Here is a 72,089-nt window from a genome sequence, read left to right on the forward strand (position 1 = left end):
TAGTCATACATGTGAACGATGATTGGATGGATGTGAATGAATGAGATGAGATGTGTATGAATGAGATATGATGTGGATAGAAGTGATGTGATATAATGTGGATAGAATGTATGTGATGGGATGGTTATGAGAATGAATGTGATGGATATGAATGAATGAATGTGATGGATATGAATGAATGTGATGTGATGGATGTAAATGGATGTGATGTAAATGAATGTGATGGACGTGAATAGATGTGATGTAAATGAATGTGATGGACGTGAATAGATGTGATGTGATGTGAATCGGGATGTGAATGAATGAGATGTGATGTCATGTGAATCGGGATGTGAGTGAATGAGATGTGATGTAAATTGGGATAGATGTGAATGGATGATATGTGATGTGAATGAATATGATGTGATGAGATGTGGATATGGGTAGATGCGAGTGGAGATGAGATCTGATATGGATAAACGAGGAAAGATGTGATGAGATGAAAAATGATGTGATGAGAATGGGAATACATATGAAATAAATGAGGATTGATGTGGAACAATGTGGAAAGACGAGAGTTCGTAATAGAAACTGTATTTATGACCTGTTTTTAAATGACTGTTTTATGTCAAGAATGCTAAAGAAGCATTTTCACCGTCTTGTGAATGAGGTCGTGGAGACCTAACTGATAAAGTTGCAACAGCTGATGGAGAGTCAATGGAGGACATCTCGCATAGCAAGGTCGACCGCCGAGGTTTTGACCAGCCTCGGTTCGATTTAAATGGTGAGCTTCCGGTACAGTGGATGAGGGACCAAGGAAGCGGCCTATGAGTGAAGCGCTAGGTGACCTGCGAAGGATCCTAGAGGGTGCTAACCATACGGTGCTCGGGCTCTGGGTCACCGAAGATACCCACACGTACGTCGGGGAAGATATTTGGATCAAGGAGTAAGAGTTGTTTTCGAAATTTGGGCATGGATCTGGTTGATTGACCTTGCTGGTCCTCAAACGGATGAGTCCATGGCTCTTTTATATGGATCTGTTGGTTGATCTTGCTGATCTTCAACGGAGATTCCATTTTGATTTTTATAAGCGAATATATTGCCGGTTACCATGAGCTAGGAACTTTGCCGGTTACCATGAGCTAGGAACTATCGAAAAGGACCCTGAGTGGACAGGTGGTGAGCATTCTGGTGCCAATGATGCCATAGGTACACCGATGAAGGAAAAATTAGAAATTAGGATTTAATCGGATATTTTGGGGATTATGATCAGTGATACTATAGCTTCATTAAAAGATTGTTTTAAAGACAACTGAATCTGTGAGAAAGGCAATTTCATATTGGGTGTGTAAGTGGTGTGACTAGTTTTAAGTTTGCATGAATATCTGGCTAGGGAGCCTGGGAACTCTTTTCCCTATTACTCGGGACAAAACCTAACCAAATTCTTAAATGGATCCCATCACTACAGTGGTTGCAGTTGGCTAACCCACGGGACTCAATGGGGTTAGGCTGGACTGATGGATCCCTAAAATGAGACTCAATTCTGTTATGGTACGATAGATGAAGTAAATCCCGGATAAAAATTGTTCTATGGATCAACGGCTGTGCCTCTCAATGAGGAAAAAAGCGTTGGTCTCTATGATCCAAGTGCAAGCCTTTTCCTTGATCTGACTATGGGACTTACGGGTTCGGTCAGATCAGTTTAGTTAATTAAGACTCTTGACTACTTTAGAGTAAATTTATCCTGGAGAAATCGCCCGTGCTTTCCGAGCGAGGGAAGTTTTTCCGAGTTTGGTTTTGGAAGAACCGATGGATTAGTCTCTTGTCCGGATATCCGTGGCGAGGCCCCGAGAGAGGGACCATGCCCCATGCAAGAAGTGCTACTTCCGCTGTGCTAGCACCCCTAAATTCGTTGCGTGGAGGGGACAAGGATCTTTCAGCTGGTATCAGAGCGAATCGGCTAAAGTGGATCAACCGAGAAGCCAAAAATGTCAAAAATTTATGAAGTAGCAATAAAAGGCTGTAATTGTGTGATGAAATTCATACAAATTGATATTCAGACTGAAATTCATAAATTAGTAATTGGGTCTTCAGATGGAAGTACCGCACTTGTATGGAATCCCTGACTTGCTTGAGGCTCAGGCATGATGGTATTTACCTTATAATTCCAAGGACCGTGACTACCCGTATATACCGAGGGTATAACTGCAGCTCTTTATTGACAGTATATATGAGTAAATCTAAGACCTTGAAATTATAAGCAAAAATGCTATCCAGATGATGAATTCGAATGTGGTTGATATGATTTTAAAACTCTGGTTGAGAACTGATGAGTTGATTTGGATTCTGATTGAAAAATGATGATTCTTGAATTTTGGTTAAAAAGAGATAAGCTGAGCAAAACCACAATGAGGATGAATGGGACGAGTCCCTGTGATGATGTTCGTAGCTAGAATGATGATAATGACTTCAGCAAATCACTATGAGATTAGTGGATTGTGTTGACAAATTGCTACTGTTAACACTTGACCCAGTGGATCAAGTTAAGGGATGACAAATTAAAAACCTGTATAATTGAAATTCCCATGGAGGAAATTTCGGTCTAATGGACAGCTCAGCATACCTGCCTAGCATCGCCACCCAAGAACTGGAACAAGCCATTAGAGTGGTACCATTAAGGGACACACGCTCCCATAGGACTTGCAAGCCTGATGGATTCCCAGGGCCAAAAATATATATCTTTCTAGATGAGTCAGACATTCACGAGATGAAGTATGTTGGGGCTATGGAAGCACATGACCACTTCAACAAAATGTGGCAAAAGGAGTTCACCAATAGCTCCCTTCTTGTCCATCCGACCATCCCCCACAGCCAGCAAAACTTGTTGATTCCAAAACAAAACAAGAAAAGCTATCGCTCAGCATGCAGAGTATGCAACAACAAAAAGTTAGCACTGGTAGAAAAAGAAGTCAAGCACCTAGTAGAAGAAGAAACACATCAGTATCACTTTATCATCATCAATCTCCTTACACAATAACCATGATCCTTAGACCAAGATGGTATACACCAACGATCAGAGACTGAACACTCCTAGACCACTATGATTGAAGGAGCCCTACAATGTCTCACATCCACCTCAACAAGTGCTGAACAATCCTAGGAGTGACTTCTCCTATCCCCAAAGCACGAACACTCTAGGTACTAGCGTCAGAAGCCATGTATGTCCAGTACCAACATGCATACCTAGCCACTAGGCACTACCTTGCCCTTTTCACTCTGGAGTCACTTCTTTTCCTCGCATCAATCGTGCCAAGAGTACACCCTCATGTTCGATCAACAAGGTCTTGGACGACCACCTTTGTGTGATGTGCCCCACGGGCAACCTGGATGCCACCCACATGGAAATCCATAAACCTATGTGGTACCTTCACAGGCTTCCACACAAAAAAAAACAACACATGAATACATTATTCTAAACAAATAAGCAAGATTTCAAAGAATGTACACCATATTCACATTCAAAGTAGTGTAAAATAGCTCGATGAGATATCACAGCTCTCGAGCTAAATCTCCAAGAACAAATTGAGTTCCTCCAACCACAACATATCATGGCAAGGTCTTCTCAAGGTTCTTCCCTTGTTGGGATCATTTCCAAGTCTCAATTCAATAAGTTAATCCAATCAACTTTACTTAAGGTCCTTTTTACGTGTAAAAATGGTCATTCTAAGGTCCTTTTTATACAAAACAAGACTCATTCTAGGGACATTGGTCTAGTTCTCATATTTAGGCCTTATCCTATGTCGAGAATTTCTTGGGAACTTTAGTCATTCATAAGGATCTTAAGGACTTCTCTTCCTTGAAGGTCCCTTAAAATTATTATAATCTTGATTTCTCAAGTTCATTTCCCTTGATATCATCCTCACAATTCTTAAGGATTGGGCCTCTTTAAATTAAGCACATCAATCCCCACTTCTCCTATTCTTGACTTTAACTCTAATCGTTATTCACCATCAAAAATGATTTAATTTGGCCTCTTCATGGTACTTTAGACTTGACTAAAGTACTCTCAGTCTCTTGAACTAAGGGTTAATCAAGACTTTCTTTCTCTAAAAATATGTTTTCCTTGAGAGAGACTGACTTAATATAATCATATTTGATACAACTTCATTTTCTAGAGACAATTCTAGGGTTTTACCCTATTCTTATCCTTAATCTTCCTTGCTTAGAGAGTCACTTCTCTTTGTCTCTCTTCTTCTCTCTCTAGATTTTTGCTACTAAATTTCTCTCTCTAGAATCTTTGTATCAATTCTCAAAAAATAATTTTCTAAATATTAACCATAATAATTTCTCATTAAACTAATCCACTATAAAGTTATTTTCTTTCTCTATAACCTATCTTAATTTTCTCTCTCTAGTTCTAGGACCAACCCTAAATTCTTAAATAATTTTTAAACCTTTTAATTACATCCCTTCGCTTATAATTTAACCTAAGGGCTAATTTTAGCTTGGGTTTATGTTAAATTAAAGAATTTAGACCAATTTTCTCTCTCTAGAAATAGATTTGTTCAAGGGAAAAAATAATTATTTTGGGGCTAAGGAAATTAACAGTGCAGTGCATATCCTTAACAAGAGTTACACAAAGGCCATGGAGGGCATGACATCTCGAGAAGCTTATTTAGGTAAGAAACCCTCAGTTGCATATTTCATGACATTTGGATGTGACTATTTTGTGCATTCCAAACTCATCCAAAACCAAGTGAGTTCTAAGAGGAGGAAGTGTATCATCTTTGGGTATAGTATGGAGTCAAAGGGTTATTAAGTATATGACCCAGAGATAGAGAAGATAGCCATGATGTGGTGTTTGAGAAACAACCTCATCAGGTAGAGGAGAATCCTTTGAGATCTTGTGGATTGCCTTATAAAACAAAAGGTTATTAGTACCAAATGGTTTGGAAGGCCAAATATAAGTCTAATGGTACATTGGATAAGTACAAGGTAAGGATCGTGGTGGGACGAAGGGTTTTGCATAGGTTGAAGGGTTTGACTTGCCCCAACAGCTAGATTGATAGTACTAAACTTGGCTACTCATATTAATAAGTAGCCGATATTGCAAATGGATGTGAAGTCAGCATTTCTAATTGGCATCTCAAGGAGGAGGTTCAGCCACCTAGGTTTGAGATACATGATTTAGAAAATAAGGTGTGCAACTCCAAAAGGCATTGTACAGGCTGAAACAAGCCCCTCAAACGTGGTATCACCGGATAGATGCTTTCTTTGTAAGTGTTAGTTTTCCTAAAAGCTTATCAGATGCAAATTTGTATATTTTCTATGAGCAAGGCAGGTACATGACCATTTTCCTATATGTGAATGACCTCACTATAATGGGAACTATGAAGAGAAGAAGATCTAATAAACACAGGAGATGTTGAGTTTAGAATTTGAAATGACACAAATCTTGGGCTTATGCCACATTTCTGTTAGGGGACTGAGGCATAGCAAGAGTTAGATGGAATCATCACTTCCCCATAAAAGTATATAGGAGAAATTATAGGCATTTAGCATGGCTAAGTGCAAGTCAGTGATGATTACTCTCATGGAGGTTATGCAAAGCTTTCTATATGAAAGATGCTTCGCCACTTGTGGATATGAAGGAGTACACAAAGTTGGTGGGAAGTTTGATCTTTCTATGCAATACACTGCTTGACATCAACTTTGTAGTTAGTATCCTTAGTAGGTTCTTAGCTCAGCAAAGTACAAGTTCATTCCCAATTGCACATGCATTTCCATTCTAGGCTAGGTTAAGGTACAAAGCCATATCTTTGCCACCACTGTTGCTTTTTCCTTCCCTCTTTTACATTACGAGCTTAGCTCATTAGATGTGTGAAACTTGCCCATGGCTCTTAAGCATGGTGATTTTGTGTGTGTGTGTGTGTGTGTGTGAAGAAATAAGGGATTATTTGGTGTATGTGCAAAGAAATAAGGGATTGTTTAGTGTTTTTCTCTTTTGCATTGAGAATGGGTATTAACCATTGGAAACTTTATGGAAACCTTGTCAATGGGTGTACCGTTAAACTTTAAGGACACCTTGTCAATGGTGTAGTTGCATAGAATAGGTTTCAATTTGTTCAATTTTCGCATTCATTTTTTATTACTTTTTTGGTTCATTTTTTTGCCAACAACTAAAAAACCCTTAAAAATATACTTAATACTTTCAATTACTTGTGCGAGATTGGGTGTACACTTCCTTGATCTACTCATTGAAACCCAAAAACCCAACTCATAAACTTAGTTTTCACCAAAGATCACAAAAATTAAAAACATGTAATAGTGCATGTGAAAAATGCAATGGTACATGGTCAAAATTTTGGATAACATTATCTATCCTGGACAAATCAAATTATAATACGTCGCACATGTAATCACTAGATAATACGTGTCATCTTTTTTTATACACTTAGATTTGTACGATGAACCATTGAAGAATACATCGATCATGTTGATTGGTATGTTGAAGCAACTTAACAGTATGTGTATCTTTTTGTTTGGTAGGTTAGACAATTCCAATTATATAGGTACAATATAGAAAGAGCTAAATTTTTCACATACAATTCATTTGATACAAAGGAAAGTATCAATGGTATGTCATATCATCATAAGCATATATCGACAATTCCAACGGTACATTGGACCATTTGAATATGGTACGTGTATAGTTGTAGATAGTTAAAATTTGCTAGAGAGTGAAACGTCTAAACACACACACACACACATAGCAGTTGCCCCACCTCCCACAACCATCATGGCTCATCTTGGGTCCTGCAATGTAAGGGGACAGGGTGTCCAAGAGTAAAGTCTACCTACTCCATGTGTGGACTGTTATGCGATGACTCTCTAGTGTAGCATGAAGCCTATTTGGCAGTGTGCCAAATCTAATCTAAGCTGTCTTTAAACCATCTGGCCTCATAGGCAATACAGGGATGTTGGGCACCCAAACTGCTTAACCATGGCTACTTCTCATAATGGGAGCCGTACAAACATGAGCTAGCCAATGTGTGGATAATACAATATGAGGCTAGAGCATTGATATCCAACACCCCCCTAAATGTCCATGAAGGTGAACTTACATTAGTTAGCCAGTGCCTGGAAACACAATATGAGGCTAAAGCATTGATATCCAACACCCCCCTAAGGTGAACTTCCTATGTGTTTTTATGCCAAGTCAATGAAGATTTTGCTTCATCTGATCCCTGCTAAGAGCCTTTGTGAAAATGTATACATAGGTCTCTGCCATTGGGTAGTATACCATCTTGACCTCCCTAAACATGATGAGCTCACACACAAAGTGATAATGAATCTCGATGTGTTATGTGAACATGAAACACAAGATTCCGAGCAAGGGCCATGTAACTGTGGCTATCACATTGTACCATTGTAGGTTACTTCTGCATCACTCCCATATCTTGTAGAATCCTCCTCAACCCACAATGCCTTACATGATGTAAAGCATGCAGCTTTGTACTCACCTCTATTGATGAGGGTAATTCTTACTAATCCAAGAAATGCATCCTTTGCAAACCAAGAGTAGATAATACTGTGTAAACTTGTTGTCTAAGTCACTTTCCCAATCTGAGTCATAAAAGACATTGAGGGTCTTGCCCATAGCATAGGTGATGTCGTACTGACTACCTTGGATGTATTGCAACACATGCATACGTGCTTTCCAATGATTCTCCTGAGGTCTTGTTAAAGAACCTACTTAGAACACCAACAACAAAACTAATTTCTGGTCTAATATTACACAAGAAGATAATATTACCAAACCAGTTTCTTGCATAAGGTCTTATCCACAAGGTATGAGATGTCTTATCCACAAGGTATGAGATGTCTTCGATGGATAGCTTTAGATCAACCTCCATTGGGATACCAACTGCCTTGCATTTAGTCATGCCACATGCCTTGAGTATCTCACTTGCATACTTTTGCTGAGAGATGAAAATGTTATCTAACTCTTGCCAAACCTCAATCCCCAAACAATAATGTATGAGCCCAAGATCTGTCATCTCAAACTTTGCACTAAGCATATGTTTGTTAGTGAGATATTTTTATGGTGATCAGCTGTCAATATGAGGTCATCTACATAGAGAATAATAAGCATATACTTCCCCTACTCACAAAAGTCATACAAATTTACATCTTTGAAGGGTTGCATAAGAGGCCAATACTCACAGAGTAAACATCAATCCTCTGGTATCATGCTTATGGGGCCTATTTCAACCCAAAGAGTGCCTTCCGTAACCTGTAAACTTTGTTTTCAAAATTGGGAACTATGAACCCATGTGGCCGTTCCACATATACCTCCTCCTTGAGGTTCCCGTTGAGGAAAGCATAACAGACTAATGCAATAATGGTGTGGATTGTGGCTCTGGTTAACCTGGCTATAGGAGAAAAAGTTTCATGAAAGTCAAAACCTTCAGCTTGTGCAAAACCTTTGGTGACTAGTTATGCCATCAGATATGTATTTTTCTTTGTAAACCCACTAAGTGCCAAATATCTTATGCCTTGGAGGACGATCTACAAAGTCCCAAGTGTGGTTTTTTTAGGATGGAGTCATACTCTAATTGTATGGCTACCAGCCTTGTTATTTTTGCTTCTCTAATCTTCTAGACCTGTGAATATCTTGAGGCATATCCTCGATGCCCATAGGTTTTGATCCATCCAAAAGTTGCTTGATTTAGGAAATGGCTTGCCTTTTTATGGCACATCATGCTCTTATTCTTCATCTTCAAAATCCATCTCCATAAGAAATGGGGCAGGTTATCCTTCATCATAATGTGACGAAGCCCAAGTTGCATGTGGAGGTTGTATTGTTTTGGTGTTTCCTTGTTGCATGATGAAAAAGGAGGAAGCTCCTCCTCTATCCACATTGGTTGTTCTTGGAATACCATATCATGGCTCACTATGATCTTCTGTGCCTTAAGGTCACATAGCCGATATCCCTTCGACTCCATGCTATAACCCAAAAAGATGCATTTCTCACTTTTGGCATGTAATTTGGTTCTCTGAGTATATGGAAAATGTACATAACATTCACAACCAAAAACTTTCAAGTGTGTAGCATAAGGTTTCTTATCCGAGTAGGCTTGTAATAACAGAGTCGCCCCTTTGAACGGAATTTATTGCACTCCTGTTAAGAATTTACAAAGTCATGTTAACTGCCTTAACCTAAAAGGATCTAGATAGATTCTTACCTTAGCATAGTCCTTGCCATCTCAATAATAGCATGATTCTTATGCTTTGTAACACCATTTTATTGTGGAGTGTGAGCGATAGTGAGCTGCTGCTTTATATCTCTTTCTTTGCAAAAATCCAAGAAAAAATTTTTCCTCCTCAGTCTATTCTAAACTACTTTAAAAAAAAAATGTCTCAATTTTCAACCAATGCAAGCCATTCCTTAAACTTTCCAAAAGCCCGAGACTAGAACCATCTTGTTGGGATATTGGAAAGAACCAACATGGTGGTTAGCTCAGATGGGTTGGGATATTGGATAAGAACCAACATGGTGGTTAGCTTGGATAGGTTGGGATATTGGACAAGAACCAATATAAAACCAACCAATTGCTTGCCTTGCCGAGAAACCAACGAGTTAGCTATGTTTGCTTTCTCCCAGTTTGTGCTATATAATAGTCTAAGATAACGCTATATGTAGCACTCCCTCATACTGTTATATAACTAATATGAGGCATACAAACATTGTAACATAGCACTTCCTTAGATTGCCATTATATAGCACACTGGAACAAGGCATAGACTTATGCCACTTCTGAGTAGAAAAAGTATAACAAATCATGAAGAATGTTCGGGATATTGTCATATACCTAAGGTTTATCTAAAAAATACCAAGGGTGTTCTAAGTACCGCTTACATTTCTTAACAATAAATATCCTTCTTATTAGGCAACATACAAGTTTACTCAGTTCAAATATGTAACCAACAAGGTCTGTTAATTCTCTACCTCTGGATGTTTATAACAACACCTCGGTTATAGCAACAAGAGACATGCCAGTTCATTAGAAACAATATAACAATGGTTGTTGAGCACATAAGAAAGGGTGAGAACAACAAGTTGCCACTAAGGAAAAAGGAGAGAAAAGCTTGGAACACGAGAACATAAGAAAGGAAACCTTAAAAAATGATAAACAAAAGAATAACAAGCTATCATGCTATATATGCATGAGGTTACTTGACAATAGTGTCAGTTGTGAATTCTATCATGAAACTACAATTACCTACTTGATTTATTCTTTTAATAAAAACTTTTCTTTTTGTGATACATACCTAGTACTACAGCGCTTTAAGGCCCGCTTTAGCATGCTTGGTCGACCTAACATTACCAATGTGATGTTCCAAATTGAAAAGGTGCACACACAAATATCAACAAAATTACCATGTAATTGAATGAAGTTCGAATCCCTTAACTTGAAGTCGAATCCCTCGACCTATGGAAAGTTCTTCGCCATGTGTTGTCGTGCCTTGTACTTCTCTAATGTACCATCAGATTTATACTTAGCCTTATAAACCCACTTTGTGCTGATGATGACCTTGCATCACTCTAGACAATCCACAAGATCCAAAGCATGGTTTCTCATATGGAGTCATAATTTGTCTGTAAACTTGTTGGCCCATGCGCATTCATTATCTTAGCCATATTGATGATGTGCCCTCTTCTACTCCTCTATGCTCTTTGATAACTACCGGCTCATCATCAAGAACAAAGTGAGCTTTCCAGTCAAAAAGTTTCTTCATTTTAGATATGTATATCTCCTCCGTGCTTCAACAATGGGCCTCCCTTTTGTTGCCCCATTGTCGGAGCGTATGGTACTGCATTTGGTGGTTGCCTTTACTAGGCTACATTTTGTTGATGTGGATAAAGTGGAGGAAGCCTTCTCCCCCACTTGATGGGGCTCTTCCACAAATAGCACATCATGACTAATCACAATCTCCCTTACCTCAGGGTCGTGTAGTCTTTAACGCTTTAGCTTAGTACCCTATGAAGGTATATTTCCTACTTGTTCCTTGATAAGTCTAGAACGCTTTAACTCGGTACCCTATGAAGGTATACTTTCCTACTTGTTCCTTGATAAGTCTAGAACATGCATATACCCAATCACATCCAAATGTTCTAAAATATGACAATGGCTTCTTGCCAGAGTAGGCATGTTGAGGAGTCATCCCCTTCATCGCTTATCCAATTGAGTACAGCAGCACTACAGTGTTCACTGCCTCGACCCTTGATAATCCTTTCCCCTTTAGCATACTCCACAACTTTGAGTCGTTCATGGGCCAAAGGTGTGTAACTTCTATTGAGTATATATACTGTTTATTGCCTTGGCCCTCGACAATCATTTATGCAAGAAGGAGGCCCACTCATTACATGGAGTAAACAACATAAGTGTTGATCACCATCGTAGATCTCATATGGGAGAAGCTCACCATGGATTCTTGAGCCATAGGCATCAAGGTAATGCATATTCATGAAAGATATCAAAAAGGTACCTTACAATTATGAGCCATTGACTTCTATACCTTTCCCATTTCACACCCAAATTATTATGTCCATGCCCATAAGACTAGGCCCCAAGCCCAGCCTATGAACATGCCCATGGACCCATGGCCACCACCACATTACAAACCATCCCCACCCAAATATGTTTTGTCCTCAAAACATTCTTTGACTTCATTGGTATGAGGATGTCCAATATATACATGTGGATGCACCATGTTGTCCCAAAATCGTCCAAGAGAGCATAGCCATGCTTAAGAGCTTCATAATCCCATGCAATTCCCTCCGAACAACCACCAAAACATAGCATCATGCAATACACACACCCCCAGAAGTGCATATATCAATAGCTTCCCAATGGAACATCATAGTAGCCTCTAAATAGTGAATCTCATAAAATTACAGCAAGCATATTCACTATTACGTGGCTCAATTCTCTCCCTTGGATGCATTCAACAAGTGCTCATATGTGGGCAAGCTGCCATGTAGCTTCATCTTGAGGTAATCCCTTCCATTTAAGAAGGTATTCATGCCAAGGGCGATTGTGAAGTACCCTTTCTCTCATGCCCAACACTCTCTCGGGAATATACTTCACCATACCATCCTCATTAATAGGAGGTAGCTCATCCAAGACTTGCACTTTCGGCCCAACATATGCCTTCAAATGAGACACATTATGAATTATTGTGGTAGATGGAAGTAACAATTGATAGGCTACTTCACCAACTCTTCTCACCACCTTGTATGGACCATAGAAACGTTGTGTAAGCTTTGTATTAGTGTTGGCCTTGAGAGAACCATAATGTGTCTTGGGAATCCTCAAGAATACATAATCCCCCTCCTTGAATTCCAATGGTCTTCGATGTGCATCTTCATAATGCTTCATCTTCTCTTGAGACTTCTTGATATTCTCTTTGCATGTTTGCAAAAGAGCTTGCATTCTTTCCACTTCATTCCTTCCATGGGGATTCACATTGCCATTCGTGAATGCTATAATTGGCACATGTACCGTGTACCTATACATAGCCTCAAATGACGACATTCAATGCTTACATGGTAAGTGCTATTATAGGCAAACTCAGCCAAATGCAACCAATCATCCCAAACATTTTGTCTCATAGCAATAATGCATCAAGTAAGTCTTAAGCCATTTATTAACCCTCTTGGTTTGACCATCGGTCTCTGAGTGATAGGCCACACTTGGAGCCAATTAAGTACCCATTTTCTCAACAAACAATGTTCGCCAGTTCAAATACTAAAATCTTTGTGAAAAGGATTGTTTTCTTAAGAAGGTAACATGGATTCTAGTCCTATGGTTTAGTGAGTGCCCATGAATTTAACATCCCGGTCACTTACTATTTGTTGCGGCATATCATGCATCCAAAACACATATTCCATGAATAGTCATGCAACCATGGATGCCGAGTATCTCACTTTTGCAGACACAAAATGGGTAGCTTTAGTCAACCAATCAACCACAACATAAATGTTGTCTCATCGTTTCTTGGTGGTAGAAAGACCCGTGATAAAATCAATTGCAATATGATTCCATTTACCCTCCAGAACGGGTAAAGGTTGATGAAGCAAACCATTACGCTTTTGTGTGGGATTCTTATTAAGTTGACAAGGCATACATTTGGCAATGTACTCCTTCGCATCACTCTAAAGGCCTTTCCAATGGAAGCTCTTCTTAATGGCATATAAGTTTTGAACAATCCCAAGTGTCCCACCATGGGAGAAGCATGCATCTCATCCAATACCTTCTCCTTGAAGTAAAGGAGTCCATTTTGCAATCGAAAATGAGGTAGCTCTTCATAAGTACCAAGCTGTAATTTCTGCATCATTTGTGAACTCTCATGCAACATGTACTCCTCTTGGATGTCTTTAATCCAATCTTTATGCACTTTCATGATGGGGCAAACAATGTACACGCCCACATCCTTGAGAGTGAATCAACCACCACATTATCCTTCCCCTTTGTATAAATAATTTCAAAATTATAATTTTGAAGGGTTGCCAACTACCACCTTTGCTTGAGTGAAAGACTTGGTTGAGAAAGAAAGTACTTGAAGAACCCTATGGTCACTTCTCACATAAAACTTGCTTCCATAGAGATAGTGATGCCATTTCTTAATCGCATGTAATATAGCACTCATCTCTTCATTATAAACATGCATCTCCTTCTCTTTATCATCAAGTTTGTGGCTTTCAAAAGCAATCACCCCATGGTCTTGATACAACACAGCAGTAATACCTATTTCACATGAATCCGCTCTAATAGTGAAAGGCTTGGTGAAATCCACGCATACCAAAATTGGGGTGGAAGTAAGCATTCTCTTCAACTCTTCAAAACTTTTATGGGCTGTTACATCCTAAAAGAATGCCTCCTTCTTCAACTTATTGGTTAATGGAGCCGCTATGTGAGCATACTTCTTAATGAACCTCTGGTAGAATGAAGAAATCCCCTTAGTTGAGTGACATTCTTAACTATAGGCCAACTCTTCACACATTCCACCTTTCTTGGGTCCACTCTAATGCCATTTTCACTTGCAATGTGACCAAGATACTCAACTTCACTTGTCATGAAAGTAAATTTACTTTCCTTTTACATACAATTGGTTGGCTCAAAGTGCATAAAAGACCTTGCGAACACGAATCAAATGCTTCTCTTCACTTTTGCTATACACCAAGATATCATCGAAGAAGACCAAAACAAACTTCAAGAGGTATGGTTAGCATTTTGTTCATTAAGGCTTGAAAAGTCGCTATGGCGCATTGCATAACCCAAACGGCACCATATAATGATACAATCCCCTTTTGGTTCTAAATGTTGTATGCATGATAGATTTTATGCTAAAAGTGAAGTTTTGAGCATTATCCATTTGTCAAAAAAATAAAGAAGTTTTAATCCTTGGAATGGGATACCTATTTTTTATTGTGATCTTGTTCAAATCCCTATAATCAATGCACATTCGAAAGATACCATGTTTCTTCTTCACCAACATTGGTGATGCAAATGGCGATTGACTTGGTTCCACCCATCCCATATCGATTAACTCTAAAACTTGCTTGGCCACCTCATCTTTCTCCACTTTTTACAACCTATATGGTGGCTTGTTGATAGGCCTACAGTTAGGCTCAAGTTCTATTCCATGATCAATCTCTCACATAGGTGGCAAGCATTTTGGCATTTGAAAATATATCTTTGTATTCTTCTAACAACTTTGCCATTCCTTCATGTGTGACCTTGCTTTCATTACCAACATCCTCCTCCTTGCAAAGCTATAATAAATATACCATGTTTAACTTCTTGAATTGAGTGCAATTGATAAGGTTTGGCTTTGGTGTATAGTTACCCCACAAAGTGACACCTCTTCCATTATGCATAAACTCTATGTAGCCACGTTCCAAGTTCATGGTTATGCATCCAAGAGTGGATAGCCAATCACACCCCAAGATTATATCAATGGGACCCATGTCGAGCATCAATAAATCCACTTTGCAATTTTAATCATGTGAGAGAACTCAGGCCACATCATGGCATACCATTTTGCAATTCATTTCAGCCCCATTAGCCACTTGTACTTTATGCAAATTTGTCAAACACTTAGGCTATAATTTGAGATTGAATATGGATTTTGTGTTCACAAATCTATGTGTACTTCCACTATCCACCACCAACACATGAGAAACTCTTTTATTGATGTATGCCTTAGCCCTCAAAGTGTTTCCTCCTTTGAACCCGACATACGAATCATGGGAGAATGTGCATAAGGTTGGTTCCATACAAGTATCTTCCAAAGTACACATAGGTAGGCCTATCGTCATATTTAACTTGTAACCAATGTTTAGTGCCACCAAAGTCAAAAGGAAATTCACCATCTGGCTCATAATCATGGTCACTCTCCTCAAAGTCTTGGCAATCATTGAAGATCTCAACCACTTTCTCATTATCATCCAAGGCTTCGGAGTACACCATATTAAGCTTGATATTCCTTGCCTTGCAAACGTAGTAATGCTCTTTATTCCATTTCTCTCCACATTTAAAGCACAAGTCTTTACTCCTCCTCAACTCATTCATGCAATCTTCCTTTATGAGCTTGCTCTTGGTAGCACCTTTAGGAGGCTTCCCATCAACACTTGTAGGCTTTTTAGGAGCATGAGAAGTATTTCTAGATTTGTAATTTGATTTTCCTCCACTTCCATACACCGTAGAACTAGGGCACAAAAGAAGTGGGTTTGGCATCCCTCAAAGACTTCCCAGAAGTGGTAGGAGCTTAATCATTACGAAAATTTCCTCAATTTGACCATGCATTTGAATACTTCTCTTCATAGATCTCCGCCACAAAACCATGGCTCTTAAATTCTTCACTAAACCCATGCACATGTAGCATGACTTCATGAATTTGTGGGTATAGTCTTTGACACTACTTTGCCTTTGTTTTGCAAGTCATCCCACTCGCACATAAGCTCGTCTTGATGCAATTGAGAGATAAAAGTGTCTCTCATTTCATCCTTGAAAGAATTCCATGAAGTAACTTTATAAGCTTGAGATTGTGAATGCCTCCACCAAGCATATGCATATCCTTCTAAATGCAATGTTGCAAAGTAAACCATAGACTTCTCACTTCTAGGGTTCATTTTGAAGTAGAATTCCATCTTGTTGAGCCACTTATCAAAGTCTTCATCGGAATTATTCTCTTCATTGAACTTTGGTAACACTATTTTGTCTTTAACACCTTTGAACTCGTCATGTCTTCTTGCATGCCCATGATTAAAATTCCCTTGCCAAATCATCATGCAACTCTTCCCTTTGCATTCTTGGAGATCTTCCGACAAAATTGGAAACCGAGTGTTGAGTAAGATCTACCACCATTATCTTACATTAAGGAGTCACGGTAGATACACCAAAGGGTCATACATTCAAGATATGAAGCAATAGTGTCTAAAGCTACAACTTGGATGGGCGCCCGTAATGGTGTGACAGAGTATTTATGGTGATTTTCCAAGACCTCAAGGACATCTTGCATGAGCAAGTACTCAACACCATCTATAGTGATGATCTATAGTGATGGCACTCCCTAATGCATGCTAGTGAGTGTGCGTGAGTGAAGTGAGGTGAGAGGAGGGACGAGGACCAGTAGTGCAACGCAACGGTGTGACAACGTTCGTCCACGGGAAACACAGTGAAATTGCTTCTCAAGGAGTTGTAGAGCTTGGAGACCTCAAGGGTTATGAGCTCGGCCATTGGAAAGATCCTTATGATGACGACAGTTGCAGTTCACCAGGTAATCTCTTTTTGGATGTGTTTCAAGGAGGGTTAGGGTGAGCCATAACAACGAGGGCCAAATCCCACAACTTACATAAGCCGTGGAAAGAAAAGACCAACTAACGTGATAATATGCCTTTTCAATATCTAGTTCAATCATAACCACCTCGTGCCTCAAAGCCCTTGCATAATGAATTCCAATTTGTACATTTAGTATATTATGCAAAATATTCCGATCTTTAATAAATCCATATTACCTTGGATGAATCAAAGTAGGAAGAAATCGCTGCAACCTGTTGGCCAAGACCTTTGCAAATATCTTATACATGGCCCCCATAATTGTCATTGGTCTCCATTAATGTAGATTAATTGGGGATGGAAATTTAGGCAATAAACGTACAAGCCCAATCTTCCAACTTGCAGGCATGATACCTGTATTATTCCACACATCCCGAAAAATAGAAGCGAGAGGGACCTTCAACTTATCAAGCTCATTGGGGAGTTCATCCCATCCTGGACTTTTCCCTTTAGGCAAATGCTTCAACACATCTTCCACCTCACTGCTGGCAAGAATACCTCTTTCCAATTCATTTACAGAAACATCTGATACCTCATGAGACAAACCAAGTGAAACAAAGGCTCTTTAGTTGCAATGACATTAGGAGATATAACCTCCTACGGACCCAACAAATGGCAATAAAAGTCCATACACACATCTAGAACACAAGTAGGATCAGTATCAATACTCTTTGCCTATCTTGTGTCCTGTTAATATTCTCACCTGCATGCTTTTGCTACAAACAAGCCAATAACATATGTGATTGATAATTAGAATCCATTAGGGCATCCATTCAAGCCATAAGCTATATCTCACATATTGATTCTCGTGCAATGCTGCAACCTGATGGGACAACCAATCAATAGCTATCTCAATGTTAGGGCAAGGATCGTCCTCTTGAACCACTTGGTTTAAATCAACTAACAACCGACTCCCAAGCTGACACCCCAACAGAGATTACATGGGCTTGAAAGTTTTGTAACACCTCTAACATAAACTGATAGAAAACAACATCCTCCATGGTTAACCTTAAGAGGAGCCTTGCCCAATAATGGCCTATAAGTATCCACAAAATGGCTATGCATCTCCAATACCAAAGGGAAATGATATGACAAAATATGATTATATTCCACCTGCATGGACAATATCTCTCGTAGAAACACATCATGCTGGCAAATATACATTCGGTCCAGACGAGCTTTTATACCCATGTACTGTTGAGAGACATATGTAAATCCCTTGTCATGCAGGTGTAGCCATGACCACATATCTTGTTTCAAAACTTGATTAGCAAACACATTCCAACTGCCTCTCTGGCCCATCCATAATAGAGTGAGGTGTAGAAGCATGCTCCGGCAATTCATACATTAAAATCTCCCAACACAAAGCCAGGCTTAGCGTTGCACAAACATAATAAATCGTCCCATAACTTACGATGTTGTGCAACAACATTAGGTGCATACAGCCCCACAAGCCATAATGTTTCATCCATAAACTCCACTTCCATAACAATGAATTGCCCTCGGAAATCCTGCATAACCAATGATGGCTTAAACTGAGATTTCATTGCAATCATGACCCCTGATTGTGTGGTGTGGTGCTCACTATAGAATACACGAAATTCCTTGTAATCATACACTTGTCCAGCCATGGAATGTTGTTTTTTCTCCACAACACAAAACATATCCCATTGACCTTGAAACACAGTATGCCACATGTGATAATTCTTGGACGGTGAACACACACCTTTTACATTCCAAAGAGCAATCTTCATAATCCACTAAAAGAGAAAGCCAAGCAATGAGAGGTACCACCATCAGCCTCTCTTTCCTTAAAATATTGCACAGGATCCTCAATGCCTTATCTCTCCATCTATTCCCATACTCTTCGCAACAAAACATCCAACCGTTCCTTCTCACCTAAGGTACGAGCATCACTAGGTGATGTATCCTGCCTCCACTTGACATCCGGATACTTCTTGTCCTAGGTGGAGGCCATAGCCCCTTTTTTTATCAAATAGAAGATGGAAAAAATTATTGATTTTCTTTCGTAACTTGAGGTCTTAGATTATATGGAGAGTGTGATAGCCTGCCTTGGTTATCTTTGTCTCGAGTCCATCTTGTGGCACCATGATGAAATGATGAAGAGGCACCATGACCAGCACCCACATTTTGATTACCACTAGAAGTAGCTGTCTGGTGAGCACCTCTCTTTGCCACCACAAGCCAAGGTCTATCTTATGTATCTACCAAAACTTGTTTACCCTTATGTACCACTTGCTCACTTTGTTTTGCTACTTGTTTGTCCTTCTCTAGATTCAAACTAGATGGCAAAACAGGAGCTAATGTATCCTTATGAGTCGGACCCTGGGACACATCCGATTGTGGCTGAGCATTCACCTCCTCTGGACACTCTGAAGTGAAGTGACCCATCTCCCCACAATGAAAGTAATGGCCTGTAAACGTTCCCCACTTTAATTCGAAATACAAAGGGTCAAATCCATCCACACATAACCTCAATTGTCGAGGTCGGGGCTTCCCAGTATCCCACATCATACAAACCCTGTTTTTATTCTTGGACGACATTCTAGGCTCCACCAATACCTCCCCAATAGTACACATGGCTAATGGTTACAATTCCCACACACGTAGTTGATGGAAAGTCTATAACCGCAACCCAAATAGGGCATGCCTAGAGCAACATATCTCTATACTCTGCCATAGGGTGCCAGAGTATAACATGCACCAACTGTTCATCTAGAAATAACAAGACTTTTTGCATAGCCAAATCTCGAACTTCTTTGGATGAGAATAGGACCTCATAGAATCCTCTGGGGCTGTCAAAGATCTCCAAAAATTACCATCTAATAAATCATGTAACCAATATGTAATCCTGTTGAAGAATGGAATTCATCCACTAAAAAAGAAAATTACAGCCTTGTTATGAAAAGGATTCCACTTCTGCCACAAACCGCCATGTTTCCACTCGGGCATCTTCCACTTCCTCTATTGGAACCTTGGTAGCCCTAACATGATTGGCCATCACATATGGCTACAAAATCTGATTAGTTTGTGCAACTCAAAAGTCAAAAGCCACCTCGTGGTTCTCTTCTTATGGTGCATCAAGAAGCTAGGTATCCTGAAGCATCCGACCAGTCTCCTTCCCTGCATATTTACCTTCGATCAATCTTTGCCTTTTAGCCTAATCTTCAGGCTTTGGCTCTAGCCCTCCACCCTCAAATACGTACTTCCTTTCCCTGCAAAATTGCAAGGATTTTCTGGCTATGGACACGCTATGCAGACTTCGAGGTAGTGATGGCAAAGAAGCTCCGCCTATGCCTCTGCTACGAAACCATCAGCTTTTGCCAGGGGGTAGTAGCCCAGTTGGATAGTTCGGCCCAGTGAGAAGCTACATCAAGTAAAGAAGCGAGAGGGAATCCTACCACGTTCTTCAAACCGGTAAAGGAGGCCATGCCCCCTCCTGAGTCTTCTAGGCTCCTGCACCCCCTTCCAACTATAGCTCTGCGAGGACAGCACAATAGCTGTGGAGCCAATCTGGGTCACAACTCTTTCTTCTCTTCTGCGTTTTCAGCGTTCACCTGCTTCCTCTTTCGTTGATGGCCAAGCGTTCACCTGCTCTCTCTCTCTCTCTCTCTCTCTCTCTCAATTACGCATGACAATCTCGACTCTCTGTTGTCATGCTTTTGCTGGTTGTTGATGAGATCCTATAATGGCCTTGCTAAGACCTTTAATGCTTGCAACTTGCTATCCTCTTCCACGCCGTTTCTCTCTCTCTCTCTCTCTCTCTCTCTCTCTCTCGCACACACACACACACACACACACACACACACACACACGCACACGTACACGCACGTGCATACACACACGCATGTATACGCATGCATATGCACACATGCACATGCACACGTGCATGCATACGCACGTATACGCATGCACGCACACGCACACGCACACGCACATGCACACGCACACAATGGGCAGAGAGGATAGTAGTCTCTCTCTAGTACGTGGTTTCTCGTTGCACGTATAGGATTGGACGCAAGTGCTTTGTTGGGATGACATGGGCTTTGCATGAGGAGACTGATTATGCGGTGCATTTTTTTTTTGGTTGCTTGATAGGGTCTCTCTCTCTCTCTCTCTCATGCATGCTGGCAAAATCGTTGTGTGGTTGGTAGATGAAATAGGTGGTTTTTTGGCTGGGGGTATGGGCAACACAAACTTTTTTGGAAAATTTTAGTTACTATTTCAAAACATTATGGCAAATCTAATGTTCAATCAATTAAGGCGTTAATTATTTGAACACACAAATAGTGTGAATATAAATAGCTCAGTTGGTAGAAGAGGACGAGTGTTATCCTGAGAGGTCCTAGGTTCGATCCTTGTGGACTACGGTGGATGTGGACCCTTGGACAAGTAACCATGACAATAGCTCAGTTTTGGTAGAAGAGGACGAGTGTTATCGTAGAAGTCATAAATTCAATCCTTGCGGACTTTAGTGTGTATGTGCTCCCTTGTACAAAGTGCAAGCAATGGTGAGTGTGAGTTGTCTACACAAGCCGGGTGTAAATATCCATTTCTTGTTAATTTCAAGCCTCCCTAAAAAATTTTAAATAAATATCTCACTTAATATATGGGTATATTTTATTAGTGAACTCATGCTGTGTAGAAATACAGATGAAAAAAGAAGGCATGTTTATAGTTTAAAAAAAGTAACAAATTTGTGGTTTCTTTTTTGGTTTTGTTCCAAATCGACCTCAGCTCACCATGCTGTGTAGAAGGGCGTGGGTTTCTCATCAATCTCCTTCTCGCCTCCGTTCTTTTTGCACTGCAGGAAGTCTTGCATCGCTCCCACCAGGTAATTTCGCAAGTGTACTCTTTTTTTGGTTAGCTACGTGCGGCCCCTTGTATTCATCGGGGGTCGGCTCTTTTGCCAGACGCAGACGTTCAAGCCAAGGCAGCGAAGCCTGGGCGACAACCACGAGCTGCTGCTTTGAGCCAGAAAGCTGCCTTGGACCTCTCCCGCAAGGACTGGTTGGCTGCACTGTCACCCCCCGAGCGGCGATTCTTCTCTTTAGAGAAGAGGCGGGAAGAGGTTCTTCAAGAAGAAGAAGAAGACGCGGTGGAGGCGACAGCAGAAGAAGACTTGATTGCAGCATTTTCCGTGCCTACACTCAGTAATGACCGCGGCACAGGCTCAGCCCTTGTGTCATCAAGTGTTTTCGTGCTTGGAATTGACCCTGATGTTTCCGGTGCCATTGCTGTGCTCCGAGGCGATGACATTACCACTGCAGAGGTGGTTTAGCTTATTCGGTCTCTAAGTTTCTTTGATGGACTTTGTGTGCTTAATCATCAAGCAAGCAATGTTAATATTGTTAGTCAAAATGGTAGCTAAGTTCATCACAGAAGTGCACCCCAAACCATGTAAAATACCAACTCCCACATTTAGCATGCGCACATCACCATGTGATGCTGCCAACACCAACAGTGCAAGTAGCATGGGCACATGATAATGTGTTGGTGGTGGTTCTTTTCCTCCTTCATCTGAAACAGAGGTGTGTTGTATGCGAAACCACCATCAAGCCATGCTTGTTGCCTAAACTTTGGCATCCCATTTCACCAAAGTCAACTATCCAAGTGTACGGCTAAAGCATGACCTAGGCCTTGCTTGGGTTCCGATCCCGAGGAAGTTCTCCCTCTGTGAGAAATGCCACTTATGAGTCAATAACTCACTTATATAGGGTTGGCTATAATAAACGCACATCTATTAATAAATAGGTCCTTTCACACTAATCCATGCCATAGGTGTCCCATAAGTTATTTATAACCTTTTGTTTCTCTTCACGACCGTCCATAGGTACAAGCGTAACCTCAACTGTAATTCCCAGCCATGTCGTTATAACCTGTAGGGCCATAATACAATCCCTCCTTTAAACTAGAAGTTACTATCTCCCAAGAATTATCTTCTTTAGTACAATGCTTCCACTTGATTAGTATCTTTTAAACACTCATGTTCTTGGAGTACCCTTTACATCTTGAGTTAGATCTTCTAACCGAATGAGATTATCATTAAACTAAGATTATCTCATGCCCTCAACGTCTCTTTCAATTACTTCCACGAAAGACACGATGAATGCTGACCCTTGGTGGCAAATCCAATTTCTAAGCTATCTCATTAATTACCTTAATATTTTTTATACGGCCTGCCAAACCAAAGAGAAAGCTTGTAAACTCTTCTGGTTTTCATAACATCTCAATCCTTTGGGATTTTTAGATAAACCATTTGACCAACATGGATCTTTCTTGTTGATTGCTTGTCATCCACATATGCGATGACTTTTCTCAGCGAATTGCATTATTTCTTGTTGCTCATCCGATAAATCCGAAGCTGATTGCATCTTGGTGTTTTGAAAACGACTATCCTTTGTAGCTCTATGCATACATAATCATAAACAAACTCAACTTTGTGGCTGCATGCTTTGCATTGCTATGTGTAAATACTCCATGCATGTAGGAGATAATTTGTGATCCACCTCGAGATAATTTTTGACCCACCTCCACTTTGTGGTCATGCTAGATGTCGACAACCAGTTCACATAGGCCGGAAAAGTAGGTGGGCAACCAACTCAACTTTGTGGCTGCATGCTTTGCATTGCTATGTGTAAATACTCCATGCATGCAGGAGAGAATTTGTGATCCACCTCGAGATAATTTTTGACCCACCTCCACTTTGTGGTCATGCTAGATGTCGACAACCAGTTCACATAGGCCGGAAAAGTAGGTGGGCAACCACATTGTTTCCTCGGTGGCATTGCCTACGGGCGGATAAAAAAGTGCCTATGAGCGGTGGAAAATGGTAACTATGGGAGAATCTTGAGTCTAAGGCCAGTTGGGAAAAAAAAAGATGGGCAACCTTGATGTTTTGCAAACCAATCTCTATCTGTACTTAATCATAAACATACTCAATTTTGTGGCTGCATGCTTTGCATTGCTATGTGTAAACATTGCATGCATACAGGAGATAATTTTGTGACCCACGTCCACTCCATGGTCAATGTTGACAATCAATCCACACAAGCCGGAAAAGAAGCTCGGCAATATGGCCATGTAGGGTAGGTTGTACATCCCATGTGGTAGGGTCGAGCAATGGAAATAGAGTTGGGCAACAATCGGGAAGTTGATTGAGCAAACCAAACCCTGATTGGGATCCAAAATTGCATTATAAATAGATCAAGTCTCTCCTATAACTTGGTTGAACACAATGCTAATCAATACACTTAAATACACTAAGATTTGATGGACACATGCTCAATACAAGAAGTAATTTGCTGAATTGACAAGAGACACACAATGAGCCAAAATGGCGAGCCCCTTCCTCAAATAAAGTATATTGATCTTGGAAGAATCAAGTACATAGTGTCATGGGTATTTCTGACCAGATTTCCATACCAATACATATGAATACAGTATTGCAAACAAGTGATTGTCAGTGTAGACTTGCAACTCACACTACCCTCTCAAGTGCCCATGTTTCCTACCGTTTGCTCTCTATTGTTCCACCAACACATGGTAGCAACAATCTAACAATGTGCAAGAGCATGTAGGACAAGAGAACACTACACAGGGTATGTGATCTTGTAATCCGGTTCCTCCCTCCTGCTACTTGCTTCCATATTTAAGCATAAAAGCTTACCAATTGTAACTAGAGTTGACGACAACGGAAGTCTTCGCGATGGAAGTGCTTGGAGTGTTGAAATCTTCGATTTGTCTCAATTCTTTGTGACAAAAGTCCTCAAGAGGATGAAGGGATCTCTGGGAAAGCTTTCCCTATGGTTCAACTTGAGAAAGGAGGGCTGAAATTAGGGTTTTTAGCAAAAAGACCATAAATTACAGCATTAAAGAGAGCTATTTTGGTGAATTTCAATCATTGGGAGTGTGTAGGAGAGTGAGTAGCACCTGGAAACACTCTTGGAAGCTTGGGAAACACCTTAGCAAGCTTGGATATGGAGTTGGGAAGGAGAGTGCAGAAAATACAACCCAAAAGTCCTCATGAAGGAGGACGCTTCTTCTAGAGTGAGGTGGTGAGTTGTCCACTCTAGGTGGTAGGTGTGGTGCAAGCTAGAAAGGACACATGGCTGGTTACTCCCTTTGTACAAAGGGAATAAGGTCTGGGCGGTGGACATTTGGTTTTGTCCACCTCGGGACATTAGCGTGTCTGAACACTGGGTTGGTCATAATTAATAAGTGAGTTTTGGTCGCCCAAAACTTAATGAAGTGTGTACACACTCACTTATAAATTAGTGTTAACTCCTAAGGCTAGGTTTATGACTAATACTTATTACCTGTCACATGCCACATAGTGTAATGCGCGGAAGCTCTGGGTAGTCTTCTTTCAGCCCTAAACACTCTTGAAGACCTCCTGATGCAAAAACGCACCATGATGCAAAAACGCAGGTAGAGAGAGAGTAGAGAGAGAGAGTGAGAAGTGCTGGAATTTCAGTATATACTATGTACAAAAAAGGTACAAATCTGTACAGCCATGGGCTGCCTTCATAAAAAGGTTGTTAACTCCTAAATCTGTCCCCAAGGGACCTCTAAGTGACCCACACCCCTAGTGGGAGTGAATACCTAAGACATTGAGCAAGGGGGCTATTTATAGCCCCTTGGAATAATGATGAACTGGCCGACTGCTGGTCGGCCAGTTACAGCTTCATAAAATTCCCTTTTAATTCAGCCGACTGGATGTGCTCTTGTCCTTGATGCGCCTGCTGCTGCCACCTCTTCCTGACGTCAGCCGACATGCTTTCTGGTGCAGCCGACAGTCCCTATACTCAGCCGACTGTACCCTGGTTCTTCTCCACATCCAAACTGGCCACTTGTGCTCCAAGTTCTGCTCCATGTCCATCTTCTACTGGTTCATAATCTTTATCTGCTTGCCTCTTCTGGATCTAGCTCTGAGCATGTCCATGGCATCTGTGATGCACATGACATCCCCCTCTGCTAAACTTGATGACGGGAATCCAACCTGCTCTTGGATGACTGTCATCATCCCAATCCTGTTCCGAAGTCCCTCTGTCATCATCCATCCCTGGCAAACCTTTTTTCTCTGAAAATCCGGTCTGTTCTCCAAACCACTCTGTCTCTGATGAAGATCTATGCATCTGGTCTTCCTCTAGTCCACAATCCATTCCTGCCCTGACTCTGAACACCGTCTTGGTCTTCGTTCCTGGAACTGAGTCTGGCACTCTCACATCACCCTTGGAGGATCAACCTCCCTTGGGACCGTTCCCTTAGAACCTACTGGCTCACGGAACTGCCATCCCCATCTGGCACTGTGGAACACCACCAACAAACCTCCTGGGAGTTCTTCCCGATCTGTGTTCCCGTGTACTTTCCTGTACCTTGGACCTGTACACCATCATCTGGGCTTCGAATCCGTGTACTTTCCTGTACCTTGGACCTGTACACCATCATCTGGGACTGAATCAGTGTTTAGCTTTGCTGAGCCTGATGCTCTGATACCAATGTAACGCGCGGAAGCTCTGGGTAGTCTTCTTTCAGCCCTAAACACTCTTGAAGACCTCCTGATGCAAAAACGCACCATGATGCAAAAACGCAGGTAGAGAGAGAGTAGAGAGAGAGAGTGAGAAGTGCTGGAATTTCAGTATATACTATGTACAAAAAAGGTACAAATCTGTACAGCCATGGGCTGCCTTCATAAAAAGGTTGTTAACTCCTAAATCTGTCCCCAAGGGACCTCTAAGTGACCCACACCTCTAGTGGGAGTGAATACCTAAGACATTGAGCAAGGGGGCTATTTATAGCCCCTTGGAATAATGATGAACTGGCCGACTGCTGGTCGGCCAGTTACAGCTTCATAAAATTCCCTTTTAATTCAGCCGACTGGATGTGCTCTTGTCCTTGATGCGCCTGCTGCTGCCACCTCTTCCTGACGTCAGCCGACATGCTTTCTGGTGCAGCCGACAGTCCCTATACTCAGCCGACTGTACCCTGGTTCTTCTCCACATCCAAACTGGCCACTTGTGCTCCAAGTTCTGCTCCATGTCCATCTTCTACTGGTTCATAATCTTTATCTGCTTGCCTCTTCTGGATCTAGCTCTGAGCATGTCCATGGCATCTGTGATGCACATGACACATAGCCATGTAAGCAGATAGTTACACACGCACGGTTCACGGGCGGGCGTCCCCTTACCCAAAACTACACATTGGTCAAGCAAACATGAAAACAACATGTAATTTCAATTGCAAGCAAGCACATAAAGATGCTATGCAATGCAGCATTGGTATGGACAATCCCTGTTCATGAGACTATACCAAAATAGACGTGCTCTAGAAAAGTACACGAGGTACCAGACCCAATGGAACACCAATCCACCAGGCATTTCCGGGAATGTACACAAAGGCATGAGTCCCAATGGAAAGCCAAGTCCACATTATCACATGAGTGGCATCAATCCCTAGTATATACAACTGCCATGGATACCAGTCCAATGTATATACATGATGAGAAAGCACGAGTGGACCAATTGGGTGGCCAAATGGTGACATCTCCCTAGTTATTCATCATTAGATATAGAGTTTTCAGCACGTTGGAGTAGCCAGATACATTGTACGGATGTTGACGTCAACATCTCTGACGTCGGAACATGTTTGTTCAATAGCGATCCTTCATCTTTGCAAGTTGTATAGGTGCCACACAATTGTGCGTACAATGTACACATCTATTCGTACAGTGTAGGGATCTGTTTGTACAGTACTAGGGAGCTCCTCAAAGTTGGCACCTAGTTCAATCTTCCCTTTATTCAAGCTAGTTCAATCACTTTTCCTCCTCGTTTGCATGCATTTTCACCACTTGATGTTTCGTTTGCTCCATTTTGCATTTCTTTCCATTTTATTTTGGCCTGCATGTTATTATATTTAAGCTTTTTCATGATAACCTTTGTACCTACACATTATAAGGTTAGGAGTATAAATTAAGGATCCGGTACTTACCCTTTGCAAAATCTATAGCAACACTAATATTCAGATTGAACCGTAGTTTTTAGATCATCACATCTGTCCTTGGGATTTTCAAGTGTCCCAAAACCTGTGAACATTTCACATGAAATAAAACCAAGCAATGTTTATGTCCAAAAACAAATGTTGATTTCCCATGCGGCATGCTTGAGTAAGCATGGCATAAATCATGTAAAACAATCTATCAAGAAAATCCTCTATCTTTCAAAGCTTTGTTTACCGATAAAAAGTTCTATTCACCTTTGCAAGATCTCAAGAAGTCCCTTCCTAATGCTTGCACACACACCCCATGGCTAGGGTTTAGGTAAGGAAGAAGGAAAGAACAAGAAATAGCTTGAATCTTTGTAATGTAACAAATCCAGTGGTTCACATGACTATTAATGTGATTGGACACTTACCATAAAGGCACATAGTTTATCCACTTAAAACTACAAGCACTCTTAAATACTAAACACCACACTAGGGACCGGAAAGATAGGCTGACACCCCTCCCCTCCTCTTGGGTCGCCTTTGTCCCTAACGATTTTATTCCTCCAAATACAAGATCACGGGTGCCCGAGGTTCACCACCAGTCTCCACCTGACCAATTGTAACTTGGTTGAACACAATGCTAATCAATACACTTAAATACACTAAGATTTGATAGACACATGCCCAATACAAGAAGTAATTTGCTGAATTGACAAGAGACACACAATGAGCCGGAACTGTCAGAATATGCAGCGGAGATGAAGACAAGATCTGAAAAACTAGAGTAAATGCATAGCAAAAAAACAGAGAAATAGAGAGAGAGAAGCGTACAACTCTGCTATATACACGAGAAAATCTCGGGAACAGAATACAATATGTGTGGGGGCAAGGGGCCACATTTTATATGGCCCCAGATGACCAGTGGGGCTGCTGAAAAGCAGTCGACAACCACCGGATAAGTCCACGACTTGCTCCGCAGATCAGGTCGCCCAGCAGCAGATTAGGTCGGGCTAGCTACAGGGGACAGCCTAGGGGCAACAGAGTCAATCGGCCATCATCTGGACCAGCCAACAAGCACAGGACAGCCTCCCACACCTGGAAAAATAGGAAAAAATATGGAGAGTGGGGAAAAATGAGAAAACACCTAAATCGGGCGAGCACACCCACAACAGAGGCCTTGGTGTAAATATACAGACAGGAGATGACTGCTAATACTCCCTCTCTGCTCCTGGATGTGGAACCAACCCCAGTGAGTTGGAGTGCCATCGGAGCATAGTCTGAGATAGAGACTTCGTGAAGAGGTCCACCGCACTGTCCTCTGTTGAACAGAACTCTAGCAAGATGTCATCAGCAACAATCTTTTCATGAACAAAATGCCTCTGGATGACCGTGGGTTCCACCAGCGGAAACCCAATCTCGCCAAGTAACCTCTGCAATCTCACAACCTCGCAAGCAGCACCACAAGCAGCCCGATGCTTTGCCTCTCTCAACGACAAGGCAATAGTTGGCTACCTCTTATTGCTCCATGAAATCGCTCTTGAGCCAAGGTAAAAACTATAGCTTGATGTCAAGGTCCTCGTGTCTGGGTCACCTCCCCAAACTGAGTCACTCCAACCGTGGAGTCTGACTCCATCCATCAATCCCCCTCCTGTGTAAAAGAGTCCAAGATCCTTCGCATGCTGTTGCCTGCAGAAACCACAAGATAGGCAATCCTGCCTCTCCCAAAGAGTCCTATGCAAACATGAGCTCAACAGCCTCATCAGGAAGCTCCCGTTCAATCTCGTATGCATCAACCAAATCAATGAACCATGCTGCTTTTGAGTCAAGGAGGCATCATACTGCTCACAAGGATCAACTACCGTTACGGTGGGATGCCAAGTCCTGGAAACCTGTTGAAGACCACTCAAGGCCTTCGAAAACTTGTAAACCACCCCCTTTGAATCCGGAACCACAAAGCCTGGAGAATGTGCAACATCCACCTCCTGCAAATAATCAACTGTCACCTGCCTGGCCTTCCGATAGGTCCTCGTGGAAAGAACTTCCTCAACTACAGGAGTTTCTTTGTCCCGAATGCTACGAGACATCAGAGCATAGGTTACCTGTAAAGTTTCCTCTGATCGACGAACACAAGAACTACCAACATCTGTGCTGGAAAGTTCCTGCCAACTGCTGTCATCAACTGGCAAGCTATCCACCATCTGGTCCGGGAAAGCCTGCACCTGCAGTGTATCCACACTTAAGTGGCCATTACCAGACTGCCACTCTACACAAAACTGAGGACTCGGGAGAGAGTGCTGAAAGTTTGTAAACTCCATTTTTCACTCCGCCTTCCCAAACTACCTGGCTTGTTGCTTTGTCCCGGAGAGCAACAAAATGCTCATCAAACTCCACCCGTATGCCAGTCTTGCAAACCTGATGCACTGACAACATATGAAAACCAAGTGATGGAACATACAACACTTGGGAGGAATGCTTTCCCCCTCTGCCATCGGGAACTATCTCCATCCTGCCCTCACTGTGAACTCGGATAGTGGATGTATCCCCAATAAGGATGTGACTAGAATACCTGCAGAGATCTTGTAAAGCCGCGCGGGAAGGAGGCATGTGCGTAGAAGCACCACTGTCTAGACTCCAATCCCGATTATCCATAGCGGAGAGTCCTCCAACCTCCTCCCTACACGAAGAAGATGAAACACCGGTGTCCATAACCTCCAGGTGCACAAAAGTTGGAGTCTTCACGGTTGCTGCTGAGAATTCTGCACCCTTCTCGGTGCTCCGCTTAGAACACTGCCCTTTCTCGCCACAATCATTAAAGGTCCTCTTTGCCTTTAGTTTCTCGCGGTCTGAGTCGGGCTTCTTCTCAGAAGACTTCTGTGATGAAGCCTTCCCTTTGCCCTTGTTATTACGGCCTTTCGACCGTTGGCCAGTCAAGACCATGGGCACAAGCTCCTGTGGAGGGTTTGTGGAGGGTTCGTGAATCTTTCCTCCTGGTCCAAGACCATGGGCACAAGCTCCTCCCATGTGATGGTGCTGAGCCTGCCACTAATAATCAACGAAGAGTAAAAGGCTAAGTACTGAGAGGGCAAATGTGACAGCAATGTTATGGCCATATCCTCGGATGATATCTCTTTCCTAGTCTTGAGAACTTTCTGCTGAAGAGCCTGCAACTTGTTGATGTGCTTCCACATCGTCGACGACTTTGCAAGATTCATCGTCCGCATGTGAACTTCCAAGGAGATCCTCTTCATGGGCAATACCCTGTTGTAGAGAGAAGCAAAATACTGCCATATACCTCTGGCCAGCGTCATATGCTTGATATGATTGATTACCTGTGGTGTGCAGTTGAGGAAAATGAAAGAACGGACTCTGGCATTGACACGATTCCATAAATGTGCTTGTGCCTCACGTTCCTTCTGAATAGAGGTTAACTGCCCTTCCTCTAACTGCGGCCGTGGAACCCCAAAAACAATGAAATCAGCAAGGTCGTAAGACTCCAAAACAGATTCCATCATTACCTTCCATATGCCGTAGTTGTTTTCGTCCAACTGACGGTCCACTGGGAACGTGGGGAGTGTCGGGATCTTCACGTGCTTCTCAACCATCTCAAGTAAATCTGCCATTGCGGAGGTGTAACTGAAAAGGGAGGGAGGGTGGGTGGGAAAAATGAAGAACTAAACCTGCAAGTGGCTGTCCAGCAAATCAGCCCGCCTTCCTCTTGTTTCTCCTCTTCCCGTACAGCCCAAAACAGTCCTCCAATCAGTAACAAAACAGCCCCCCTCTTGCTCACACAGCTCCCAAGATCTTCCAAGAGCCTAGAGCTCTGATACCATGTCAGAATATGCAGCAGAGTTGAAGACAAGATCTGAAAAACTAGAGCAAGTGCACAGCAGAAAAACACAGAAATAGAGAGACAGAGAGAGAAGCGTATAACTCTGCTATATACACGAGAGAAAATCCCGAGAATTGAATACAATGTGTGGGGCCAAGGGGTTTTATATGGCCCAGATGACCAGTCGGCCTACTTAAAAGCAGCCGAGACCCTCCAGATAAGTCCACGACTTGCTTAGCCCTCCAGTCGCCCAGCAGCTCCTAGTCGGCCAGCAGCAGTAGCAGATCAGGTCGGCCAGCTACAGGGGACAGCCTGGGGGTAGCAGAGTCAGTTGGCCATCATTTGGACCAGCCAACAAGCACATGACAGCCTCCCACACCTGGAAAAATAGGGAAAAATATGGAGAGTGGGAAAAAATGAGAAAACACCTAAATTGGGCGGGCACACCCACAACAGAGGCCCTGGTGTAAATATACAGACAGGAGATGTGACTGCTAATAGGAACGGCCGACCCCTCCGTCAAATAAAGTATATTGATCTTGGGAGAATCAAGTACATAGTGTCATGGGCATTTCTGACTAGATTTCCATACCAATGCATATGAATACAATATTGCAAACAAGTGGTTGTTGATGTAGACTTGCAACTCACACTACCCTCTCAAGTGTCCATGTTCCCTACCATCAGCTCTCTATTGTTCCACCAACACATGGCAGCAACAATATGCAAGAGAGCACGTAGGACAAGAGAACACTACATAGGGTATGTGATCTTGTAATCCGGCTCCTCCCTCTTGCTACTTGCTTCCATATTTAAGCATAAAAGCTTACCAATTGCAAGTAGAGTCGATGACAGCGGAAGTCTTCGTGATGGAAGTCCTTGGAGTGATGAGATCTTTGATTTGTCGCATTTCTTCGCGACAAAAGTCTTTAAGAGGATGAAGGGAACCCTGGGAAAGCTTTCCCTATGGTTCAACTTGAGAAAGGAGGGCTGAAATTAGGGTTTTCAGCAAAAAGACCATAAATTACAGCAATAAAGAGAGCTATTTTGGTGAATTTCAGTCATTGGGAGTGTGTAGGAGAGTGATTAGCACCCGGAAATACTCTTGGAAGCTTGGGAAACACCTTAGCAAGCTTGGATATGGAGTTGGGAAGGAGAAAGTGCAGAAAATATAGCACAAAATGCCCTCATGGAGGAGGCACCTATCTCTAGAGAGAGGAGTGAGGTGGTGAGCTGTCCAGTTTAGGTGGCAGGCAGGTGCTTTGTGGTGCAAGCTAGAACGGACACATGACTGGTTGCTCCCTTTGTACAAAGGGGAAAAGGTCTGGGCGGTGGGCATTGGGTTTTGTCCACCTCGGGACATCAGTGTGTGCGAACACAGGGTTGGTCATAACTTATAAGTGAGTTTTGGTCGCCCAAAACTTAATGAAGTGTGTACATACTCACTTATAAATTAGTGCTAATTCCTAAGGCTAGGTTTATGACCAATACTTACCACCTGTCACATGCCACATAACCATGTAAGCAGATAGTTTCGCATGCACGGTTCACGGGTGGGTGTCCCCTTACCCGGAACTACACATTGGTTAGGCAAGCATGAAAACAGCATGCAATTTCAATTGCAACAAGCAAGCACATAAAGATGCTATGCGATGCAGCATTGGTATGGACAATCCCCGTTCATGAGACTATACCAAAATAGACGTGCTCCAGGCAAGTACACAAAGTATCAGATCCAATGGAACACCAATCCACCAGGCATTTCCGGGCATGTACACAGAGGTACAAGTCCCAACGGAAAGCCAAGTCCACAATATCACATGAGTGGCATCAATCCCCGGCATATACAACTGCCATGGATACCAGTCCAATGTACATACATGATAAGAAAGCACGAGTGGATCAATTGGGTGGCCAAATGGTGACATCTCTCCCGGCTTCTAAACAGTTGTTCGCAACCGAAAAGCACCCAAATATGTTTGCAGCACATGCGGGCAATCTATGAAGAACTCTTCATCTACCCATTTAGCATCAATGGGAAGATAGTTCTTAAACTTCATAAGGTAATGCTTGACAACTTTGCCTGCAGCAAGCTTGCGTTCCTTGTGATACACAAGCTGCTCTGGCTGCAAGATCTCCTCAAGCTCATCCACTTCTGGTGGATCCTCAATGACCGTTTCACTAGGCTCCGACCCTACATACTTGCGAAGGAGACTCACACGAAAAGCATTGTGTATTTGCCAATGACTAGGTAATGCCAATCTGAAAGCCACTTCATTGATCTTCTCGATCACTCGAAAAGGCCCATAGTACTTGGTTGCAAGCTTAGGATATGCATCCTCTTTGCCAGGCCTCTTTGCAAGTCTTGCTTTCTCAAATTTCAGCAATACCCAAATATTCTCTTTAATATCCAATTGCCTTCTATGTTTGTGGGCAGCCTTTTTATGCTTGTCTTGTGACCTTGCAATGACTGTCCACACCTGAGCAAAAGCAATATCCAAGTCTCTGACATACTCATCAGCTGCAAATATCTCATCCTTTGTGCGAAGAATAGGTGGCAAAACCACCTTACCATAAACAATCTCAAATGGGGTCTTTCCTGTAGATGCATGCACCTTGTTGTTGTATGCACCACAATGGACTTCGGCATTCCATGATGCTTGAACACTTGTGCAAGATATATTTTAACCATATGCTCAGCTTTGATGGTCTTTTTGACCGGCAAGAAGTGAGCTTGCTTGCTAAACCTACCCACAATTGTCCAAATTGCATCATTACCCTGTTGGGTCCGTGGCAAGTCCACAATGAAATCCATTGTAATACTAAGAGATAGCTCTGCGTCATGCAATCTACGGCTCTCATAAGCCATGGCATGTCCCTAAAGTTGAGGTGATAAAACTGCCACCAACTGTCGAATCCATCCTTGGATTTGATTTAGAAATATTTACAATATAACAAAAGTAAATATACTTACAATCTAATTTGAGCATCTTGGTAGTCTTTAACACTTTCGCTTCTGGGAAATCGGGTTCCCCGCGAATCAAAAGGCGTCTGCCGCTATGCTCGAACTGGATGACATGGGAAGAAAAGTCTATCGTTGGCTTCTTCCATACATGCCATTGCTTGCCGAGAACTAGATCGAATCTCGCAAGCCGTGTAATTTCAAAGTCCGATCTGTCCTCGTAGGACTGGATCTGGAATGGGAGTCCTCTGACTTGACGATCCCACACTTCTGTGCCCTTGCCGTCAGCTAGCTCCACTGTGTAGCTGTACTCTGAAGGCTGCGTTTGGAGCTTTAGCTTCTTGACAAGCCTTGAGCTAATTACATTATGAGTAGAGCCAGTATCAAAGAGGATCTTGACTGGCGTTCCTTGCACAGTCCCCTTCAATACTATAAGCTCTGTGTCTGGAAACTGGTAACCCTGCTGTGCCCCAGGAGACAAGACTGCATCTGGAGCTGTAGGCACCTTCTTGGTTACCGAAATAGCTAAAATTCTTTTAGGATAATCTTGTGGAATGTCATCCAACAAGTCATCCTCACTGTCCTCCGACACTTGCATTGGATTAACCATCATACTAGCCGTGATCTTTGACTTCTTTGGGCAATCTTTAAATTTATGCTGGCCCATACATCCATAACACAGCCCTTCCTTCATTGCTTTATCCCTTTGCTGCGCAGTAAGCATAGATCTATTAAAAGCCCTTTCCGCCATAGCAGAAACTTTTCTTTTGGTCCCCTTTGCAGTTTTGATCATATGAATCTCTCTAATCTCTTTAACCCTACCCTCACTGGTGGATGGTTAAGTAGAGGAAGCTGGGGCCAAAAATCTAGGGGCGCGAGTCCAAGAGGATTTCTGGCCTCCACCTCCCGAAGGAAATTTCTTGCCATCCTCAAGCACAATTGCTAATTCAATGGCCTCATTCAACGTAGAGCATTTCTCTTTGCGCACTAGAGGCCGAAGAGTTTCTTTAAGACCCAACACAAATTTATGAACTTGCAGGAAATCAGGAATATGCTCTGGCACTTTTAGCAAGACTTCCCGATACCTATCCGCATATTCTTGAACAGAATAGTTCTTCTGTGACATGAAGAACCAAGAATCAAGCGCTCGACTGCGCTCATCAGGTGGCACAAAGTTATTATAAAATATAACTCTAAAGGCATTCCACGTAACAGGCTCTGCTTTGTCCTTTTCTATCTGCCTCCACCATCGATGAGCCACATCGAGGAGGTTATACGTGGCTTGCTGAATCTTAGCCACATCATCATTTATATGGCACAGCCTAAAACATTGCTTCCACTTGGAAAGCCATTGTTCCACTGCATCTGCTGTGCGAGCTGCTGTATTGCCATTATATTTAGGCGGTTTGAGATCTTTAAGTTGCCACTTGGCTCGCCCCAAAGTAGGCACTCTAGCCGAGGTTCCTGGCTCTCCAAGACCGCCTTGATTGATTTCCTCATCAAGAGGGATGGATATAGACTTTTCTAATTCTTTTCCCCGCATTTCAGTCAATTCTTTCATTTGATTAAGAACTAATTGCATAGTGTTTTCCATAAAGTCAATACGAGCAACCATAGTAGTCACATCAAGTGTTTCATCCTCGTCATGCATGATCGTATCAGGCACATGTTGCTGTGAGGATTCTCCTTCCATGTTTTCTCTTTTTTTTTTTTTTTAATGGCTTGATGAAAAGAGTATAGGAAAAGCACCCAAATATTTACAGCTAGCAAACTGTCACACAAACACTAAATGCACTTGTAACTTCTGCACTTTATTGTCTTTACCAGCATAACAGCATAAAATGCAGAATAGCCCCAAAAAGTATACATCAATAGCTTCAATTTTGCTCAAAACATCTATTTCACAAAGATGTAGATGCAAAACAAGTCAAATTTTGCTCTTTGGTGCGAAAAACCAGAAACTGCAGAGCATTAAAAGAGCACAAATTGATATCCAATTTACCCTATGCACGCATATCCACACATACGCATTTCCAATGCATCTCATACATGTGCCATAACATTCAATTTCAGCATAAACGGGTTAGAAACGCATATCTGGCACCAATTCGAGCGTTCACGGTGGAAGTGCAGATTTTGCCAGACTTCTGCACCATCCTTGACTTTCCAGAGGCGCTGAGAGAGCTTGAAATCTTTGAACAAAATCCCACATAAGAAAACAAAAGCAGAAGGCTAAGGTTTTAAGATGTAAAGTGTGGCCTTCTGTCTTTCAAAGCAAAAGAGAGAGAGAGAGCTCTCTAGCGCGTGGGCTTGATTGATGTGCGCGCGCGGCTGGCGGATTCCCGGCGTCTCTTCGCGTGTAATCAGCTGTTCGCGGCGTTAGCTATGGCGCAGCCCCCTCTTAAAAAAAAAAAAAAACAGAAAAAGCCTGCTCGTAACCAGCTCGGATACCAAATGTAAGAGGAAGAAAATGACGTGTGTGTGCTTCTCACCTCCCAGCCAATATAGCCCATGAGTTTCTATAAATGAAAGTCCCTTAGAGCATGTTCTCACCTCCCAATCAAGCAAAAGGTAGAAGTGCTCTCTTAGCTCCCATTCCCGCACTCCTTGGCTAACCCCCGAGCTACGGACCTTGGCCCACTAGGCCCCTGCCCGTGCACACACTAGTAATGTCCGGTCTAGGCCTAAGTGCCTCGGACTAAATTAATATATGTCTAACACACCAAGCACAGAAGAACTCCTGAGAATAATGATGGAGTAAATAAATTCATCGAAGATGTGGCTTGCCGCAGAAAACGAGAAGCCCAAAGAAAGCCTCTCGGATTTGGCAAAAATGTTCTTTGGTCTAGAGAAACTAAGAAGAAATTATGACGAAAGACGTGAAGAAGCAAGAAGAAAAGCCGCAGAAGAAGAAAATAAAGCAGAACAGAGACGTACGGAGGAACAAAGGGATAAGGAAGCCACACGCAAGTATGAGGAAGACTAGTGCCATCAAGAAGCTGCCGACCTAGAGTTTCAACAAAGACTCAACTGGGAGGCTATGCAAATCTAGCATGAGCAGACGATGGCACAGATTCTGGCATCCTTTCCCAAGATGGCTCCAAATACCTCGTCCTCCACCGCTCCTACCACCAGAGTCATACAAATCTCTCCAGATTTTAGTAAGCATGATGGTAAGTGTGATCATGTTGCTGTTACTCAATTCATGAGATGTTGCTAGATGAGCAGATGACACCATAGATACGGGGAAAGACCAGATGCACAAGCTCACCAGATGGGGCTAGTACCTTCAAACATATGGAAGTACTTCATGTACTTGGAACACATGGATAGGATATACATGGAACATATGGATGTGTTTGGAACACTTGCGGTCCGCAGTTGAGAACAACTGCGATGTAAGAGGGAGGGAATGTAACTAGTTGGCCCTCCTAGCTCTATTTCACATGATGAAATCCATGCCCGGACACCAGACAGGTGGAAGAAGACATGGGGACAGGGTCCATAAGGTTTGATTAAGAAAAAGCACCATTCTTGGTCAAAAAGCAAGAAAAAGCAAAAAGTCAAACAGAGTTGACCACGAGCCAAGGACACCATTGGAAAGAGGAGACTGAGCCGGACCAAAAAGCTAAAAGGCACTTTCTCAAAAAGTAGCTCTAAGGCAAAAAAGCAAGGCCTTAAAGCCAAAAAAGCAAAGCACCAAAAGTTGAGTAATATGTTATTAATAAAAGTAAAAAGAGCAAAGCAAAGGCAAAAAGAGAAAAGCAAAAATAGAAAAGCAAAGCATAAAAAGGCAAAGCAAAAGCATGAAGGCTTTTTGGCAAAAAGGAGGGTCTCTTACAAGTATAAAAAGGATTGGACTTCTCTTGTAGTACCATGAACAAGATCATTGAAGATTGAAGGAGATCGTGGAGTGTGTGTGGGTATCATTATGATCATGGAGAGCTTCTTCTTCGCCATCAACACCTTCTCCAAATTGCTTTTCAGATGTACGGTCAGCCCTGGACTTGTATGGGCATATGCATGGACGATACGGACGCGTGTACGGAACTGTACGGACATGTATGGACAGAAAATTCAGAAACCCTGAAACTGCTCCAAAAACCCTAAAAACTTCTTTTTGGAGGTTTTTATCGCCCAAAAACCATTAAAGCAGGTTTTATATCAGTTTTCTTGCCGTAAAGCTTTTTCATGGTTTTCTTCATTGACAAGGTTATAGGAGTTTTGGAGATTACTCATGGGAACCTGGACTACTTGAACTTGGATATGTACTTGGACATAGAACTTGGATACGGAACATAGAGCTTGGACATGGATCATAGACATGGAGAACTTGGACATAGAGCTTGGACATGGAACTTGGACATGAACATGGAACTTAGACATATAGCTTGGACTTGGATCTAGACTTGGACTTGGATTTGGATTTGGATTTTAGATTTGGTACCAGGCCATTGAGAGATACTTGTGGGTCATCCTCGTGGTGTGCTCGGCATCAGAGATTTCGTGCCTCGACATTGACATCGACTTGGATATCCTACATCGGCATATCTGTTTGTTTTGTATTCATTGATTGTATTGATCCTAGCCGGTGTGCCCGTGGATTGTTCTTGAATAAATTTTGAAAGTGGGCGGGGCCTGTTCCCCTTTCAATGTGGTGTATTGTGCAAGATCCGTATTCCCTCCTCTCTGTTCCCTCTCTCTATATATCTCTATCTCTTGGACATGTGGTTGAGTCTATCACGGCACGCCCTGTTGGGCTTACAGTGTTATCAGATTCATCAATTTGAAGCACATTTTCCATTAGCTAAAATTAGAGAATCCAAATCCACAAGACAAAGTCAATGTGGTAGCACCCCAACTCACGGGGGAAGGTGTTACTTGGTGGTAGCATTGGCCACAACTTCACACAAATCCCCTCACAGACTAATTCCAATTTGATTGGGCTTCTTTTGTGGCTGACCTCAAGGCCGGTTTTCTTCCACCGCAGTATATGACCAATCTTGAGCACAAGTTGTACAAACTCACTCAGGGTGCTTCCCTTGTTTTTACCTATTCCAACAAGGTCATTACCATGGTCCAACAATTGGGCGTATCGGAAGAAGATAAGCTAAAGTAGTTCATTAGAGGTTTGGACACCAACATTAGGTATCCAGATAGGAATTTTGAGTCTCAGACTTATGCACGAACACTGACCCCACTCAGAATCAGGAATTGATGCTGAATGGAGGTAAGGCCAAGCAAGCACAGTCTAGTCCTAAGCCCTAACAACAATCATCTAGCTAGGGTATGGGGGCTCAGAACAACAAAGACCAAAAGGACCAAAAGAAAAATTCTCTGGGTCAATCAAGCAATAAGAAAGATTCTACGCCCAAGAAGACTCTTGAGAAAAAAACTAAGGAGGGCATCACTGGAGGTTACCTCCAACTGGATGAACATACACGGTACAGGACAGAGAACCGTTGTTTACCACACCGTGGGACATGAGAAGAAAGATTGCACTAAGCTTCAGGCTGAAAAGTCTGCCAAGGCATCCACTTTACACAGTCGTGACCGTAGGAGCCCCATCCACACCTCAACTATTGCCCGCTTTGAATTCAGTGCCACTAGTGGTATTTGATGATAAGCAGGAGGGTGAGGGTGAGGGACCGAAGAAGGCTATCATCCGTGCCTATGGCATTGCAAGGGGACAGTAGTTCATTGTCCTCTTCGACATGGGTAGTTCTGAGGGTGCCATCTCTTTGCAGTTGGCAAAACAAATGAGATGTACCTTGGTTTCTTATCATCTAGATGTGGACGGGTTTACACCTGGTCTACGTACACACGCACCTCAGAAAGCTCAGCAGTTTGAGTTTCAGGTTTAGAAGGCAACATTCCAGCGGGATTTCTCTGTCTCCCCCCTTTTATGGTGTGACATGATTCTCGAGATAAAGTGTTTTAGATAGTACACACCTATTCCTGATTGGAGGTAGTGTTGGGTAGGAGGGCAGCTAGCCTGCACACACACACACACACACACACACACACACACACACACACACACACACACACACACACAAGCTCAAGCACAGAGAAAACATGACAATGCTTGAAAAGAGGTACTCTATAATGATAATGAAAGTACAATACATGAGTACTAAAGTCTCTAGGGCAAAGTGCCCACACACAAAAGTGTGTTCCCACAGGAAAAAACCCATCCAGTCAGGGTAAAAATGTTAGCACATTCATCCCCAGTTTCTGCTCATATTTGGTGTCCCTTTTGGTCCCTTTTCATGGCCCTTGATTGTGGGCTGGCCACGCCATTTTTCTACAATTTTTTGGGATTTTTCCCATGTCAGGTGCATTTTTCCCAGTCGGCCAGCTTCACCATGTCCAGTTGGCCAGGTGATCTTGTCCAGTCGGCCAGCCCCTCTTACCTATAAATAGGTGGGCTGGCCTCTCACTTTTCTCATAGTCTAGTCTTTCCTTTTGCTCCCTCGCTTATGAGACTCTTCCTGTCTCTTGCTTGGGACTGTATCATTTCAGTATATTTAGCATAGTTGCTCCATATCTCTCTCTCTGTCTTGCACTCTCTGCTCAGCACACTCTAGTGCTTGTTTGCTTCAGCTCTGTGCAGTCATTCATGGTATCATCGCTCCCGGTTCAACGTTCTCTCTACTGCCCCAGATTTTGCCCTATCTACAGTCCCTTCACCTTTGCGTTTTTCTCAGATTTGCAGCCCTTTGGTTGCTGCGTTGCTAGTGAGTGTGTGTGAGTGAAGTGAGGTAACATGAGGGACAAGCACACGTAGTGCAACGCGGCGGGGTAACAACGCACGCGGGAGGCTACGCCAGAATTGCTACTCAAGGAGTGGTGGAGCTTGGAGACCTCAAGGATTACGAGCTGGGCTATTAGAAAGATTTCCACGACAGTTGCAGTTTGCCAGGTAATCTTGGCTATTAGAAAGATTTCCACGACAATTTTCTCTACTAGGAGTGTGGTACTTTTTCATCAACGTTTTTCTCTACTAGGAGTGTGGAACTAGTGGGCCTGTATTTTCAGGTCTGCAACCCCTTTTTTTGGCTGCGTTTTCCTCTCCAGTGGAAATTTCCTATTGCAGAGGGGGTCTTGTGGTGATTCTGGCTTTGGTGGCAACCTTGGTACCTGTGGTGGACACTCCTTCCGAGATTGAATCCAAGCTCTTGTGATGGCTGCCCTAACTACACTTCATATGTTCTTTGAGTCTGCAAAGTTGGATGGTTCCAACTACACTTTGTGGAAGGTGAAGGTGAAATCAGCCTTGCATGGTGTGGATCTCTGGGATTGGCTTGTTACACTTGCCAATGCCACTCCTCCCACTCTTGCTTCCGGTGGTGTGACTCAGGCACAGATTGATATTTGGCAGCAGGCAAATGATCGTCGTGTTTTCTCTTTTCTGATGTTGAATTGTCAAGATTTTGTTCTCTCTCATGTGCATACAGCAAACGCTGCACATGAAGTTTGGAAGGCATTTGCAGGTCTTTACGAGATTAAGTCTTCGGGACGGATTTTGGCTTTGGAAAAACAGCTTATGAACTTGTCAGTTTCTGCCTTTCCATCTTTATCTGCTTTCATCTCGAACATGAAAGATCACTGGGACGAGCTTGCTGTTTGTAGCAAGGATATCTCTACAGAGGATATGGCTATTTGGCTTCTCTCTAAGCTTCCAGAGAGGTTTGATGCTTATTTTTATTCTCTTGTTTCTTCTCCTCGTCCTTTTCCAGTTACTTGGGAGGAAGTTCTCCCCTCCATTATGCAGATTGAGTCTCGCTTTGAGGAGCGGACTGGCACCTTTGGTGGTTCTGATGGAGCTTTGGCTGCACGAGATAAAGGAAAGAATCAACAGAAGAAAGGGAAAGGGGGTTCTGACAAGAACTCCAAGGATAATGACAAGGATAAAGACAAAGACAAAAGCAGATCTTCTAAAAACAAGGACATTGAGTGTCATTATTGTGGCAAGAAGGGTCATAAATCGCCCCAATGTCACAAGAAGAAGCGGGATGAAGAAGCAAAGAACTCTTTCTCTATAGCGGTGTCTCAGACCAAGAAGGATGATGGTAATTCTTCTATTAGCAGGTACTCGTCGTGTACTTGCTCTTGTGACTTCTCAGTCGTGGTCGTGGATTGTGGATAGCGGTGCTACTGCTCACATGACACCCCATCGAGATTGGTTCGAGGACTTCACTACCAGGTCAGGCGAGATCACTTTGGATGATTCTTCTTCCGTGCCGGTGCATGGACATGGCACCATCCCCATCTTCTGCTCCTTTGAGGACAAGAGGTACTTCTTTGACGTTCTGTACATTCCAGATTTGGCATTTAACCTTTTGTCAGTGAGTGCTCTTACAGCTTAGGGGGTGCGGAGGTGATCTTCTCTCGTTATGAGATTACCATTCGTGATAAGGAGGTTGGTAGCATCTTGGCTGGGAGTCCAAGATAGTGGTCTGTACAAGTTGACCGCTTTGCTTTCTTCTGGTTCTTCTTCTGCTCTTTGGCATGCTCGGTTTGGCCATTTGAGCTATCAGCTTCTACATCGAGCTTCGAAGGATGGCTTGCTTGAGGGCTTACCGACCATCAAGGCTCCATCTTCTGTTTGTTCCTCTTGTTTACAAGGGAAGCAACACCGAGCCGCCTTTCCGAAGGAGGCGCGACACACAGATCTTCGACATCACTTGCTCTTGTTCATGTAGACTTATGTGGTCCTATGAGTACCACATCTTTGAGTAAGGTGTTGTACATGCTCGTGATGGTGGATGACTTCTCCATATTTGGGTCTTCTTTTTGAAGTCCAAGGATGAGGCTTTTCAGTACTTTTGTGATTGGAGAGTTGAGGTGGAAAAAGTGATTGGTTCCTCGGTCAAGGCTCTCAGGACCGACAGAGGGGGTGAGTTTACATCCCAGAAGTTTCAGCAATATTACAAGGCTCATGGCATTCGGAGACAGCTTACTACAACATATACTCCATCAAAGAATGGAGTTGCAAAGAGGAAGAATAGGACCATTATGGAGATGGCCCGTGCTATGCTTGAGCATTCTTCATTACCTCGACGTTTCTGGGATGAGGCGGCTTCTACTGTTGTCTACATTCAGAACAAGTCTCCTACTGCTACTCTTCCAGATAAAACTCCATATGAGGCTTTCCATGATGAGAAGCCCTCTGTTGTTCATTTCCGGGTATTTGGTTGTTCGGCGTATGTACATGTGCCTAAGGAGCATCACTCCAAGTTGGACTCGAAGTCTCAGCGCATGACTTTTCTCTGATACAACACTATGTCCAAGGCATATCGTCTATATGATCAACAGGCCGGCAAAGTTATTGTGAGCTGTGATGTGGTGTTCGACGAGATTCCTACAACTTCAGAGGGGGGTGGTGAGCTTCTTCCTCCTCCTCCTCCTCCTCCTCCTCCTCCTTTTGTTACTCCTCCAGCTGTGGATTCTTAGTTAGATGATATGATGACTCTACTCCTCCTCCATCGAGTTCGAGCAGATCTATGCTTGGATGGTATATTCAGACAGTTAGCGATTCTGGGTTACGTGAGCTTCCTTCTGCTCCTCCGCCTGGTTCTCACAGGCGATCTTCCAGAGTTTGAGGGAAACAAATTCATGAGGGCAAAATGTTTGTTAACTATGCTCTTATGTCCTCATTCATGGTCCTTCTGATCCCACTTCTGTGGACGAGGCTCTTTCACATGAGCCTTGGCGTCGTGCTATGCAGGCAGAGCTGCTATTGAACGGAATGGCACTTGGATTTTGGTGCCTACGCCACTGCAGCGTAAGGTGATTAGTGTGCGCTGGATCTTCAAATCGAAGTTCCAAGCTGATGGCAGCTTGGACAAGCACAAGGCAAGGTTGGTTGCCAAGGGTTATGCTCAGCGCCCTGAAGTCGACTTTGATGAGACCTTCACTCCGACGGCCCAGATGACTACCATGCGCACTGTTCTTGCTCTTGTAGGACATCATAGATGGCCCGTATTCCAGATGGACGTCAAGTCGGCTTTCTTGAATGGAGAGCTTACATAGGAGGTTTATGTTGATCAGCCACCGGGATTTGTTGTTCCGGGCAAATAGGATCAGGTGTACTGGCTGAAGAAAGCTTTATATGGTCTGAAGCAGGTTCCGCATGCTTGGTACCAGTGGATGGATAAGCTCTTTCAGAAGCTCGGCTTGCGTTGTTCTCATGCAGATTCGAACCTTTATATCTTCCTTGAGAGGGGGTTGATTGTTATCATTGTGGTCTATGTTGATGACGTCATCTTTATAGGTTCTTATTGTGTGAGGATCCGTTCAGTCATGGATGCTTTGGAGATAGAGTTTGAGATGACGGATCTTTGCCTTCTGCATTATTTTCTTGGCTTTGAGATTTGTTAGACCCTGAAGGGTATTTTCTTCTCTCAGCAAAAAGTACACACGGGAGATTCTTGACAAATTTCAGATGACTGGATGCAAACCAGTATCTTCTCCTATGGATACTAGTGAGAAGCTTTCTCTTCTTGATGCTTCTCCAGGGATTAATCAGGGATAGTATCGGGTTCTTGTCGGTTGTTTGGTTTCGTTGACCTACTCCCGATTGGATGTGTGTTTTGCAGTCAGCTTATTGAGTTCTTTCTCATCCAAACCCTGTCAATAGCATTGGCGGTGTGCTCTGAGAGTTCTTCGATACTTGTGTGGCACTCTGGACTTTGGCATCTTCTATGGCAAAGGATGCACTCTTCTTGGATGGTTTGATTCAGATTGGGCTGGAGATCCAAATTCTCGGCGTGCGTTCGACCACCGGTTGTGTTTTTTCACTTGGGTCTGGAGCAGTAAAAAGCAACCTACTGTGACGCTTTCCTCTACAGAGGCGGAGTATCGTGCGGTTTGTTATGCTTCATGTGAGGTGATTTGGTTGCGGAGATTATTGGAGGAGCTTGGCTTTCCTCCTACCGGATCTACTCTTCTTTGGTGTGACAATCGCCATCGCCAAGAACCCTGTGTTTCATGCTCGTACGAAACACATTGAGATACAGTATCACTATGTTCGTGAACGGGTTCTTGCTGGAGATTTGCGTTTGGAGTATTGTCCTTCAGTGGAGAATGCAACAGATTTGCTCACCAAGCCAGTTTCTCAGGCTTCCTTGGCTCTTCATCTTCGGCTTCTCGGAGTATGTTCAGCATCTGGTGCTAAGAGGGGTGTTAGCACATTCATCCCCAGTTTCTGTTCATATTTGCTGTCCCTTTTGGTTCCTTTTCATGGCCCTTGATTGTGGCCTGGCCACCCCATTTTTCTACTTTTTTTTTTGGGATTTTCCCCATGTCGGGTGCATTTTCCCCATTCGGCCAGCTTCACCATGTCCAGTCGGCCAGGTGATCTTGTCCAGTCGGCCAGCCCCTCTTACCTATAAATAGGTGGGCCGGCCTCTCACTTTTCTCATAGTCTAGTCGTTCCTTTTACTCCCTCACTTATGAGACTCTTCCTGTCTCTTGCTTGGGACTGTATCATTTCAAAAAGGACTTGTGAACTTCATATCATGATTACTAACAATGCTCTTTCGCATTTCATTTAGGCGATCCACTATCACTTAATTGATATCATACACTCTCTTGGTCCTAGGCAATCCCACAATGAAATCCATGGAGATACTTTCTCATTTTTACCAGCGTTCCAGCCTTTTTGACTTGGTATTGTTGACAACCACACACTTATTGCTCTACAAGCGTTCACATCTTTGGGCAATAGAAATCTCTCATGAGTAAGTCCAATATCCTTAGGATATGTGGATGTCCGGCACAAGGGCTGTCAACACATTCAAAAAGTACTTTCTTCCTTGTGTTCTTCTAAACATCTGGGATGTAAACCTTCCTCGTGGGAAGAGCAATCCATTTTGAAAGGAATACCGGTCTCTCTCCTCCCCATCCAAAAGTGAGGTATCTACTTATTTGAGGCTGCCCTTGGATCCAACTCCAACTATGAAACACATCATGTTTACAAAGCCTAGCCGGCTTAAGGCGTCTTCCACTATATCAGTGGATCCCTTTCTATATCGTATTTCAAAGTCAAAACTCTTGTATCAACTCCAACCAACGCACCTTGTAGCCTCTCACGTCAGACTTGTTATAGAAATACTTGAGAGTAGATGTGCTTCATCAAGATGGTGTTGTCACTTCTTTAACTTACAAACTACAACATAAAGCTCTTTCTCATGGGTTGGATAACAAACCTACCTTGAGCAATTCATTACGGTTTGTGGAATCTGTATTGACCTGGAAAGACTCGGGTGGTGGTAAGTGTGGCCGATTTTGAAACTATCACTAAAGTGAAGTCATTCTTGGCTTCGTGCAGTTTTTTCAGACTTTTGTCCGAACTATGCCTTGTTGGCATTGCTCTATCCAACCTTACGAAGGGGATAGGGAAGGGGCCCTTGTATAAGTCAATCAAATACAAACCTGTGATTTGGACAAAGGAGCAAGATGAGTGCTTAAAGAACTTGAGCACCATGTCACCACACCTCTATATTGCACATGGTTGAAACAAGTAAACCATTTGTGGTTGAAATGGATACTAGAAACCATGCCATAGGAGCGGTCTTGTTCCAATGACCAGTAGCTGTTGTGAGTCAAAAGCTTACCAATGCACACAGAAGCTCGTGTTTGAAAACTCTTTCACATTCAGGGAGCCGAGTAGCAGAAGCCGATTGAAAGAAAAGGGTCTGAAGAAGTCTAATTAGGAAGGAGCGTAGGGACCAGTAATTTATTACTAACAACTAAGTCAAAGTAGGTATGTGCATCATGATGCTCCTCAGTGGTTCTCTTCTGGCTTATAGCTGTGATTGTTGTATGTTTTTCTCATACTTAATAGAAGTCTCTAGAAAAAAAAAGAAAAAAGAAGTAGGTATGTGGTAGTGACCGTGGACAACTATGAGGTGTCAGAAAGATCTCTCTTTTAGGGTGTATGTGAAGTGGACATAACGCTATTTTTTTTTTTCGAGAAAAGATCCTTTCATTAGTTATATAAAAACGCCCGTAGGGCTACAAAAGATCCTCTCCTGCTCATAAGAAAACAGAGTAGAGAACAAAACAAGGCAGCCAGGGAGACTCTCCCTAGGTGCTGAAAAGTAGAAGTATCAGTACAAAGAACTGAGGGGCTATATCAACAATAGGAGGCGGGAAAAGCCAAACAAGTGGCCTGTAGTGCCAACGGGGGGACCCCGCGTGTAGGGTATAGAAGGGGCCGTTGCGCCAAGTGGTGTGAAAAGCCTGGCGCCGCAAGATCGCCTCATCCGAGTCGCCCCGGATGCAGTCATACTGTCCTCGCAGGGTGTGGATCAACTCCTGCCAAATCCCCCGAACAGTCTCTGCTGGTGGATCCAGTCTCCCCTCAAAGGCCCTGAAACACCAGGCCCTCCAGGTGAACCAGATGGTGAGGTTGCTGAGAAGCTCCCATCGTAGATCCCTCTCCTGTGTCCAGCTGGCGGACGAGAAATCCGGTGAAGGAACAAGGCGAGGCTGGCCCCTAATGAATCTGATGGCCTGGCTGTCCTGCTCCGTCTCATAGCCCATAGCAGGCCCTGACGAAGTCGACCAAGCAGCGGCACCCCACGTATACATACCCTCTGGAGAGAGGGGGGCCAGAATGCGCAGCATCCGCAGCCAAATCTGCTGCGCCTGAGGGCAGTCCGATAGGCAATGTCTCTGTGTCTCCAGAGGGTGGCCGCATCGGACGCAGGCCGCCGGAAGACCGCTGTAGACAAGCCAGGTGCCAACTGCTGAGCCCCTGTGGGCGACCGGCCATTGGAAAGTCGAGATCGTGCGTGCCTGTCGACTAGCCCAGAGCCGGGTCCAAAAATCCTCCAGGAACTCCTGTGAGAGTCCCTGTAGCTGCCAGTGCCCCAATGCAGCTGGAGAGACCATCCACCTCGCCGTCAAAATATGTCGCCCCAACCGAACAGTATCCTGGAAAAAGGTGATCTTGATCTCTGTGGCCTCAAGGGATGCATGAGAATCATGCCACTCGTACTCACCAAGGTCCCACTGGATCCGGGCCAAGGGGCGCGCTGCATATGCCCATATGCGCCAATCAGGGAGCACATCTGTAGGGTCTGGGTCAATATGCCACTTCCGAGAAGCGGCGGCCACTACCCGTATCCTCTGAAAGATGCACTCTGCAACCAAAGGCGACTCCACCTCCACTCTCTGAAGTCTGCCCTCATCCTGGATCTCATAGTAGAGGCATCTGCCATCCTCAGTGCAAGCTCTGACAGCAATCAGGATCTCCAACTGTGTAAAGGCTCCCATCCACCATGGGGCCACTAGCTCAAGAGGCGTGAACCACTCCTCTGTGAGTGCCTCCTGAATGTCATCCCTCATAATCAACCCCCCTCTGAAGTGACTCAGCCTCTCCACCTGGATATCCTCTGGGCGACTGCAGAAGGCTTGCCAATCTCCAAAACTACGTGCTGGGCGTGCCGCCAATGGTCCCTAGGCTAGACGAGGCCGAGAAACATATGACCCTGCTCTGTGCGAACCGCTGGGCTCCAGATGAGCGGCTGTCTGGCCCGCTCCTCAACACAAGAAGGAGGTCTCTGAGAGAGCCCCGGTCTCAGCAACTCCCAAGCTCTCAGGATGCTCAAGGCAAATCTGTCCTTCCATCCTCTACTGAGGCCTGTCCTCCTCATCTCTATGAAGATCCATCGTATCTCTGGTGCCCAAGTGCCCCCTGCTTGGGGAGCCCGAGCCTGCAGCCGTTGCAAAAGAAGCTCTTTCCAAGGCTCAGCGCCTGGAAGCAGCCCCCGAACAATAAGCTTCCCCAATAAGGCTCTACTCTGATCAACTGGATCTATAATGCCCAAGCCTCCCTGGGCCAGCGGAAGTGTAATAACTGCCCAAGCAACCTTTGCCCGGGCTGGCTGACCACCCGCCCAGACCAAAGAATGTTCCTGATCAGCCTCTGTACCTAGCTGATACAAGAGCTCGAGAAGATCCAGCAAGACGTAATGTACCACATGGTCGCTAAAAGCACCTGAAGTAAAACTCATGTCTCTGCTCCTCTGCCTCTCTAACCTCATGGTGTGCCTGGCTCAGCTGGGACGCCACCCAATCACATGTAGGCTGCTGCTCCTGAAGGCGTTGAAGCGAAGCAAGGCTGCGTCTCAGCCGATGCTCCCGCTCGCGAGTCTCTTCCAGCCGTGTCAAGGCTGCAGCGTGCAGAAAAGAGCTAAGCTCGATGAGTCCCTGGGCACACTGGCCTGCTGCATCCTGGTCAGAGCTCTGACTATCATGCCATATCCTCTCAACGTCCTCAACGAGACTAGGATCTGTAAGTACCCTCTCTGGGATCCTCAACTGCAAGCTGGTCTCCCGTGTCCTCTCCTCAAGTGTCAAAATAACTGGCGCATGGTCTGAAAAAGAGGTGCCAGCGAGAATGCCAACGGAGCCCCCTGGCTCCACTAACCTGTCGCCCACATATAAGCGATCAATACGTGATAGATTAGTCCCTCCCTGCCGGCGATCCAACCGAGAGAAACTAAGACTCTCCTGAGAGCGGGAGAAGGCCCCATGCTGCCATGCATCAGTGATCCTCAGTGACATGCAAAATCGCTCCCAAGCTGCAAGCTTCGTGCCGTGCACTGTAACATGACTGCCTCCCACCCTATCGGTTGGGTCCTCAAGCATGTTGAAGTCTCCCCCGACACACCAATGTGCGGCCTCTGGCAATGCATCCGTAACCTGGGTCCAGAACTCCGCTCTGGCACTAGCATGGTTGGGCGCATAGACATTGAGCACGCCAAAGAGCTCATCATGCGTCCTCAGAATGACATACTGTGCTCTACCAGGCACAATGATCCCGCGATCCACAATGGCCTGCCGCCATACATCCGCAATGACCATACATACTCCTCCCTGCCCACCCAAAGGGCCAAACCCTGCAGACCAAAAGGTGTCCCATCTACCAGGCATCACCGACCATATCTCCGGATCTTGCTCTCACCCAAGTGGTGCTCCTGCATCATCAAAATATCAATATTGCCCCCAACCAGGCATCTCTGAAGCTCCTGCCTCAAGCAACCACGATAACGTATATAATGTGCTCCGCCAAGGCCCTGTACATTCCATGAGATGATCCTCATGGATGACCTGCTGAGGTGGATGCTTTCTCAACCGTACGGCGGGCCTTCGCAAGCGGCTTGGATGGAGAATAGTCCCCATCCGAGCGGCTACGAATCTGCCCACCCGGTGTGCTGCAAGAATCACGGATCAGGCGCCAGTGGCTATCCCCCATGGCGACTGCCTCCCGCTCAGACAGAGCAACCTCGTGTATGCATACATATCCAGGGTCGCGTGCTAAGTCTGCCACTATGCGAACGACCAAATGACGAATCCCTGAGGCATCCACACTCCCGGGATCCAAGAAAAAATGAGCCAACTCCCATAGTCGGCCTATCACATCTGTCACCTCCAGATCGCTCACATGGTGAGAAAACTCAACTGCCTGAGTCTTCAAAGTGCTAAGAGCGAGCTCCAGAGTCCACTCCCAGTCGCATGGGCCAAAGAGAGGGAATGAGAAGGCCACTGCTGAATCAAGTGCCTCCTCCCCGCGGGCCGGAGGTATCACTATATGAACTCTGATGGGTGCTGGCTCATGGGGGCCCTCTGCTCCAAAAAGCTGTGTGAAGGAGTAATCAAAGCCTCCGAGCGCTGTCTAGTGCCGAGACGACTCAGCCGACTGCGGATAGATGATATCTGTGAAGCCCGAATCGGCATGGTAAGTCTCCTCTGCGGTGCTCGAGCAAGGTCGGTGCTCAGAGCCCTCCGGACTGCAGGTGAACGCCAGGGGACTGCCAGGGCCTCCCGGGGAGCTGAGGCGGGCGGGGGGGGGGGAGGAGGGGGGGGAGAAGGGGGTGGAGAAGGAGCCGTTGCCGAAACCGGAGCGGGGACGGGAGGAGGCGAAGGTGGAAGCGAGGCGGGAGGGGCGGCGGGGGAGGGGGGGGTGTGGGCGAAGGAGGGGGTGCTGGCATCTCCTGGTCCTCAGTCGGCGCTGGGGTCTCCTCCTGGAGGGGAGCAAAGCTGTTCCTCACGGGAACCCAGTGGTGCTGAGACTGTGGCTGCTGCTGCATCGGTCTCTGGGCGTGCTGGTGTGGTTGTTTCCCTCGACAGCGCCCCTGTCCAGGCTGCCACTCCGAAGTCTTTGTGGGCTGAGCAGGTGTCCCGGAGGCTGCCTGCCGAGCCGCATCTGTGGGCGGGCCATTGGGGGCCTGTTGTGCTGCGGTGAAGGTCGGGGTCTCCTGCAAGGGCAGGCCTTGGCAAGGTGGCCGACCTGCCTGCAAATAAAGCACTGGTTCGGGAGCCCCGAGAACTCCACTCTCTGATCAATCCATCCCCCCCCCATCCTAGGTAGCTGAATGACCTTCGGAAGGGAGGAGATGTCAGAAACCAAAACTCTGACCGAAGGTAGCCCAGCTGCTCTAGCCACCACTGAAGCTGCTGTGGGGCCAGTCTCAAGCACCGAGCCCACCAGTGCTCCTAGCCTCGAAAGGAGCGGAAGGTACTCGCGGCGGAGTCCAGGGAAGCAAACTGTAACATGGAAAAGGCGCTCTCCCTGCTCGGCTGCTGCTGGGTCAAAGCCATGCTGCCAAGGTCTGAAGAATGCCCGAGCGCCCCTGATGTCAAGGGGACTCATGGCAAGGACCTGGGCCACGCTCTGGGCTGTCTCGAACTCGATCTGGTAGTGTCCACGGCCCAGTAGCTGAACGTCCAGGATCTTGCCCACATCTGCAAGCAGGCGGGCCTGGAGAAGATCCCGGATCTCCCCTCTGCTGGGGCGAGTGCCGACTATACGGCAGATGGTGGAGTGTGCCTGGAGGCGTTCCACCTCTGCGGCGAGGATCGCTTCCTCTTTTGGCGAAAGAGAAAGCCTGATGGGGGTATCCTCGGGGGCGGGCGAGGGGGCTGCGGAAGAGTCCCTCTGAGGTGGGGCGGGAGGAGCCTCCATCAGAGTCTGAAGCTATGGCGAAGGCGGAGCGAATGAGGAGAGACCTGCAAGAGCCGAGCTGCACACGAAGGGCGGAGGGGGAAGGCGGAAGGTAAAAAAAGGAAAAAACCCCAGGGGGCGCAGAAAGACGGGGAGGGAGGGGTAAGGCGGCGAAGAAAAAAAAAACCGGGGGGGGGGGGGGGGGGGGTGGCGGAAGCAGCACGAAAGGAGGGGCGGGGGGAATGAGAGGTCTGGCGAAGGGGGGGACGGGGCGCTGAAGAGGGGGGGGGGGGCGCGAAGGCGAGGAGATGGGGGCGGGCGCTTCAGCACAAGAGAGCGAGGCGGAGGGGGGGGGGCGCATAAGCGAGGGCAGGTGGGAGGGAGAGGGCGCGTGGGTGGGAAGGGGGGAAGGGCGTGCAGGCAGCGCGAGCAGGGGGGGAGAGCGGGAGCTTCAGCGAGCAGATGAAGAGTTGACTAAGTACTCGACATAACGCTATTTTGTTCTTGTGCATAAAGCTTTATGAGTAATAAGCTCACACTTACTCAACTTTGCATTAAGGTGATTGAGAGTAACATGAAAGGATAAGCTTGTAGCATGAATTGTTTGGAAGAGTCAAAGCAGGCCTGTGAAAGTGAATGTGGACAATTATGAGGTGTCAGAAGGATATCTCTTGTAGGGTGTATGTGAAGTAGACATAACACAATTTTGTTGTACAACCGATCTATCCTTAGTTATGTTGTATTGTAGTGTAGCCATGGGCTGGTTCCATGTCTCTCTTTCTCTCTGTTAGTGATTGGTGGTATTTCAACGTATTGACTCCTGCACTTTGCTGACCAGCCTTTATGAACTGATTTAGTTTGAAAAACCTTTGTTGTCAGATTTTATAAGCCAAGTTCCTCAGTAGTGTGGCTGTGTAATACAGGTGTTTGACGTGCCAAGCTTATCCGTGATAGTAGGCGCACGACAACGAAGACGGCATGATGCTCGTTCAATCGTGGACTTGATAAACAAATTGAATGCCCCTCCTGGTATGCAGTATTCCAGATCTTTTACATGACTTCCTAGCAGAATGTGAATTTCGATTGATTTCCACAGCAAAGCATGGTATCTTTTTTGGGCATGTGGACAGGTTGTACTTACAGTTCCGTGTATATATATATTTATTGTTTCTCAAAGTGAACTGCTGCTGGATGGCTGGCCTTTGTTGTGGTCATTTCGTCCTTGTGATGGCATAAATCCAACAGTCATGCATTTTAGTCCCTACAATCTCTCTTTTTCAAATGGTTTACATAAGGGTACTTACCTTGCTAACACATTAGAGGCTTGTCTTGGCTCTTTAGTTCTAGACTTCATCATGGCCTGGACTGCCCTATTTTGCTGGTGAAACAATAGGAACCCAGGATGGTAGTTTGCAAACAAAACACTGAACAAGAAGGTGGACATCTTCATGCCAATGAGGTGATAGCTCTCGTCGTAGAGATGTTTGACTAGGACCATGATGTCCTGGGTTCAAAACCCCATGTGGTGTTTCCTCCATCGCATCGCCTATGGGCAGATAAAAAAGCGCCTATGAGGACAGGCGCCTACAAGGGGTGAAGATTAGTAACTATGGGAGGATCTTGGGCCTAAGGCCAGATGGGAAAAAGAAAAAAGGGAAAAAAAAGTTGGACATCTTCACCCATAAGCATGCAATTACTGTGCAGGGCGAACAGTTTGGCCTGGTGTTGGTCTAGTTTCAGGCTTGGGGGTGCTTGGAGGCCTCAGAAACTATAGCTGTGTGATAGACCTTTCCCGCTCTCATTTAGGGCATGGGATTAATTCATAGTTTGCAAGAAAGCTTCATTAAGAGTTTTATCAACAGACTCATAGGTTGGGGCTTTTTAAACCCTGGCTGCACTTTCAAACATTTAGATTGGGTTGCACTCTTTAGGTACTAAAGAGAGCTGCTCTTTTGTTCTGCTGCCAAACTCATGCTCCTAGTTACTCTTTTGCAGGTAGTGTTGCATATGTGGAGCAAAGTATGCCATTGCCAAAAGATGGTAAACAAGTAAGTAAAATAACCTCCATTGGATTTTAAAAGTTGGTTGCCATGTTGGTCTGTAGGAACATGCTATGTCCTGTTTCTGAATTCCGTTTTTACAGGGGTGGTGGGGATCGGGTTTTGGGTTTGGAATCTGGATCGGTACACTTGTTGCTTCTGGCTTTTCGGTGGTGCCTGTACCACCATCAGTTTGGAAGCGTGCCATCAAACTTTCAGGGAAGACTGTAACCAAGGTTAGCTCATTCGAATGATAAGCGAAGAATGTAGATATTTTGTGCATGATGGATGTTTGGTTCAGAGATCTTTTGAAGCTGCTTTCTGTGGTGTGCCGTAGGTTCCTAGCACGTGCATTTTTTGATTACAGATGTTATTTAAATTAACAATGCAATAGTGTATGCATTAGGCTGTCTTGATATATGCAGACTCTAAAGGAAACATTCCAAATCAGGATGACTGTAGGGCATGTGCTTCATTGATATTCCCGTCTCTGGCATCACAGTTGAAGCGCAAAAAAGATCATGGTAAGCACACCTGCATGATCTTCCCTACCCTCTTTTGGCAGGCATGCATCCACTATTACCCAATGTATGCTACTGAAGGAAGGGTCTGTGAGGTCACTGACTTGCTTATGCTGAACTAGACCATGCATTTTATACTGCTGTTTTGCTAGGAAAGGCATGTTGTCAAAATTTTAACTTGCCCATGCGTCCAAGTTTGGCCGTCACAGGGCTCTTTTAACTTGCAGGTCGTGCTGAAGCGCTTCTAATAGCAGCATATGGTAAAGGGATTCCTGCTTTATTGAAGAAGGTTTCTGTCAACTTGAGCTCAGATAATGAAAGCTGTCAAGAAAGCTGAAGCTGAAGGGTGCAGTCTCAACTTATGCGGAACTCTTGGCACGGTATTAATGCTTTGGAATTCTGAAGTTGCCCGGTGCACTGGTCTTACTGCCCTTGTATTTTTAGGAATTTGAACGTTTGACTGAAAAAAGACGGGAGCAGCTTGGTGGAATTGGCTGGACTCTATCGATGGTTTATTTTGCAACATGGTCAAGATTGCAAAGTTACCCTCAGCTCCCCAATCCCCAGCAGAGGAACTGGTGGATTGGCACCAGGTGAGGGTGGCGCGGAACCCATGGCTAACCTCCATTGACTGCCGGAGCTGTTTTGGTAGCAAGCCTGCAATGTTTGGTATTAGTTATAGAATCCAAAATTGCAATTATCAATATATTTTGCATCAATATCAATATATATATATATATATATAGGTTGGTGTATCCATGTAAAACCTAAGAGATCTTTAATTGGGGCAAAATTACGAGTCACCATCTGATTGTCACCGTACAATCCCTTAGTAGTCATCTTCCTCAAATTCTTAGCATCTCACCCTCTCTTCTTCCTAAAATCCTTCAATTTCATCTCTCTCAAAGAAAATTTAACATCAGGCTTGCTTGGATTCATATTGCAACATCATCTATTCAACCTAAAACTTTTGCTATTTTCACTTTAGTTGAATGAAGTATGATTGAAACTCTTCTTATTCTCATCCACTTCTAGGTTTCTAGGCTCCTTCAGTATGGGATAGTTGAGGTGAACAAAATCAAATTCCCTTGATCTCGTGCTTCTAGATTTTCTAAGTGGGTGCACAGTAAAAGGTACAACTTTCATATCCCCAAAGGTTGGTAAGATTTGATGTTTCTAATCCTCAGATAATTGTAATAATCTTGTGTCTTATAGAGCCCATATGCATTCATCCAAGTCATGCTGTTGGTTATGTAATCCTTGGGTTGTTCTATTGTTATTGTTAATTGCATGAGTGGCACATCTCTACATCAGGTTGTGAGTCCATGATAAACAATATTGCAGTGTCATTAAATGGTGAGATCTAGACACATTCACTAACGGAATATTTATGAAGTTTATTGCATTTGCTTCATAGTATAGGCTCTAACCTAAGCAAACTACGACAATATTGACGAGTTCTTAGAATTGATCCATAGTCCATGTGATGTCATCAAATGGTGAGGTCCAGATACTTTTAAAATATTTAGGCGTGTATTGCAAAAAAATTGGTTGCAACATAGAAAATCCAAGTCAAAAAGAGATCCCTTGGGTTTTTGCTCCTTGGGTGTTGAGAAGTTAATGAATGATCCACCTTGATAGTCCATAATTGACCATGTTGACGTCGCCTTATGTACTGTGCATATATCTTGGCCATTGATAAAGCAAGTCGTGTGCTTGATTTCTCTTACCATATCTTTGAATCTTGTTCACAATCTATCTATTATTGCTGCTTGCATTAGTTGCACCATTGTCACGAACATATAACCGACTTGCTATTTTTAGTCAATGGTTGCTTTTCCATATAATTGCTTGTTGGAAAAATTAAGCCTTCGTCCATTATTGCCTTGCCTACAAATTGACATCCACAAACTATCAACTTTTAGGTGGTAATTGTCTAGTTTAACTCTAAATCGAACCATTGGTGCCCATTTAATCATTATCTTGGCTTTTACTAATTGTCATATTTAGCTAGTAGTTGCTAATACGAATTGACCTTTGATTAGGTCAACATGGTTGTGGAGCCCAAATGGCTCTAGTCCATATGCTACATTTATGTTGATTCTAGGTTGCATGGTCAGTATAGCTTACCTTAATATTTTTCAAAGCTCAAAATTTGAGCTTTTTTGTAAAAGCACGAGACACTTTAGTTTTGATATAACACCCAGCACCTATTGTTTACATGTCAAGTTAAGAGCTTACCTTAACCTTTGCCGAATCATGTGTTGTTGGGTCTTGCCTTCGAGTCACAATGTACTTCCTTAATGTGGGTATGCTAGCTCGTCTATCGCGTCTTTTCTCTGTTGTCACACAGGAATGCTCCTTGCTAAGGGAGTGAAGGAAGAGCTCTCTTTGCCAAGATGGGGGCAAGTAGAGATTGGCCTTCACAATGGTTCTCTCTCACAAAAGGTGGAGAAAGAAGAAGCTAATGAGAGGGAGCAACCTACTAGCAATCCTATTGAAGCAGGCAAACCATCTAGCATGCAAGTATCCAATAGCATATGTAAAAGCAAGAATAGAGTAGAGAAGAGCTCACAAGTATTCTATTGTAAGGGAATGATTGTCCATTGTTTACTGTAAAAAATGACTTATATACAAATGACTAGTTTTCACACTAGGTCGGCTAAACTTAAAAAATGATTCGATCATTATTTACTAGTCTTAAGCAAGTAAAGATATGAAGTTGTTAGATGACATTAAGGTCAAGAAGGTAAGGTTGCTTTATGTGTTACAACATATCACTAAAAACAAGTGCTTGTTTGAGTGGGTAAGAGGGCAAAACGCCTTATGGTAGATCAGCTAGTTATACCATGATAACATATGAAGTGGTTAACATACCCTTCTTTTTAATGGTGACTACGTCCTTGCATCACCCAAGTTAATGGTGAAGCTGTTGCTATTGTTGTCGGGTGGAAAGGTGTGGATGGTCCATGATATGCCATGAAGTTGGCATGCAAGGTTAAGTGTGGCATGGTTCGGGACCAGCCTGTAACAACAGCAGGATTTTGGGCATATTGCTTTGGGTAGCCTCGGTGTGATAGGCATCTTGTCGAGCTGGCATGGAAGGTAGATATGAAATAGAAGTTCTTTATATGTGAGGCTTTCTTTTGTTGTGAAAATGGCTTGGGTCCTTCAAGTTCAAGCGGTTGGTACAAGCAACCTGTGCCCTTGGATTGGTGGAACGAGCGCTAATGAATGATTGTGATAGGAAGATGGGGGTTTGGATCTTCTTGGGATGACATTCACGGTTGTCACAACGTGATGCTTAGAAAGTGGACTGCTTCATGGTTAATGCGTGGACCATGACGAGGCTAGATGTGTGAAAATCAAGTCGACTCATAGGTTGCATGCATTAAAGCTCTTTGGAGGTACTTGTAAAGTCGATAATTTCTAGCCAATGGACTATACATGGGCCAGGCCATGGTCCCCCTATGTAGAGATGTATTTGAGGGGTTGGTATTAATGAGCTGAATTCTAGGTGCACGTGTTCATGCATATTGTGAGATGCTAGATGTAAAAAAAGATTGTGATACTCGTGGTGGTAAAATAAGCAGGTGATGTACATGGGGTGTGTACTTCTTCAACTTGAAGATTTCTCCTGCTCAACCGCTTTCTTTGACTTTTTTGGTTGTTTTCCCTTGACATTTACTCGACATTCCTTATCTTGGGGAGTTAAGATCATTAGATGTTGATGCATGGGAGTGGACTTTTCCCTTAGCTGCAATGAAGCTGGGTGGCCTTTGTGGCTCAAGGGATTCGACGTTAGCAAGCACTGGGGATAGAGGCAATATGGATCAAGAGTTGGTGTGGTCGACGAAAGAGACCACGAAAGGTTTCTGTTGACTTGAAGAGGATCCAAGCGATGGGTTGTACCTTGGGCCAGAGGCTTGCACCCGTCATGGTCCTCCCATCCTGAAATGTACTTGGATGGTTATCAATGATGAGGCTTAACTTGAGATAGCGGTGCCTAGTCTTGTTAGGTGTGTCTACTAAATGCTGAGCTCGTGTGTATATTATAAATGTTGTGCATGGGCATAGGGCTAAAAATGGGCTTGCGTAGAAGCTCCTTTCGTCGGTGAGTACTCCAACACACTACTTTCTTCGACTCTTTTCACGCAGGTTGTGTTTGCAGCACCCTTGGGTGAGGGTTTTATTCCGACTGTGGGTATCTAAACAAGTGAAAGTTAGTACATGGGGGCGAGACCTACCATCCCACATTGGTTCCAAAAATATTGCCGGTATCATAGAAAGACTTGTGGGAAAACCAACAACTGGACTATTGCATGATTTCAAAGGGTTTCCCACGTTGGACATGTCATCTCCAACTCTCTTTTACTTCATTTTATGTCACTTTTTATCTAGATATTTATATGATATTTTAAAGGAATTTTCCCATAGTTCTTAGGCTATTTTAGGCATTTTTATCTGTCGTGGACATTTGTCCTCCAATGCTACGTCGATTGCTCTACATGAAATGTATATAAGCATGGCCATTGTGCCTTCATTTATTCATTCAATACATTCAATATTTCAGTCTCTAGCTCAAGTGTTGGATCTCTCTAAGCTGTCTACTCTCTCTTGTGTGATCTCTATTTGCTTCCACTTCATATTCACATATTCTCACATGGTATCAGTGATCTTGTGCTTCCACAGATCAGCAAGACGAGTTTTCAGCTTGAGTTTTTTCTCCTCTCTGCTCCCTTGGTGGCTGAGTTTCGGAGATCTACTTTGTCGCACAAATCAACGTTTTTCTACTGCATTTCTCCTACAGTACCTTGTTGTATTTTTTCCCCAGCCCTCCCTCTTCTCTCCCAATTTGTATTCTGTCAGTGTCTCGGACTAGTGGTAGCATCGTGCACTTGCTTCATTAGCTTCTCCCTCACTTACTTCATCGCGCATTGGGTCAGCTCTCGTCTTCACCCGTATGCCTTGATCCCTGGTAGGAGTACAATTCTACATCTCTCTTTCACCTCACCTAGCATCTAGGGAGGAGTGGGCAACCCCCGGGTACCTATTTGCAGCTTTTTCGCTATAAATTCAAGAGGAGGATTCCATGGCTTCTACAGTGACTGTCATATCTTCGTCCATTCCTCAACTTTCCAAGAAATCCATCTTAGATAGAACCAATTATCTTGATTGGGCACTATAGATGAAGACTCTCCTTCGATATCATCGACTATGGGGTATTATTTCTGGTCTCGATGCTCTACTTCTCTTTAGGCAGAGATTGATGCCTAGGTTGACAAAGATGCAAGGGCTCATGCGGTTATCTTCGTTAACATAAAACCCTCTTCGCTCATCAATTTGACGACAATAATTATGAAGGAATTGCAGAAGAATTGTGGGGTACCATTCAGAGAAGGTATCATTGTGATAACTCTGCTCAGAACGTAGCCTTGGAGAATCAGCTCTCCAACTTGAAGTCGCGGATACTGCTAACATCACGGATTCTATTAAAGGAGTTCATAACCATTAAGACGCATTTGATCTCTTTGGGGAGCAAAGTTACCGACGAGGACTTTGTTTATCAACTCCTCACCAAATTGCCTGAGACTTTGTTTGCTTTTTATGATATTGTATCACTTTTTCCTTCCACTCCTGATCTACATACCATTTTTGGCATGCTTCAGGATAGGGCCATGAGAAAGAAGACCAACTAGGCAAAAGAAAATGGCAGTCCAAGGTTTCCACGAGCAATAAAGGTGACCATAAATCTGCTCACAATCCCTCTCATAAATCTGCTCACAATCCCTCTCATAAAGAGCTGCTGCAAGAAGAAGAGAGAAGGTGGTTATGCTAAGAAACCTCCCAGTCAAACCTCTTCATCCCCACGAACCAAACTCAAAAATCCTCTTCTGCTAAGGCATCTTTATTGAGGAGCTTCTCTCTGACTCTCTTGTTCCTTCCACCTCACGTCTTACGGATTTGGTGGTTGATAGTGGGTGTACTACTCACATGATTCCTGATAGGATCATTCTTCATGACATTCGTCCTAGCTCTTCGACGGTGTCCATTGGTGCTGCTTCCAACTTGGAGGCCTCTTCAGTTGGTAATGTGCGACTTAACTCTTCGCCAAGCTAGCCTTCTATCATTCGGGATGTGCTTCATGTTTCCAAGCTCTCTCTTCTCAAATTTTCAAATTGCGGGGAAAGGATATGGTGTCTACTTCGAACAGTTGATCATCGACACTAGCATCTGCAAATTGTTGCCATAGGTATCATAGAAGGTGGTCTTTATCAATTGAAGGAATTTGGAGGCTCTTTGATTGAGTTCCCAATCTCAGCTCTGCTGTAACTTCTTCATAGCTATCATGCCTTTATAGCTCATGTGGATATGGATTTGTGGCATGCTCACCTACGGGCATCTGAATTATACTTCTCTGCAGCAGCTGTTGTCTTCTTAGGAGATGGTTGAGGGTCTTCAACCACTGAAACCCTCCCAGTCCACGTGTGGCTTGTCTTCATGTTAAGCAACACCGAGATGCCTTTCCTCACGAGGCTACTCATATTTTGGAGCTCATTCATATGGACCTATGTAGCCCCATGCAGACTACTACCCAAGGAGGAGCCATGTACTTTATGCTTATTATTGATGATTACTCACACAAAGTTTGGGTTTATCTGTTGGCAAAAGATCTTAAGCTTTCTCCCATTTCCAAGAGTGGGTGACTTTGGCCTCGAGACTACGACCACACAGAAGGTTTGACAAGTCCGCTCTGCTAATGGAGGAGAATTCATCTCCAAAGCCTTCCATAATTTTTGCTCACAGAAAGGTATAAGCCGTCAATTTTCCACACCTCACACTCCTTAGTAGAATGGTGTGGTTGAACGCAAGAACATGATTGTTCAAGAGATGGCCCGTGCCATGCTTTCTTCTTATGATCTTCCTCTCTCTTTTTGGGGAGAAGCTGTGAGCACTGCTATTTATATCATCAACCGTTCTCCTACAATGGCGGTTTCTCAATCCTAAGTCTAGGAAGTGCAAACTCCTTGGATATAGCTCTCATTCCAAAGCTTACAGATTATGGGTTCTAGAGTCACGATCCTTGCTGATTTCTCACGATATGCACTTAGTTGAACCCTAATCAAATTATTCTTGCTCTCATCTCGAGCTTACCATCAAGGTCTCTCCTCCTTCCTCGGCCACTCTAACTCCATCACCATCTTCTCCACCATCAACTTCTTTATCCCCTGCCTCTCCACTCCTTCTCCCACTTCCTCATTCCTCGACTTCTCCTCCTCCTCTTGCTCTTGTGCAAGGATTGCCCCCAAGATTCCATGATGGCTGGAAACCACTACTCCCGATTCGCATCTCTACAATAAGGAACTTCATTAGCTTGCTAATTCTTCAGCACAATCTTTGACATGAGCATGGAGATTACATTAGCTTCGTCATTCTTGTAACCTCGCCCTGATGAGTACAATGATACAATCATATGAGCCTACTATAGCTAAAGAGGCTCTTGCTCTTTTGGAGTGACAGGGCATCCATGTAGGCCGAGATTAATTCCATTGAGAGGAATCGTGCATGGGAGCTTGTGAATCTGCCTCTGCATTGATAGGTTATTGGGGTCAAGTGGGTCTTTAAGACCAAGTTTCATGTGGATTATGCAAACTTTTGCTCCTAGCCAGATACACCACCATCCAGATAGTTCTTGCTCTTTGTGCTTATGAGATTTGGTTGGTTTACGTCAAGTCTACCTTTCTTAATGGTGACTTACCATGAGGAGGTGTATGTTGAACAAGCTCATGCTCAGGATGCTTTGCTTTGCTCTGCTTGATTGTCTTATATGTTGATTTATTGATCACTGGCTCACATCTTGCCAAGATTGAACAGCTTTCGTCCGATTTAGCTCTCACCTTTGAGATGACTGATTTAGGACTTCTCCACTACTTTCTTGGGATGGAGGTCTATTAGTCTTCTGATGGAGGGTTTCTTAGCCAGTACAAATATTTGCAGCAACTCCTGGAGTTATCTGGGATGACCGAGTGCTCTGTCCAATTTCTTGTGAATGGATTCTAACTCCAAGCTCTCCCGTGATGATCCCTCTCCCCTCTTCGAGGATGGGGGGGGGTCGCCAACTAAGGGTGACCGTACATAGTACCAGAGGCTTGGTGGTTCTCTTATTTATTTGACTTACACCAGGCCCAACATTTCTTATACTGTCAGTGTTCTCAGTCAGATTTCTTTCTCTCTTCTACATATCTTACAATGTTAATGTTCTCAGTAAGTAAACTCAAGTACAGAGAGGCCAAGGTCCTTACCAAGTCACCAAAATTACTCATCAAGGTGCAGTAAAGATAGAGACCCTAGATGGGGCTGAGATAGAAGGATATTTCATGGTAACAAGTTGAAACATTACTATGGACCTCTCACCTAAGATTTGAATTGATGAGGCTACGTACAACCAGAGCACATGGACTTGGTGAAACGTCCACGGTTTCTTTTGACTGCTTTGTTGGTAGGTGCAACTCGACTCTTACTTAAACTTTGGGGGCAGTGTCGATGGCATGACTTTGGGTCACCACACCCATTTGGATTTGACATTAAAGGGTGTGTTGGTAGAGGCTTTGGGAACGGTTTTTATTATTATCTTAGTGCCCAAATGTAGGGGTTCCCATCCTAAAAGCCTTGAGCTCCCAACAACTTTGTTGGGGTCTATTGAAGTATTACTTGTTAGGGTGGCATTGGGCACTGGGGCCATCGCTTAGATCGTTTTGGCTTAGGGAATTATGGTGCAGTAGACGAGAAGGTTTTTGGACCCAGATAGAAGGGTTTCCCTTGTAGAAGCCTTGAGCTTCAAGCAGCTTGACTAGGATCCAGTGGGACTGGAGGGGTTAAGAGTACCACACCTTTGCATAAGGGTCCCTCTTGGTAGATTTTTGCTCAAAGGTGGGTTTCTCGCCCAAATGGTTGTGCTAGGTCTTTGCTTTTGTGTCAAACCAACCTTGGCTAGCCATGGTATTCTTGGGTGTTCACTCCTGAGGGTTCATTGAGGTTGATTCTTGGGGAGTGTTCTTCCTCTCTGTCAACGTGAGCTTTTGGTTCTCCATTAGGGACGACATGTCGAGGTGAGAGGATTGTTGTGTGTTAGGGGTTCCTTGAAATGATGGTGAGTGGTTGGATGACGAGGCCTTGGATGTTGAAAGGTTCAAGATATCCTTGTTCACCAAGGGTACAATAACCATTCTGTAGGGAAGCTTGAGCATTGTGGTTCTTCTTTGCTAATCAGTGGGCTGCGATCCATCTCCTTCTCTCACGATGATGAATTCTCTCATTGTACCTACGAGGGGTTACATAAAACTTGCAAGGTGCCGGTTTAGATCGAAAGAAAAACTCCGCCTTGAAACAACCGATGATTATGGATTGGGAATTGTTTACTGCAGTGATGGTCACTAACGGATGGTATAAGGGGTTGGGTGGCCTAATGAGGTCCACGTTCTCAAGACAGAACAATGTGACTAGGCAAGATACATTAACCAAGGCTGGCCACACAACCAGGTGTGGTCTTCTCGGGAAAACTTAGCTTAAGGGGGGCATGTTCCATTGTTGTTTTGATCTTGGCCACATCGTGGAGCAAATATATGTGTATGCTTGGGGGCCTCCTATGGCCTCTTTGGTTCCTTTTTTTTTTGTCACGCATTTGCCTCCAGGCGTGTCCTCCATTTTTTGTTGTCAGCCTCTTGTTTTTCTTCCTTTTTCTTGTGAATTTTACCAAGCATATCTTAGAAGAGCCACCCCTGGTGCCAAGCCCTAATATCAACTCGCCAGTTGGAATAGCGCATTAGCGATACACACGCATGTGTGCCCACACTTGCACACACTCGCACGCATAGACACCCCCCCCCCTTCTTTTAAAAAATTTCCCCACTCCCCAAATTTTGATTTTATAATTATTAAAGAAATCCTTAATTATTTATTTTCTAAAAATACTAATAATAATTTTATAAAAACGTGGCCACAGCCGGGCCACGGGGACTGCCTGAGCCCTAACCACATGGAGCTGCCGCCGCCACTTGGCCACTGTTGCGCCCCCGCCTGCTCGCGCGACCTGACCGCCAACGCGCCGCCTTTGCTCCTTCTCGATCGCCCCGCGCGAGAGAGAGAGAGAGCGATCGATGTGTTGCCTGTTCGGCCACTCTGAGCGAGAGCGAGAGAGATATATATATATACACACACAAAAAGAGAGGGAGCGCAAATCCAATGTCCGCCCACAAGGAAGGAGAGGAAGAGAGGGAGTGCAGATAGGTCGTTGTCCGCTCGCCGCCTGCAGGTATAGAGAGTGAGAGAGAGTATCCCGGCAAAGCCACAAAAATAAAAAAGCCACCACACAAGAACCCAAAAATCCAGCAACCACGTCAAGAGAGCCGCCAAGGAGGCAAAAGCCCCTGCCGACAAAGAAGAAAAGCCAATTCGGTAACTAGTTAATGAACCGCCCAACCAAAGCAACTGGCAAAGCACAGGAAGAAGGGGTGAAGCAACCAGCAAGCACCCGACGAGGGTAATGCAACGTTGCTTCTCGATAAACTGGTAAGTGAGGTAAAAAGTTTCTCTACCTTTCTTTTATTGCTTATTTTGGCCCCCAGTGCTGTAAAGTATCCCTACCTTTCTTAATTGCTTATTTTGGCTCCCACTCAGTGGATAGAACCCTAACCCCACCATGTTGGACATGCTCGGATAGTCTAATAGTGCACCCTGGATAGTCCAAGGGCTTCCACTGACCTCCCATTCTGAACCTAACTAACCCACCCATTCCCAGCCATGCTTCGTGCACAAAGTTGCTCACATATGGCCCCCATTCTGAACCTAACTAACCCACCCATTCCCAGCCATGCTTTGTGCACAAAGTCTATTGCCAGCTCACATATGGCCCGGAGTAACCTAGCACACCAGCCACTCTTCTCACGTAGCCCTAACCATTCATTGTATCTTGCTTTTGCTATGTGCAACTCTCTTCCCCACAAGTGCACTTCGCACATACCAACTACGCACACTCAAACTAAGGATGTAATCATTGCACAAGGAACATCCACATAAAAACCATGATGATCCCCATTGCATAGGCAACCTAGAAAGAAACCCTTGATCTTCCTGATCCATTCGCCCAAAATGACAGTCACCATTAGGGGTGATTTATGCTCCAGACCCTAACATGCTCCGCAAAGTTTGAGGAACCCTCATTCATGCCCAAGTCAAAACTCCCTCTGAAACTAATTCAGGGTGGGCAAAGTTTCATGACGTTTTCCAACTACACAAAGTAACCCCTTAGTTGGCCTCACAGCCTTCCGAAACTAATTTCATTTTTTGTTCTATATCTCTATCCACATTTGGTGGTGGGTACGATGTAGACCCACGTGAAGGGTTTGTAGTAGCAACACTTAAAGGGATAATTCAGGGGAGGTCGAGATCTAGATGGTCGCATCGTCAGATCCCTCTCATCGAGGATCTCCTTAGAAGAGTCCTACACCTTCTAGACACCTCATTAAAATTCCATAGCAAGGAAAGAAGTCATGGCCTAGGTTCGGCACCTTGTCTCACCAAAGACAGTCTCAATTTCAATGGTGCTAAATTTGAAGACATCGCAGTCCCCGAATTAAAGCCCCATGGCCTGTGTGCTCACTTTCTTCTCCACTAGAAGGCTAGAGAGTCCATATTTCTCCTAGTGCAACTTTTATCTGAGCTCAAGGCTAGATCTCAGCCCCGAGTAGATCACAGAGGCCACCGAGAAGAAGGTGGATTGCTTAATGGCCCACTGACCTCTCAACCCTCACCATTCCTCCCTAACCCTCCTCAGGTCTTTTCGAGCTCCAACATTGCATCCTTCAACTCAACCTCCTCCAGCATAACATTTTCCTCAACAAGGAGATCCACACCACCACTTTCTCCACCATCCTCTCCAAGGTCCCTCTTATGCCTCCATACCACCCTCGTCATGCTCTTCTTCCAAAACTCCATCTCCAAGGTCCCTTATACCTCCTGCACCATCCTCTCCAAGGTCCCTTATGCCCCCCACACCATCCTCTCCAAGGTCCCTTACACCCCTCACACCACCCTCACAATGCTCTTCTTTCAAAACTCCATCTCCCTCTTTGAGCCCTCCATCATCTTCTACTTCCCTCACCATGTCCTTTGCCTCAACCTCCAATCCTGGTGCCATGTACTCAACTTCTCTGACTGCTTAGTGGTAGTAGTCATCTCCTATCTGTACACTGTCAGGGCCTCTCTTGTGGGTGTGCCTGCCCAGTTTTGGTGTGTCTCCATTTTTTCTCACTTCCATGCATTTTTTCCATTTCTTTTTGGGTGTGGGAGGGCTGTCAGCTACCTTCATTTGCTGGCCGACTGATGTTCTCTGACCTGATCTGGTGTGCTACTCTGGCCAACTGCAGATCTACTGGTTGACTACCCATTTGCTGGCCGATTGGGTTGGAGCGGGTCGTGGCTGCTGTCGACTTGTTTTGTGTTGGCCAACCAGCAGCCTGGGGCCATATAAATGTTAGCATATTCATCCCCAGTTTCTGCCCATGTTTAGTGTCCTTTTGGTCCCTTTTTGCATGGCCTTTGATTGTGGACTGGCCACCCTTATTTTATATATTTTTCTGGGATTTTCCCCAGCCTGTATGGTTTTTTCCCTGTCGGCCAGCTCTCCCCACCTATAAATAGGTGGCTGGCCTCTCACTTTTTCATCTTGCCTTGTCTATCTTTTGCTCTCTCACTTATGAGACTACTTCTGTCTCTTGCTTGGGACTGTATTGCTTTAGTATATTCTACATAGTTGCTCCATATCTCTCTCTCTCTCGCACTCTCTATTCAGCACACTTTAGTGCTTATTTGCTTCCGCTCTGTGCAATCTTTCATGGTATCATCGCTCCCGGTTCAGTGATTCCATTTGCTGCCCTAGATTCAACCCTATTTACAGCCCCTTAACCTCTGCGTTTTTTCTAAGATTTGAAGCCTTCTACTTGTTGCGTTTTCTGGATAGCTTCTGCTGGTTGTTTTCCTTCAGTTTGGCTTCATCACTTTTGCAGCCAGAAGGTAACTTTCTCATCAGCGTTTCTCTTCTACTTGGAGTTTGGATCCAGGCGGCCTGTTTTTTCAGGATAGCAGTCTCTCTTTGCTGCGTTTCCTCTCCGGTGGACATTCCCTTGTGCAGAGGGGGATTGTGGTGGTTCGGGCTTTGGTGGCACCCTTGGTACCTGTGGTGGACACTTCTTCTTTCTGAGATTGTGCGTTTTTTTTCTTGAGGAGAGCCCAAGCTACAGTCTTAGTTGATGCCTTTCCCTCTTGCACCCTCTTACAGCATATTCCCAAGCTCTGTGTGGTTGCCTTTTCTCTCTATATCAAATCTGTATTTTTTGCTTCCCTCTTCTGTTGGCCTCAAGGTTGGAGGTACAGTCGACATAAGCTTCTGCGTTTTTTGTTACGAGGAATTTTCAGGTGCTGTCCAGCCTCTTAGGGCTGCGTTTTGGTGGGAGGAAGGGACCTACATCAGCGTTTTCTGATTTGGATAGTTTTTTATGTTATGAGGTTTGGTCCTATTGGTTGGATCAATGATGATAGCTTCAGATTTGGCTCCCGTACCACTTTCTTGTTGTTTCCTAGATGAGGCCGACAAGTTGGATGGTGGTAACTTTCAGTCATGGAAGTTGCAGGTTACTTCTATTCTCAGGGAGTATGGTTTGATGGAGTTTCTCTCGTACAAGAATCGGTACTTGCCGGACCTTGCCTCTACGGAGGATGTGTGTCGGGGTGGAGGAAGACTGACGGACAGATCTATTGCTTTCTCCTCCTGAATTGTCAGAATTCGGTTCTTCGACACTTCATCTATGCTCCTGATGATGCTTCTAATTTCTATGTGTGGCAGTTGCTTTGTGACCTGTATGGTGACGCCAGTGATCAGCAAATGGTTTCTGCTTCTGGGTGCTATGCAGAGCCAGTGATCTTATGGATACTTCTTTTGGAGATGTTCTTGTAGCGAAGGATAGTGGGCTAGTTTTGCTCACTACATCTGAGGAGTTTGTTTCTCCTGTTGCCTTGCCTTCAATTTCTATGCATACTTCTCCTTGCCTGGATGATATCTCTGGTAATGTTTTTAAGGAAGACAGTGGGCTATCTTTGCTCACAACTTCTGAGGGAAATTTGTCTCGTATTGCTTTGCCTCCGACTCTTTCTTCGACAACCAGTGACCAGGATGTGTTGCTGGTTCCTTTGCTTTCTATGGAGGATCCTGCTTCTACGCGCTGTGTGATGCTATTGAGGAGGCTACTACTACTTCAGTTACCACTACTGTGAATGTTCCTATTTTCCTTACTCTGTGTGAGGATTCTGGATTGTGGTCAGGTGTGTCCGTGACCGTGCCTGGGGCACAGTGGTACTTCCACGGCTTGAAGGACTGGGATTTGGATTTGGTTAGGCTTGTGGAGTCCCAACATCAGTTTTCAGAGGGGGCAGTTGAGTTCTTATATTTGGCGATGCCGATCTTCGAGGAGGGTGCTATTGTATAGCAGTTTGCTGTCGATCTTCGAGGAGGGTGCTATTGCATAGCAGTTTGCTTCCCTTGGTACAGAGTTGGAGCAGATGGACTCTATTTCTTTTGAGGGTATTATCTTCTTGGAGCTACAGGCTTCTAAAGATTTCTGTGGCACTATGTTTACATTTGGGTTTGGCACCGATATTTGAAGCAGCATGATGCAACCTACATGGTTGTTTTCTTCTAGAGGAGCAGTGTACCTAGCAGCTTGTTCTGTTGCTTTTGTAGCTAAGTTGCTGTGGAGATTTCTTGTGGAGCTTTTCTAGTACTTGTTGGTTGCTGCATTTTTTGTCTTTGATAGAGGATGACTTCTTCGGCTTCTCGGAGTATGTTTAGCATCTGGTGTTGAGAGGGGGTGTTAGCACATTCATCCCCAGTTTCTGCCCGTGTTTAGTGTCCTTTTGGTCCCTTTTGCATGACCTTTGATTGTGGGTTGGCCACCCTTATTTTATATATATATTTTTAGGATTTTTCCCAGCCTGTATGGTTTTTTCCCAATCGGCCAGCTCTACTGATGTCCAGTCGGCCAGCATATGCAGCTCGAGTAGGCCAGCTCTCCCCACCTATAAATAGGTGGGCTGGCCTCTCACTTTTCATCTTGCCTTGTCTATCTTTTTCTCCCTCACTTATGAGACTACTTTTGTCTCTTGCTTGGGACTGTATTGCTTCAGTATATTCAGCATAGTTGCTTCATATCTCTCTCTCTCTTGCACTCTCTATTTAGCACACTCTAGTGCTTCTTTGCTTCTGCTCTGTGCACTCTTTTAATAAAATGGCCCCTTGTCCTCTCACACTGTTCATTGCATATTCCAGGATTTCTTTGGTATATATAACAGAGTTACACTAGCTTCTCTCTCTCTTGCATCTATGTATTGCTCTCTACGGTAGTTGTCTTCATTTTCGTTGTGCATTCTGACATGGTATCAGAGCCCCAGGTGGCTTGAAGCTTGGAGATAGTGGGACGTCGAGGGTTTGCTGATTTAGGTGTTGATTGGAGATTGTTTTGGGTTGCCATTTTGTCTTGTATTCCGGGATCTTGTGTATATATAGTAGAGTTACACGCTCTCTCTCCATTGCTGTCTATTTTTTGCACTTGCTTTTGTGTTTCCAGATTTTGTCTTCATCTCCACTGCGTATTTTGACATGGTATCAGAGCCCTAGGCTCTTGATAGTTCTTGAGATTTGTGTGAGCAAGAGAAGGACTGTTGTGTTGCTGATTGGTGGATTGTTCGTCTCGGGACTGTTCGGGAAGGACACTCCCCACGTTCTCGGTGGACCGTCAGTTGGATGGGAACAACTACGGCATATGGAAGGTTATGATGGAATCTGTTCTGGAGTCTTACGACCTTGCTGATTTCATCGTTGTTGGGGTTCCACGGCCGGAAGTAAAGGAAGGGGAGTTACCGTTGATTCGTAAGAATCGGGAGGCACAGGCACAATTGTGGGATCGTGTCAACGCTAGGGTCCGTTCATTTATCTTCCTCAACTGCACACCGTAGGTAATCAATCATATCAAGCATATGACGCTGGCCAAAGGTATATGGCAGCATTTGGCTTCTCTTTACAACAGGGTATCTCCCATGAAGAGGATTTCCTTGGAAGTACAGATGCGGGTTATGAGCCCTGCAAAGTCATCGACGATGCGGGAGCATATTAACAAGTTGCAGGCTCTTAAGCAAGAAGTTCTCCAGGCTGGGAAGGAGATATCGTCATAGGACATGGCCATAAATTGCTGTCGCATTTCAGTATTTTACTCGTCTTTGATTACCAGTGGCAAGCTCAACACCATCACGTGGGAGGAGCTTGTGCCCATGGTCTTGGACTAGGAGGAATGATTCACGAACCATCCTCAGGGTGGAGGTTCGGAGGCCTTAACTGGCCAACGGTCGAAAGGCCGTAACACGGGCAAAGGGAAGGCTTCATCGGAGAAGTCTTCTGAGAAGAAGTCCGACGCTGACCGCGAGAAACTAAAGGCAGAGAGGACCTGTAATGATTGTGGCGAGAAAGGCTACTATTGGAGGCAGTGTCCCAAGCAGAAGATCGAGAAGGGTGAAGATTCCTCAGCAGCAATCATGAAGACTCCGGCTTTTGTGCAGTTGGAGGTGATGGACACCGATGATTCATTTTCTTCAAGCAGGGAGGAGGTTAGAGGACTCTCCGCAAAACGGATACTCGGGAGTGGATTCTAGAAAGTGGTGCTTCTAGGCACATGACTCCTTCCCGTTCGGATTTACAAGATCTCTGCAGGTATTCTGGTCACATTCTTACTAGGGATACATCCACTATCCCAGTTCACAACAGTGAGGGCAGGTAGAAGATA

At 44.3% G+C, this 72,089-nt stretch overlaps 1 protein-coding gene across 7 annotated transcripts; it reads left to right on the forward strand.

The window, feature by feature from the left end:
* Nucleotides 1–21,590: 21,590 nt before the first annotated feature.
* On the forward strand, nt 21,591–56,007 carry LOC147633669 (Holliday junction resolvase MOC1, chloroplastic-like). Of its 7 annotated transcripts, none has more exons than XM_086804643.1 (8): nt 21,591–21,741; nt 21,821–22,179; nt 53,567–53,672; nt 54,639–54,691; nt 54,787–54,918; nt 55,089–55,206; nt 55,431–55,583; nt 55,648–56,007. In XM_086804643.1, the coding sequence occupies exons 1-7, from the start codon at nt 21,651–21,653 to the stop codon at nt 55,538–55,540; spliced, it is 969 nt and encodes a 322-aa protein (XP_086660769.1). In that variant the 5' UTR covers nt 21,591–21,650; the 3' UTR covers nt 55,541–55,583; nt 55,648–56,007. The 7 variants fall into 7 exon arrangements, 6 of the variants coding, with proteins under 6 accessions (XP_086660769.1, XP_086660768.1, XP_086660767.1 ...); XM_086804642.1 differs by having other exon boundaries at nt 55,431–55,549; XR_015266894.1 differs by lacking the exon at nt 55,089–55,206 and having other exon boundaries at nt 55,431–55,549.
* Nucleotides 56,008–72,089: the final 16,082 nt, after the last annotated feature.

The sequence above is a fragment of the Cibotium barometz genome, chromosome 11 (assembly GCF_041138505.1).
Source record: "Cibotium barometz isolate CiBa-2024 chromosome 11, ASM4113850v1, whole genome shotgun sequence".
Lineage (NCBI taxonomy): Eukaryota > Viridiplantae > Streptophyta > Polypodiopsida > Cyatheales > Cibotiaceae > Cibotium > Cibotium barometz.

Excerpts from the sequence above, each read along its gene's own strand:
- LOC147633669 (XM_086804641.1), top strand. The coding sequence starts at position 21,651 with ATGCTGTGTAGAAGGGCGTGGGTTTCTCATCAATCTCCTTCTCGCCTC. Across the intron at positions 21,742-21,820 it reads TCTTGCATCGCTCCCACCAG|ACGCAGACGTTCAAGCCAAG; the intron begins GTAATTTCGCAA and ends CTCTTTTGCCAG. Across the intron at positions 22,180-53,566 it reads ATGACATTACCACTGCAGAG|GTGTTTGACGTGCCAAGCTT; the intron begins GTGGTTTAGCTT and ends TGTGTAATACAG.